Source organism: Corvus kubaryi, unplaced genomic scaffold (genome assembly GCF_017639235.1).
Source record: "Corvus kubaryi isolate FWS band 111438036 unplaced genomic scaffold, C.kubaryi_AGA036_p1.0 37209, whole genome shotgun sequence".
Classification (NCBI taxonomy): Eukaryota; Metazoa; Chordata; class Aves; order Passeriformes; family Corvidae; genus Corvus; species Corvus kubaryi.
This window is the reverse complement of record NW_024581060.1, coordinates 1,183,859-1,243,786: the sequence shown is the minus strand read 5'-3', so window position 1 is coordinate 1,243,786 and position 59,928 is coordinate 1,183,859. Positions and strand designations below refer to the sequence as shown.

At 45.3% G+C, this 59,928-nt stretch overlaps 1 protein-coding gene across 12 annotated transcripts; it reads right to left on the bottom strand.

Moving 5' to 3' along the window:
* Window positions 1-1,589: 1,589 nt before the first annotated feature.
* Window positions 1,590-15,187, bottom strand: HTR1D (5-hydroxytryptamine receptor 1D). 12 transcript variants are annotated; one of them, XM_042022529.1, is made up of 4 exons: window positions 13,829-14,835; window positions 6,823-8,497; window positions 6,262-6,315; window positions 1,590-6,057 (listed from the first exon to the last, which is right to left on the bottom strand). In XM_042022529.1, the coding sequence occupies exon 4, from the start codon at window positions 3,435-3,437 to the stop codon at window positions 2,301-2,303; it is 1,137 nt and encodes a 378-aa protein (XP_041878463.1). In that variant the 5' UTR covers window positions 3,438-6,057; window positions 6,262-6,315; window positions 6,823-8,497; window positions 13,829-14,835; the 3' UTR covers window positions 1,590-2,300. The 12 variants fall into 12 exon arrangements, with proteins under 12 accessions (XP_041878463.1, XP_041878468.1, XP_041878456.1 ...); XM_042022534.1 differs by having other exon boundaries at window positions 1,590-4,582; XM_042022522.1 differs by adding an exon at window positions 15,059-15,187 and having other exon boundaries at window positions 1,590-8,497; window positions 13,829-14,282.
* Between the last annotated feature and the right edge of the window lie 44,741 nt (window positions 15,188-59,928).

Here is a 59,928-nt window from a genome sequence, read left to right as displayed (position 1 = left end):
ACCAAAACCTGGTATGGGTCACTACTATCCAGGGAGACCTGTATCACCAACAACCATGATAGAAAAGATTATTCTAAAATAACACACTATGACTTCTGAGGAAGAATTGGCTGTTTGTCTGTCTCATTTAGAAGATGACAGTGGATTATGCAATGTCCTATGTTACTCTGGAAGAGTTTTCTCCAATCTCCACAAATGGTTCTTTGAGTGACAAGATCCTGCAGGATCCTGGCGTTGTATCTCTAAATTCATGTAGTCACACAGATCCTCTGCTGCAGGCCCAATATGGGACCGTATATCCCATTTTTCTAGTAGAGGTGGTTATACTAACCTTTTGTGATGCCACCATACTTCAGCTACCTCCAGAGAAAGACTGGACAGTAAAGTAGTGCAATACTGTCTGTCCCACAGTGCTAGCAACTGTGAGTGGCCTGAATGCAGGCAGCCCAGAATGGAGTCTGGAGCTCCAAGCTGTATACTGCTATAACAGCAAACTGAACAGTACCAGGGACTGGTCTTGGGTGTAAGAATTCAGTTGTCTACACTGGTTAATGGTTCAGGCTTTCCCCTGTGGGCTGTGGCCTGTGTCAGCTCACGTGTCCCCAGGCAATGCACCAGCACAGCTCAGGAGTGAGCACGGGCTAGAACCTCCACTGCCAGTGGGCAGTCTGCACATACTTTGGAAGCAGACTGTGTGGACATGGCCATGCAGTGGTACCATCAAAATCTCTTAAGTTTGACAGAGCTATATCAGTGCAGTTTTGGGAGGGTAGAGGAGCCATGTCCCAAACAGGGAAGCCTTAAATGCCCTCAGTGAGAGAGAGAACTGCAGTTCTATAACCACACAACTGCTCTGTCTGACTCTGCAGCACGTCCTGGGGCATCACTTATGGTCCATCCTCAGCAGAGGCACCAGCAACTGGGAGAAGCTGCAAAGCTGTGCTACAAATGCAAAGGAGAGGCTGAAAGCTGGGGTGGACATGCGCTGTGGTGGAGTGTGTTGGGATGGCCACAGCAGTGGATGGTGGAGATGAACTGGAGCAGGCTGAGAGATGGAAGGGAGGTCAGAAGGATGATGGGGTAACTTTCAAAGCAATGCATGGCTCATATTCAGTAGACATCACAGTTCTGACATAAAATGCCCAGAGACTAAAATGTTGTATGAAATTTGGGCTGCACCACTTGGTGTGCTGTCTTCAGCACACCAAGTCTGAGACTTCATCCAAGACCTCCTGCCAAATCAGGGAAATAATCCCAGAAGCAGAGAAGCACATGTTAGAAGGGACCTGCTCTGCAGCCCCAGCAGATGGTCCTGACAGTATGATTCCTTGACTGCAGTTTGCTTGACCGGTACTGAAAGAATTCCAGAGATAGTGAAGCCACATCCACCCCAACAACCTTAATTACTAAGAAAGTTTTCCTTGGTGTGTCACTTCATTCTCCCCTCTTTAACTTCCCTATCTTGTCACCAAGGAGTGAACCTTCTGGCTATTTTATGAGGTCCTAGTCATTCCACACTGGTACTAACTATATTCTCCTGTTTCAGTTTATGCATGCAAAAAAATTAAATGACAGAAATACAAGATCAATAATTTTCATACTATTTATTTTGTGGTATTTCTGCACTGGCTTTTCTATTCATGATAAAATGTGTAATAATTCAAATAAATTGTCTTCTTTCTACAGTTCACCAAAAGCATAGCTTCAAATGCAACATTTGTGAAATATCCACATAACTTGTATCTGTGCTATGCCTCTCTGCCGTGCTGCTGATTATAGTCAGGCTGTGTCACACATCTTCTGAAAAAGTTACAGGTTTTATCAGCTTCACATGGGTAAGATACATGCCATAGAAAATATAAGTATCAGATCCTGCTCTCCAGAAACTTTCTCAGCCTACATAAATGGTTAATATACAGCAGAAATACTAAGGTCTTGTAAATACACACACAATTTCCTCCCATTAGGCTACAAAGCATGGTAGAACTGGATGATGTGTCACCTCATCACGCAAGACCAGCTCCCTGGTTCACACACCTTCCCTTGCTGCAAAGCTTATTTCATGGGTTGTTGATCTTATATACAGACATGATCACTGCAGAGACCATGGACAAGTTCTGCTATGGCATGTACAGTCCCAAACAGAAAGTATCAAATTGGCAAGAAATTCCCAGTTACATGCACAGAACAGGGTAGCAGCAGAGATGACAATTACCACTCCTTTCCTTAGGAATAAAAGCATGGAAAGTTTCAGGTAGGCTGTGAGAGTGCACAAGGGTCAGTTACACAAGAGGAGAGTCTCAAGATGAACACTTTTTGAAAAGTATTAGTTTTTGGAAAGCCTGTTTAAATTCTTCATTAAAAGCTGTATAAATGACTGGATTGATTAACGAATTTAGGTAACCCAACCAGGTAAAAAAGTCCAGTAGGATGGGATGAAACCAACAGGCATCTTGGCAGATTGGTAGGACTAGGGATGTAACAAAAAAAGGCAGCCAGCAGAAAATGAAAGCTCCCAGAATAATGCCTAAAGTTTTGGTAGCTTTCCTTTCTCTTGCAGCAGAAATTCTTTTCCTTTCCAGCACACTATCTGCAAGTTTTATTTTAACATGACTGATAAATATTGGGGATCCACCTGAATGGGAATGCCCTTCATGGAGGCTAGCATTAATGGAGCAGAGGGAAGACCCTGCAGAACCAGTAATCAGGTGTGCAGTAGTAAAACGTTTCCCATATAATGAGGGTGGCTTCAGAATCCTGGATCGAGCTGCTACATAAATTCTACCATACAATATCAGGAGGAGCACGGTTGGGATGTAGAAAGCTCCACAAGTAGAATAAATTGTGTAGGAAATTTGATCGGTGTTTACAGTACACTTCGCAATTTCTTCATGAGCTTTCACCTGCCTCCAGAAAAACGGTGGCACAGAGATACTAATAGATATCATCCAGACCACGGCAATCATGAGGGCTGCTCGGCCAGCAGTCCGGCGTTTGGTGTATTCCAAAGCGTCTGTGATAGCCCAGTATCTGTCCAGTGCAATAACACAGAGGTGTAGGATGGAGGCTGTGCAGCACGTGATGTCTGATGACAACCAGATATCACACAGCAATTGGCCAAAGGCCCACGTATGGGTGACTGTGTAAGCAATGCTGACAGGCATTACGAGGACAGACACTAAAAGATCAGTCACTGCCAAAGAGCCAATGAGGTAATTCGCAGGTGTGTGGAGCTTTCTAGTCAGAAAAATTGTAATAACAACAAAAACATTTGCAAGGATTGTTGCCAAAGTTATAACAGACAGAAGGATTGACAGTGAAATCTTCAGCCCTGAGAGTGTCCTTTCATCCCAAGACAGAGGTGTTTCAGTGAAATTCAATGATTTATTTGCTGAGCTCTGGAGAGAGAACTGTGCTGAATGGTTGTACTGAGTCATCCTCTGCTCTGATTTCACTTTCCAGTGTAATCTTTCTGGAACAATGAAGAAAGGTGCTCACTTTTCTTCATAAAATAGAATTTTTCATACTTCGGTCCAGCACTGAAGAAATATGAACTTGTTGAAAACTTCAGCTGACACAGTAGATGAGGTAGTCTCCTAAGCAGGATTTTCCATCACATCACATCACATCACATCACATCAATTACATCATTGTTAAAGCAAAATGTCATCCAGACATGAGTCTGGTGTACAGCAATGAAAACAGTACAACAGTACAATGAAAACAGAAAAGAGTGATGGGAATTTAGGTGCTTTTCATCTTGAAGAAAACTAAATCACTCTTCATTATCTTTTTTTCACACCTCCTTCCTGACCTAATCTTCTGCAAAGCTGAATAAATCAATACTGAAGGAACTGGAATAACAGATGGAAAAGAAACATCTCGGCATGCAGTTGATGCCCCTTTGCTTGGGATAAAGCTACCCTCAAGAGTATTTTCCTTTTCTCCCTAATTGCTGACTGTCATGTTCTTGGTATTTACAAGGGACACTTTATTAGTAGAGTACCTAAGACACAAAACAGTACTTCTGGATTCCTTCTGTAAACATAATTTCTGCCAGATTTGCAAATAAAAACTTCTTCAAGTACAGATCTCCATTTTCATTTATTTCTCCAGACTATTCAGGTTTTCCCTTCAACAATTAGTCTTCAAATGCTTAAGTCAGGTGTTGGGTACCAGACCCCAATGCACTAGTGCACATTATAGCACAGTATGCAATCTACAGGCTTTCCGTGTTTTTCCTTGGGTTCACCAGGACTGGATTTCCTGAAGTCTTCACAAACCTGAAGGAAACATCCTAAGACAGATTTCCTTCAGGCCTTTCACTCACTTTCACCCATGAGTACCAGAATCTCACTTACATTATGCCAGCCCAACCCTTCTTGAAAGAGATCCTGAATGTGGGTCATGAATGGCTTTGAAGTGTGCTATGAGGGCTACAAGGAGAAACACTGAACTTCTCCAAGAAGATAATCACCAGGCCAGCCTCCTCCCAACCATTGAAGAGAAGTGCATCTCTCAGTCATCGCTGGTACCAATTCATGCCATCCAACACAGAATGGAGAGTAACTTGGTTAGGAATCTGTGGAGCAAGAGGAGCATATATTCTACATGAAACATTAGCACTCTGAAGTCAAACAGCCTCTCTTAAGCTCCTAAATCCTAATACAAGAATCAACACTTTTCAGTTTGGTGTGTTTGATTTTTTTACACACAATCACCTTCTGTGAGTCACATTTTCAGACATGCTTTGTCTTTTGAGGTGTACTTTTCCAATAAGGGGACATAGAAAAGTCCTGTATTTCACACTAGACTATTAGTTTCTTGATTTTTTTTTTTCTCCAGGAAGGGAAAATCCTTTCCTAATGGCCATTTTGTGATACTGAGCAAAGGTTCAATTTATAAGAATTTTTTAACATAAAACTGTTTATAGTGACCAAAGTCCATCAAATCCAGTCACCACTCTCTGGCAATGGTCCATACATTCAGCTCAACCCTTTTGCCTTTTTCTGATGCTTTCCCAACACCGCTACCTTTTTTTGGAGAGAGAGACCAGAACCCCAAACAGTTGTTGATATGGATACACCATAGATTTATACTCCAGCATAATGGTGTTTTCTGTTCCCAGTTTATTTCCTAATGATTTCTGAGAAGTACTTTGCTTTTTGAATCATTGCACAGCACTGATCTTACATTTCCACAAAGGAGTTCCAATTAATGTAATTCCAAATACCTGGAGTGGTAATATTAGCTTTTTTCCCCTGTCTGCTCAGTTGTGAGTATTGTATTCCTTCTACCACTTTTTAACTAAGGCTCTTTGCAACTCTGCACAGTCAGTCCTTGTCTTTAATACTCCAAAGAGCTTTGTTTCATCATCAGATGTCATCACCACACTATTTGTGGGCTGTCCAAATCACTCAAAGTCTCTTGAGAGTCTAAGTAATTGTATAAGTTGGACTTCACTCACTCCATATACTCATCAGCTTTTCTTAATTAACTTAACAGATTGGTGAAGCATAACTTACTTTACTGAAGTCTGAACTTTGACTGTTACCCAAATCACCATATTTACTATGTGTACAGTAATACATAGTTGTAATTTCTGCCAACTGGCTATAGGTACAGATGTCAGGTTATGGCTCAGCAATTGCCCAGATCTCTTTGGGAAGTAGCAATGTAGTGGTTGTCTTGCAGTTGGCAGGTACAAAGGGGGTTGAAGTAGAGGCTGACCCCAGCTGCTGCTACCATTGTGCTTCAAGTTGCATCGAACTCTCTAGCTGAGCACTGTCTGATAGTAAAATTTTTTTGTTGTTCCCTTTGGTCAGAAATAAAGGTTCCACTTGTAAATATCCCCCAATTTCCCTTTAGTGAATAGGGATGCTGAAGTTAATCTCGTTTCTCTGTAAGGAATTTCCTTTATCTTTTTCTTTCCATACCTTTACCATCCCTTTAACTCTCTGACACAGTAACAGCTCATTTCAGAGCTCTCACTTTTAGAGTCTAAGAAATCTCTTATCTGAATGCTGGGCTGATCACACATCCCACACAGGAGAAAATCTAAACCAAAACCACCAGACAGACTTATTAGCACTATTAAAGACAATGACTGGATTACCTAAAAACCAAAGCCAGATCCAACCTTGATTTCAGTTACTGAAAAAAGGGATATCAAGCCTTTCCCATATATTGTATGAGCTTTTTCTCTCTGTTACAACAATTCTAGCAATGTGAACTAAAATGAACTGCACCTCACCCACCCACCTGTACATGAACAAGCCTATTAGTAGTTCTATTGCTTCCACCAGCTTGCAGTCACTGTAGGGAAAAAATAAACTGATGTGAAACATGGTATTTGCAGTCTGGAGTTCAAATAAATTATAAATCTTCAAAATATCAGCAAACAAGCAACCCAACAATGGGAGAAAGTTGTACTGAAACCAAACATATATTGAGTTACTGAATTAATTTTTATAAATAAATGATATTTTCCTCTAATGTGATCACCAAAGGAAAAGAACCAGTGTTTTACACAAATGTTCCAAGTCAGGTATTTATCATGTACTCAGGAAGAGTTACCATCTGGACAAAATTAACATATTCCAAATCATTTAGTATTTCAATGAAGTTGCCTTTTACTCAACAAAAGAATGATGAATAGAGGTAAATTGTTTTCCTGTTAAAAAGAAAAAGAAATTAAGTTTGTGTAAACTACAGATACTGAAGAAAAATAACATTAAATGACAAGCAGTCATTAAATTAAGTCAAGTACGAGGTCATACACATAACTGCCTATTAAGAAAAGCAGAACACAAATGCACAGACATGATATATCCTGAAGCACCAGAGCCCAGGACTAGGAAGTGGCCATCCAGCATGTTTTCTGAAAGCAAAGGGACATGTTGCCTGGGCAGGATGCACATGGTCTCTGGAGAATGAGGAGCACTGGGCAGAACCTGGTTGTTGAGGAATACACTTAATGCCAGTAGCTCAGGGCTCAGCTGCAGTGCCAGCTGCAGGATGAGCTCTTGTAGATGATAGCTCCTTCAAGACATTTGAGACTCTGCCATGGGAAACCTGGTGTTGAGCTGGTGAGGAAATCAGGTCTGACTGTGTGAGTGTGGGGGTGTAGCTGCGAAGCACCCAGTGGTGCAAGAGTGACTGCCAGAGTGGCTCCTGGATGGTCAGATAGGGAAGCCTCCTTAATACCGGTGATGTTATCACCTCGAGATAAAATAGCATAATTGCCTCCTGTGTGTGCCACGCGCGGCTGGGTCACTGCACGTGGCAGCAGTGCCGCCTGCAGGCAGCTGTGTGCGCAGCTTCGGAGGCATCGGCCCACGACAGCCCTCCGGCCCCGCCAGGCGGGGCATGGCAGGTTTGTCACCCACACTTCACAGGACTGCAATCCTCTCAGGTGCCTTGGCTGCATCAGCACTGTGCTTGGTCCATCTTTCCTTGGGCTTCACCGGGTGCTCTTGGTCATGGACTGTGGGTATTTTTTCACTTCAAAGTGCCTGAAATAAATTGAAGGTGATGTCACAGCCAACCAGAGGGAGGTTTTCACAGCACAGCAGGAGTGACATACAATGCCAAGCCGGAGCAAGCCACAGTGTTGTGTTGGGCGCTTGCAGGCAAGACTTGATAAAGAGCAGTCAGGAACAGCACAGAGCAAAGGAGGGCACACCTGTCCTTGGTTTATCCATGCTACTGTCCCCAATAGTTTATCCAGACTACTGTCCCTGTGGATTGTCCTACTACACTACTGCACCAAATCGTGTGCCAGTTGCTCAGTCAAGGGAAGATGGGGCAGATATAGATCCATGCAGTGAGGATGAGAAACCAAGGCATAGAGTGACCCTAGGCTGAAGATATGTGACAGTGATGATACAACCACAGCAAGCAGCACTTCATCACAGGAAAGAGCATTTCAATGGAGAGACAATTCCAGACATTGCAGTGCTATTTAACTTAGCAGAAAGCTTAGCTCAGGGTCTGGAATGTGAAGCAAAGTCATGTGCAATGTGAGAAGAGAACACACTTTAGCTGTTGGTGATAGCACTGGCACTGCTTCACAGTTCAGGGTCCTCACTTAAAACCAGGTACTTCTTAGGAAAAAGTGCTTTGTGTTCCAGCTCCGCAGTTAGTGAGCAAGGACAAGGTGGCAGGGGAGGGTCTCTATGAGAAAAAACTGAGCACCAGGTGTGCCAAGGCAGGTACGTTGACAGGCAGGAGAAGGCTGGGTGGCACCAGGAGCTCCTTAGGATCAAGTCATCATATGGGCTCTGGGCACAGAGCTGCAGAGATTGCCCAGATTACCAGAGGTGCTCAGTCCCAAGGGCAAACAAAGTCCCAACACATTTCTGTCCCTTCTGGAGCACAGCAATTACTGGAGAGTGGGGCAATTCCTGCAGACCATAATTTCATGGTGCAGCTGACACACTTTCTAAGGATGCTGGACTGCAAGGAGAAGGCTTCGATGCACCCCTGCAGAGCTGGGCTGGAGCGGGATAAATAATATGTACAAAAATAGGTATGTTGAAATAAAAATACAGAATTTACTCTTTCACTAAATAGAACAGAAAATAAAAAGGAAAATTACTTAAAATGTCCTTTAATAAGTTGCACATTTCCTTTAAGTTCACACTGAAGTTAGAGGAATTTGGGAATTAATTTTCTTCTCTTGAAGCTGGAGAATTGTGAAGGGATGGCTGAGAACAGAGCTAAAGTTCAGCAAACTACTGAAAATTCATTTTGTACCTGATTCTCACTTTTCATTTAAATGTAGAATCCACAGAATAGACCAAGTCTATTCTGTCATGCTGAAGCTGCTTCCAGTGAGATCCAACAGCAGGTGGCCAGAAGGCCCCCCGCAGGACAGGAGGTGGCACTCTGGCCAAGAGGAACCCCTCTGAAGGCCCATTTTAGAGCAGAACTCAAAAGAGGGAGCAAGTTTTGAATAAGTTCTTGCATATTTAGGACAATTGACTCAAGCATGCATCATAGAGTAGGTATGGAGTCCAACTTGAAGACAAAAGCCCTGTTCAAACCACATGAAATACATTTAGAATTAGCTCTAGGAATCTGCCCATCCAGAGATCATAACCAAAACAGAATGCAGCTCCTGGGAGAAAACCAGGCAACACTATAGCGTATTGCACTGAAAAATCAAAGGTATAGTCTATGTAAATTCTGTTTGCACCAGAATTTCTGGTCAAGCCTGGCAGCAGCTGGGCCCTTTAGGGCTGAGTATCTCTCTTCACTGCCAGTGAGGGGAGCTGGTAGAGTTCATATTTCTGGAAAAGTATACCTGACACTGCAAGTGTTCAGCACGGCTCATGCAGCATGGCTAGATGTCTAGTCTGCTAGGATCATTGTGACTATTTCCAAGTAAATCAGGCATGCCTATTTTGTTCATTTGATATAGAGAACAACATTGTATATGGAAACTGTATGCAAAACATTTCTCATTTTAAATAAGCAATTGTAGTAATTGGCAAGCAAATATTAGCAATGTTTAATGCCTTTGCTCTCTTCTCCCCACCTTCTATTTTTGCTCAGCTTTTAAGAAATTATTGGTACTTTACCTCTCTTACCTTTATTTATACACTGCCAACATGTATTAACGATCCAACCCATTGTTAATGACCAGGTTACAATTGCTGTTACACCTTATAACTAAATATTACTTATCAAAAAGAAAGTCTGGGATTTAATGGGCAGTGATTCTGGCAAATATTACATTGCAAAAACAGACTCTACAGTATGTTACCAGTAAGTTCTTTGGAGGGAGCAGGGGCTGGAGCACTTAGCTCTCAGCCATAAAGTCTCTGATGACAGATGTCCACCATGCAAAATCTCCAATTAACTTTTTCCTTCTCATGTTTTGTCTCCCATTATTATTCAGAGGAATTTTAAGGGCCAAAGAAATACAGTGGGGTGCGAGATTGCAGCGCCAACTGTGTCCAAGAGCCTGCAAGATGGGATCTGGGAACAAGCAGAATGACACTGACTCTGATCTGGCTGAGCTAAGTGATATAGAAACTTTGATCGGGCACATCTGAGTGGCTGTTCATCTCAGACTCCATTTCCCCTCTGTTCTAGAAGCTGTTTAGTGGTGCCCATTTCTTTCCAGTTTCTGAAAAGGACATCTGGAGTGACCCGAGCATGTAAAAGCCTAACTTGAGCCTATCAGCCTTGCCTGAAGTCTGAAAGCAGTGGTGGACAGCAGGAGAGCTTGAGCAGGGACAGGAGATCAGCTGGGGTCTCCCAAGTACCTGCCCTGAAGTACTAGAAAGAATGGAGAATCTCTGTTACAAACTCCCACAGAGTACCCCTAGACTGTTTTCAGGCTTGGAGACTTTTCCAAGTGTTTAATGATGTTTTAATACCTTTATTCTTAAGTTAGCATTCATCCAATGGAGCAATGGGAATAAGGCTCATACTGAGTGCTCTGGAAAAGGACAGTGCATTCAGAGTCCTTAGTGCTAAAACCTTGGAATTTTTAAAATCAGCTGGAATCTATAATGATAAATGCTAGAAATACCTGCAAAGAAGAAAAAGTTCTTGCAAAGTCTCATCCAAATCATCCTTGCTTGGTTCCACACTTCACTGTGCTCTGTGGCTCTTCTATTGATGCTTTACTGAATTCAGTTTCAGTATGCACAGCCACTCCCATGAGATTTTATCCATGAGCACAGTGGCCCACTAAGGTTTGTTCAGGGCTATCCATATGCACCAAGTTTCACTTTTATGCTTCGGCCATTATTCCTTGCCTGACCTTTTTGTCCAGTCCCAAAGTCAAGAATTACATTTTTTCCAGAAAGGATCTTACAGGGTTGCATGCAGAGGGATTTGAAAGGCATTAGTTGACGTGCTAATGCTTGCACTTACATAAACAGGTATGCCTTAAAAATACAAGCTGTGATCATAGATCATAATTGGTCTGCCTAACTACAGACACTAAATTAAGAGTGTACCAAATTGCCAGTAGTGAGGATGAGAGAGCTTCAGAAGGCTTCTCCTGCAGCACTTCCTCACCCAGTAAATAAATGAACTTTTGCAGAAACATGATTTACACTTCTTGGAAGAAGCATCCTGCATCCTCTTATCCTCTGTCCTGAAGACAATTCAGGAAAAAATTGGGAACAACTTCTGCCTGAATGGCTTCCAGCTGCAGGTGGTGTGTGAAGGAACATACAGGAATTTTACCTAGACACAAGCAGGATGAAACATATTCTACCATGCAATTCTACAATTCTACTAGCAATTTTACTGTGATAGGAACGAGGAGGCCCAGTAGTTGGTACTTTCAGTAATGGTTTGGGTGATGAAGTAGGTGGTGTGTTCCATCCAGTGGAATGACACTGTTGGGGTTCCAGCCCAGAACACTAGGGAAGAGGATTAAGGTTAAAGTTGAGTTTAAGAACAAGTGCAAGGTATGTATTTCAGGTAGAAATGAGCAGTTCCCCTGTTGTGTGATGGAGAGTAACCAGCTCAGCAACAGCTCTGCACAGTGTAAGACCACTGTGCACTGTCAGCAGAACCAGTGACATTGTACCAGGGCAAAATAGCAAACACCTTGGCAAGTGTGTAACTAGGAATAAGGCCTTGAATAGATCTTGTTCTGTTCATTTTGGACAAAGCCAAATGGCAGCCTTGCATTCAGCTTTGGGCACTGTTCCCAAGAAGATACAGACCACATAGAAAGAAATCAGAAGCAAGCAGCACGAATCATCAGGAAAGAAAATGTATGGGAATAAACTGCATGGGAATAGGGATGTCTGGGCTGAAAGAACACAGCTGAGGGAGATGTTCAACAGTCTTTCTATGCATGAAAGCCTGCAGAACAGGAAGGAATAGTCTGTTCCCTGTGGCTGTGACTAATATCACTGAAAGGAGAGGGACTTAACTACAGCAAGAAAGACTGAGCCATTAGGAAAATTTTGGAGATAGTAAGAATAGTGAAAAAAAGTATTGCTTAGGGACACTGTGACATTTCCATCTCAGAAAGTCACAAGGACAGGTCAAATGATCTTTTTGGAGTGTGATTTCCTATAACCAGTGAAGCACCAGGAAAGTAAAGGGAATGAGAGAAGCCTACCCCATGTAAAATGGTGAAAACCAGAACTTTTTGACTGCAATATGGGGTAAATATAGCCAATTCAAAATGAACAAAAAACCAAGACAGTGAAAGTTTTGCAGAACATCACAGTTCAGGTCTCGAACTAGCTCAAGACTCAGCACTGTGGTGCTGTGGTGTTCCACATGGGATGAGGAACACTGAGAATTTTTACTGCTTTCAAGAAGAGAGTGGTGAGGAATGACACGGTTGCTTACAACAACTGTCAGTGGATGTCATTGGGACACCAGAAGCCCCAGCCTCCACCATGTCAGAGCATGAACACAAGGAATGAACTCGCCATGACTGTGGCAGGTAAGATCACTGCACCAGAATGTTCTCTTGACAGACTAGGGCATCAGTCCCACAAGCATTTTCCACATGCCTCTGGCTTTGTAAGCATTGCTCCCTAACAGTTCTCTACCCTCCTCTCTTGCTACACTCTGATCTTTGGTATACTCCTCTGCCTTCAGCTTCACCTTCTAGGATGCAGACACAGGGTTCCCTGACATACAATGCTTGTTCCTTTAGTCCCTGAACGTTTGTAAGGCACTATGAAGTAGCACTCCCCTATATGACTCTTCAGCTCTAGCAGCCTCGGCAAAGAAGCTGAACAGTTGTTGCTCTGACCACAGTCTCTACAGCCATGATGCTGGTTATTTTTTTCTGTGTTTTAGAATAAACTCCCCTAGCCATCCCAATTTCATGGAGCTCAGAGGCAGTAAAATACCTAAATTCCTTCTGCACAATGCCTCTGTGCTCATATAGGGTCAGTAATGGGCAGGCTGGGAGCAGGCAGGAAGGAACATCTTGGCTGAGTTCGGCACTGCTCCTCTGGGGATCACAGAGGGTGGATTATGGCTTGTGTGCACACCAAGGGATGTATGTCTTCCTTTACATGTATCTCTGAGTGCATCACCAAGAGACAGAAATGAATCTTTACTCAAAAGACAGAGGAAAAACCAGTCAATTTTCATGCTGACTTTTGATATCTGGATGGTTTTCTTCAGAGCTCTATGTAGGACAGTTCTATCCAGGCAAATGGCTGCAACTGCACTGCCCTGCTGTGTACATGCCAGAAGTGAGTGTTACTTGTCACTAAGTTTTGTTCTGCATTTAGGTGAGGACAGGACACTACCATCATGCTTACTCTGTGTTAAGACACCAAAAGTAGCCAGGCCCTTCACATCTTCCTGCATTTTGACATGTCTCAACTCAAGAAATACATTTCCCAGATTTCTAAGTAAGCTGCAAACCAGCAGTGTTCACACCACGAGTTTGATTTTTTTAAAAATTTCCTTATTCTCTGCCATTTACTTACACATGCTTGCACTGCATGTGCTTGATTCCCAGCCCATCAGAAGTGTGATACATCAGAAGAAAATGAATGAGTGATGACTGGTGAGAATGCTACTCTGAGATCATCCAGATCTGGGGGTAAATGTGAAAACCAGAAAATGTTACAAGGCACATGGAAAACAATAAATTGTTTGATATTTGCTAATACTTGAGAAGTATGTATGATGTATATCCTAAATCCTTTGTTATGATGCTGCCTTAACTTTAAAGACAATATGAAAAGCAAAAGCAAATTTGCCTTGAGAAACCTCACAGATCCCAGCCATTGCTTTCTGGAATAATCTGTTTAACACTCTATTGGCAGCAGTCCCTGCAAGGAGGAAGTTACAATTACTGGCAGAGTAATCCCACCTCTCTAAAGTCAGTTGTCCACTCAATTTTGCAAAGGAAGTTTCTTTTTCTGGGGTTTACATCAGGCTCTCAACTGGGAAAGGGACCGTCCCTCTGGGGAAGCATTATTCTCCTTGAAGTCCATGTTCAAGTTTCATGCCTTGCTGCCTGCAGTATACTGGAAATACCTGACTGCAATGCTGGCAGTCCTTGTTCTTGGCTGGGTCCTGCTCTTTGCTGCAGGACCAAAGCTCATCCCAAAAGTGGCTCACATTCATCGTTGATGCAACAGGTGACAGGTGGTCCACTGGCTCCACGTGAGAAAATAGGGCATTTTGTCCTGAAAAGCCTGGTTTGCATCCAAGCAGGTACATACGCATGGACAGGTGAGGATTCCAAGGGTACAATATTACAGTGGCAACTCCTGTCTTTGCGCTAGCACCTAATTGGAGGTCACCTTTGGCCACCATCATACCTGAAGCAGGAGTGAAGAAAAAACCAGGCAGCTGTGTCACTCGTGGAATACAAACCAGGAAAGTGGGGGATAATAATGGGACAACACTAAAAGTAACTAAAAGCTTTCGCCAGGGCAATCCACATAAAATTACACTTCTAAAGTGGTCACTTCATTTACATGATAGTACCCTGTACCTGGGGTAAGAGACATGCAATAAGCATTTAAAGCTCTAAATCGCCTGTGATCTTCCCTCCCAGATACACGGCATAAAGGGTCATTACAGACTGCCCAGAGAGGTTGTGGCTCGAAACATTCAAGGTCAGGTTGGACGGGGCTCTGACCAACCTGATTTGGTTGAAGATGCATCTCGTGGCTGGGGGAATGGACTAGGTGACCTCTAAAGGTCCCTTCCCACCCAAACCATTCAGTAATCCTGTGTCGCCCGTGTCCGGCGCTGCGGGGGTCCCCGCTCTCCGCGGCTCCGCAGGGCGATGCCGCCGAGGGAGCTCTGTCCGCCCCATCCACCGGCGCCCGCAGAGCCGGGGCGATGCCGGGTGATGCCGGGGCGATGCCCCCGCAGGCCCCGGCCTCCAGCTCCCGACCCCCGCCTCCCGTTCCCCCTCCTCCGCCGGTGGGTCCCTGGGCTTCCTCCGGGGCCGCCGTGGCGAAGCCCCCAGCACTCTGCCCCCGAGAACCAACTTCAGCCGGGGACCCCGCGGGCGCCCCACGCCCGGCCCGGCCAAGCGCCAGCGGGAGCCCGCCCCGTCGGCATCGCCCCGGCCGCCAGCACTCACCCGCTATCCCCGCCGTCCCACTCTCGCCCGGCTACGGCAGCGTCCGCCCTAAATACCGGCGGCCCCGGCCGGGGTCGTCGCGCCCGCGCTGCGCGTCCTGCTCCTCCGCGTCCCGCTCCTCCGCTCTCCTCCCCTCCCCTCCCCTCTGCTCCTCTGCTCCTCTGCTCCGCTCCACCGCTCCTCCGCGTCGCGGGGGCCCAGCCGTTCGTCAGTGTAGCGGCAGCGGCTCGCTCGGTGTTGGGGTGCTCGGTGCTCTGCCCTGGGTCAGGGCAACAAGGGTCCCCGCGCCGCCAGCGCCGCCGACCGCAGCCCCCCGCGGCCGCCTGCGCGGACAGTCCCGGCTCGGGGGTGGGCGCTGGGCCGGCGCTGCCCGATGTGTGGGGGGGAGGGGTGGCACCCCCCTCCGGGGAGTTCCCTGCACGGGACCCCACTGCGCCAGCCTCGGCCTTGTCCCCGGTGCCGTGGAACGTGGCTATGGCAGACTGCGGGGTCGGAGACCCTCGGGTGGTTCCACTTGATTGGAGGATCAACAACTCTCAGGATAACGGTGATGACCAGAGTGGCGGTAGAGGCCCCGCCGATGGCCAAGGATAGAGGACGGTTCAGAGCTCCCCTGGATGGGCTTGACTCAACTGCTGCTTCAGCTTTGCTCCGACCTGGGGCTTGCACCCCCTCGCAGCACAGCCTCCTGCATCCAAACCTAAAAGACCCAGTGTTAATTCCAGCATTTTTAAGCTATGCAGGTAGTGGGTTTTAACAGTTTTAGTCACTAATGAGAAATTAATGTTCTTTTTTTCTTTTTTTCGGAGAAGCAGTAACTATGTTCACACTAGACAAAACTTTAACATAAAAGTAATTCAGATTCCAAGGTCTTGAAACAGCAATGCTTAAGCCACAGCCCCTTTGCAGCATAATTTGGCCTTAAATAGATTGTAAATTAGCCGTTGCCAGCTGTCTCCATTTTCCTCTGGCAGCTAATGTACATATTAGATTAGTTTCAAAATACAGATAATCTCATTATTTTTGCACACTTAATACTGTTGATAGCCAGGCTCTGCCCTCTCCACCACAGTGTCTCAGTAAATGGTTTTTGACCCTGAGCTCAAGTCTGCTGTAGCTGCCCTCAACTCAGTCTCAAAAAAGGCATGTTCTTTCCAAATATCTTAGAGGGTTTTGTCCCGACTTCAACAACTCAAATAGTTGGCTGCTTCCAGAACAGCAGCATTTTATCTATTCTCCACTGCAATGTAGGATTTAGAACACGGTTTTGAACCCGAAGAGGTTGAGTATGGTGTAAATCATAAAGCTAAAGCCTCACTTGAGACTGAGAGGAAAATAGGAGCTTTTTAAACTGCAGCCACATGGTGTGAATCTTATACAAGAAATAATAATTCCTTGCAGCATCACTTCGCTTCCAGGCTGGGAGAGGACACATGGTAAATCTTTTGAGCCTCCAGAATTTCCGACTGAGACAAGGGTAGCTACAACAGGTTTTCTCTGAAAGTCTGAAGATGCCTCTCCAAACAATGTGGGTGTTGTTTCGTGGGTGAGAATGTATTTGATATGATACAATGTGAAAGGAAAGACGTTGGCTCTTTTATATCTCCAATTGAGGAATAAATTTCTACCCTTGGGGTAGAGATACTCCATGGAACCTTGCAGAGCTTTGCAATAGAGTGCAGGCTGGTCTAGGGTCTGTGGCCACCCCAAGACAGCTGCTGCTACCCTGCAGTCCCTCGTCAGGGGAAGGGAGTTTGCGTGCCACAGGCAGGGAATAGATTCTTCCTAGAACAGAAAAAAATTAGTAAAGTTGCTGTAATGTTGTTGTTCTCCCATGCCAGGGCTTCACAGATGTCTTTTTTTTTCAGAAACAGTGATTCCATGCAGAAAAAGGAAGTGTCTGGTGGCTTTCCCTAGGCTGACTGGGAAAATCAGAGAAAAATTTGGGGTGCAGACTGGTCTTCAGATATTAAAAAAAAAAAAAAAAAATTCTTCTCCCTCTGACTTTGATCCTCCAGATACTCTCTAATAAGAGCTATAGCTCATTTCTCTCATGCTTTATAAGGTCAAAATCAGTATTGTAGTTAATATCCTGTGTTGAATGTCCTGCTTAGAAAAATAATGCAACTACTCTTTTTTGAGATACAGTATCTTCATTTTTGATGGGGCCGGTGCACAGACAGAATTCGTGCACAGGCCCAGAGCTGGTACAGATGTGCACCAGTAAGACAGGCAGATCTACAGATAAAGGAGTCTTTGAAACAAGTCTACTCTTTGGCCTAACTCCAGGGGAAAAAAACCCCATAGATGCATTGGCATGGTTGGCACAGTTACGCAGTATGTTGGTGATGTTCAGTCTATAGATCCCTGTATTGGAGATGTTGAAGCTGTACATCAGTGGAGCTCAGGCACATTTGCATCCACTTGGTGCTCTCTGAGGCAGGGTCCTGGGTGAAGGTCTGGATTTCATACACAGCTTTTAGTAGATTTCTTCCTTTAATCCACTTATTTAACTTTCACAAGGCTGATTTCATTTTTCCTTTTTCAATTGAGCCCATCTCAGCAGTCCTACCTCTAATTTTGTTTCCTATCATGTTTGACTCTCAGAATTTCTCACTGCTGTTGCTCACAGCTTAAACATTTCCCCAGCAGCCTGAGCCAAAGTTACGATGCAGCTGAGCCTTGGGTCCCCAGGCTGGGGAGTGGTGGAGTAAGGGTTACAGGCACGTACAAACCTCATTCCTCAGAATCCTGAGTGAATGCCTTGCCATATCGACCAGACTGTTGATTGCTCTAAGGTGGTGAAGTGCATCTCCTGGGTGTCTGATTTCACAGGGCTCAGGTTTTTATTCCCTTGCTGCAGAAGAAAGGCTGAAAACTTATTATTTTCACAGTGTGGGAAACAGTTTCCTTCCTTGGTGTAGCTGGAAGGCCATCAAAGACAGAATTGATGCTTGCCTTCTTAAGGGTATTTGCTATCCCAGTTGTCCCAAAGTGAGCCCACAATCTGTGGTCTGAGCCCTCCTCTGGTCTGATCTAGTTCAATATCAAATACATTGGGGTGATGTTGCTTCCCCTACTGTGACTCCCCAGGGAAGTAGGATGATGATTAACTTTTCCAGAAATGCTGGAGGAGTGTTTTTACTTGTTTGAGCTGGCAGGAGAGGTGACAGTCAGTAATGAAGGCTTCTGTAGGACTGTGCATAGGCACAAACTAATTGGTTCTGGTAAAAGACTGCTGTGTTACACTGAAAACCAGCACCACCCGCACAAGTAGAGACAAAACCTCTGAGACTAGAATTATTTTGCTGCCCTGGTTGTAGCTTTTCCAAGAGCTGGAAAGTATCCCAGTCTCACTGTCCAGCATATGGGAGGGACAGTGGACTGAGCAATTCCAGTGAATTCAGCATGAAAACCATCACCTGAATAAATCCTCCTCAGAAGATGGGAAATGACATTAAAATGGCTGCACTTTGATGATGTTCAAGTAAAAATAGCTCCTTCCTCATCAGCAGCATCGCTCCCTGTGAATGCACCACAGTCAGATCTATTGCTTACATGAACAGAGATACTGCTTTTTCTCTTTGTAGATCTTGCCAAGCCCAGACTGGAGAAGGGAAGAGGAAGCTGATGTCATCCTGAGTACTATAGTGAATACTTCAAAACTGCTTTTGCTCACTGTTAAACTGTGGTGAGAACACTAATACAAAAGACCTTCCTAGTTTTCAGTCTAATTTTGCCCACTGCCAATTTATATCTATTTCTATTTATCCAGCAGGACCTTCCTTGAAGTTTACCCTCATGATTAACCAACCAGCTCTTTTTTGAGGCAACAAAATGTACTGGCTTCTTGTCACAGAAATTTACTTTGGCTGAGGAACACAGATGCATCATGTGAGGTCCCTTCTTTTGGTTCAGGATTTCTCTTTGCTTTTTGATATTTGATGTCACCTTACTTTTACTTTATCATCAAAAACTTAATTAAAGACCAGACATTCCAAAAAAGAAGGAAACTCACAGTACTTTTTTCCCCACATGAGTCATTTTCCTCTGAATTCCACGTTTTTGTCACATTCCAAACCTCACACTTAGACACTGACATATGGAGAATTCTTCAGGCACTGCTTCCCTACAGAAGGTGTGTTTTGGCTTTAAAGCTTTATTCTCAGTCTTGCAAAGGATCAGGACCAAAAGCCTAGTCAATTCTTCCTTCTTTCGAGGCTCCTCTCTTTACTTTCTCTCTATCAAATACAAAAATGCTCAGAAATTGGTACATAATCAAAATACAAAACCTCTGTTATAACTGCTGAGGTAACTTGTAGCAGAGCCTCAAAGTGCTTGGCAGTTGCTTTCCCCAGAGTTCCTTGAGTCTGTTTTAACCATCTGATTATGCATGATTATGCACGATTATTTATGCACAATATGGCTGAGAAAGGCAGCCAGCTCCCAAGAAGTTGTGTGTGCTCACTGAACTCCACGAGGTCTTATTTACACATTAAAAAAAAAAAATTGTTATACATAGACATTAATTTTCTTCCACAGGAGAGAGGAATTCTCTATCAGCATTGCTCTCCTACTGACTTAGTGAAGCATTTTTCTGGACAGTGTGTATGGTCCTGACATCAGGGCTGAAGACAGCCCACCAGACATTGTGTGAGGAGAGACTGAAGGACCTGGCATGTTCATTTTGGAAAAGATAAGGGGGATCCAACTGCAATCTTCAGTTAACTAATGGGGTTAAGGAAGATGAAGCCAGGCTCTTCTCAGCTGTGCACAGTGAAAAGGCAACAGACAAAAGCATAGCAAGGGAAATTCCATCTAGAACCTAAGGAGAGTGGCAGCTCCTGCCCATTACACTGTCTCACTGGAAATTTTCCAGTTGTCATAAAGGAGTGAAGCAATCAAAGGTGTGAGTTCCTTACAGCTCTGGGAAGTGTCAGGAGTGTGGCAGGGACAGAATGGTGTAGACCAGCTCACTGAGTGACTGGGAGCAGATATCTGGATTCAGAGGCAAGCTGCAAGTGTCCTAATCTGTAACAAGCCTTGTAATCCATGGCAGCACTGCAGGCAGGGGAAGGAGAGTTCAAGGACTGCTTGGCATAGCAACAGCTTTGAATGATTAATGGCAGGAGAGCACATTCATGAGCAAACTCCTGACAGGGCCCCTCTCCTGTCATTTCTGTTAACTGCAACTGCCAGTTGATTCTTATGAGGCAAAGACAACCAACATCAAAGTTCTTTGTACTGGTCACAATGAAAACATATATGTCACACTGTCAATGAGGAATTGCTCATTTTGATCCCAACCATCTAGTGAAATTCACATGAGCTTTTCCATTTGACCTGTATCTGTTATCCCAGGAACAAAGTGATATATGTCACACTCTATGAAACACATCTAGCTAAGGTTCCATGTCCTCATGTTCTCATGTTCACACTTGGAAAGTGGATATTAAAGAATTGGAAAGTATTTTAAACGGTTTGAACTTGAACCAGGAACTGTGATGCTTACATTTCACAGATCGAGTAAAGAGACTCCGTTCATCAGAACAAACAACTTGGAAAAAGAGGGTTTGGGAAATGAACTTTGTTTTATTCTGTATGAATAAAACTGTATTAACAGTTTTACATGTATAGCTGTATTAACAGCTATAAAGATGCTGGCACATGAGTAGTACACAGCATTTTAATTTTTCATGATAGTTGTCTCTGTCAGGGCTGTACCACGGTCCTGTACTGTACCCTGAGAGTCTTACGTGGGTTTCCTAGTGTTTACACTGCTGAGGGGAAGATGGACTGTCGGGTCTTGTGTCCATACTGAACTCCCAAGATATACAGGCTTTTGTTTCCAGGTTAATAGTGTTAAGGAAACTTCCCAGTCTGACCATTCCTGAGACTCTCCGGCTGTCACACCCCCAATGCCAGGTACTTTCACTGCTGGGACCACAGCTCCTTCGCAGAAGCAGCTCCAGTGACCCGATGGGTCCTGCTTGACTCCCCACACCCCCCACACTCACAGTCAGACCACATTTCTTCATCGGTTCCACCCCAGGTTTGCTATGACAGAGTCTCAGAAGTCTTGTTCCATAAAGTCATTTATTCACGGTGCAGTAACACAAAAACAGCCCGAGCTGGTATCTTCGAGAACGGACCCCGATCAAAGCACCCCTGGGCCTTTATATCTTCACAGTCTTCCTCCTGAGTCCCCCGCTTCTGCTGTGTATCCCAGTGTCCCTCACCTGGCTGGCGTCACCCGTCTTCATGCTCTTTGTTATGTAAAGGATTGACAGTTCACGGCCTCTTGGCTCGGGCTCCCACGAAGAGCTCAATCTGCAGCCGGCACTGCAGCTGCACACAGAGCAACCTGTACCAGATGTATTTCTTAACAGGAGGATTCAGTGCTTGTTTTCTGGCTGCTCAGAGCCAAAGGGGAAGGCTGCAGACCACCGGGAATTGGGGACAAGGCATTCATGATTCACTGAATTGGTCTATTTTTAAATTAAAACTGCCACCAACTGTAATTGCAATCAATTACTGCTTCCTCTCAAGTAAAACCGTCTAGGAATAGAACAGGACATCCTTTGCACCCCACTGCCAGTGGGACAGAAATTGCACGGGGTGTTCTGTGAGTTTCACTCAGAAAGAGATGTTGAGAACTGACAGAGACGAGTACCCAGAGCCTGTGCGACATGTCCATGCACAGCATGGGTATTTTGCCTTGTCCAACACTGGCTGGGTCTCATAAAGCAATCATCTGGCTCGGTGCTCATAAAGCAATTATCAGTCACAGCTGAGGTAAGGAAACGGCTGTAAATAGGCTGAGTCAACATTTTTTTCTTTTGAAAGTGATAGGAAAGATGTATACTAATGTCTTTACAAATAATTTGATGGGTGAAGGTATGGGTGTTAACATCTTTGAAATGGGCCTTAATATCTCTACTGACTTTGGGCAGCAGCTTTGTTGCAGCTCCCAGACAGCTTGGCTCCTCAAATAGACAATGGTCTGCACAAGCCTGAACTTCTGAACTTTGGGGTAAAATGACAGGTTCAAGGGGGGATATGTGGTAGGCAGTTCAGGAAGGCTGTACCTTCTTGGTACCTCAGCCGATGGGGAAAGGAAGAGGGCAACATGTGGCCGGGAGCTTAGGATCAAAGGAGGCTGCACTCTCTGAAATCCCAAGAGAAATCTGTGCTTGCACGTGCCCTGGTGGACTCTCTCCCTTTATTCGAATAAAGTTGAAGGACTCCTCCGTCTCGTTTTTGGACAGAAACCTCTGGCATTGGTGGATTTTCATGACAACAGTGATCCCTGCATGCAACAGCCAAGAATCTTGGATTTTAGGCTGATGTTCAGCTCTGATGTTGTGGCAAATCATCTGTGGAGGAAATGTCTATCTGCCCCAGGCTCTCATTAATGGGAAGGCTACTGAATAAATATTTGTATTCTTGATTAAAAGTGATAGATATGTATCTGTTCATTGCCATCCTTCCCTTGCCTTACAGGCTATTATGAAGTTAAGTGTGTAAAGAGAAGAACAAGGAAAAATACTGAAGCACAATACACTTTGATTTTATTTTTAAAAACCCACTTGTCCCTGTCAACTCCCATTATTTTCTTAACAATGTATTTTGCTAAGAGAAATTCAAATATCCAAAGCTATGAGTAAAAGCAGTCCATGGGAAGTGCATGTTCCCCTGCTTTCCAGTAAAGAAAGAGCTGCAGCATGCGGGATGGTGCCAGCAATGCAACAAGGCACATGGGCAAACAGCGGCAATGTGTCCTCTGTGGTGGTGGTGTCTCAGCTCTCGTGTTATTTTCATAAATGTCAGAGACTGAAATAGTCTCTGTATATGGAAACACAAGTCAAATCATAGGGTAACTGAATGAGGTCCCTGGAGGTCTGTAGTCCAATCTCCTGCTCAAAGCTGGGAAGCCTAGAAGCTATAGACCAGGTTATGCAAAGCCCCATCCAGCTGAGACCTGAAAATTTATGAGGGTGGAGGTTCATAAAGAGCTACAGTCATATGATACCAGGGGGTGAAAAAGACAAGGGAAATGTTGTCTCCCTGTGGAAGCAGTTCTTGTGAAGGCAAACTACCAGTGATCCCAGTGGCCCATTGACACATCCCAGAGAAGCACAACTGGCAAGCAGCCAGCAAGATGTTATAGAGGATTATAGCACACAGCAGAGGAAGGAGATAAAACAGATAAAAAAATCAAAACAAATGGAATGTTCATGTCTTTAATGCATATTTCAAAATCATACATTTGATTTTTCTCAGTGGCAAAAAACTGGAGTAGAAAAAGAGAAGGATCAGCCTGGGAATGAAAGATATTCTGGTTCATTATTCACCTAGAAGAATTAGTCTCGTTTCTAGTCAGGAGAAAAACCAAATGTGTAGATATAATAAATAATGCCTCATATTTTATGAATTTATAGGTAATTACAGATTAGAAACCATATGGAGAAAACAACACTGAGGGAAAAATCTCTTAAAATAACTTCCATTTTGTACATTTAGAAAAAATAAATTTTTGACATTTTTTCCAAAATCTCATTAAATTTTTGAAAATTTGTGTTTCTAAGCTTTTTATTGGCTGTTATGTTTTGATTTCTGTCTTTTTTTTTTTCATTGGTCCAAAATTTTGAATGGATCTTTGTTACTTCTGCTCCATCTTCTTTTCCTTGCTTTTGGCATTGTCTCACTGTGTTTTTTTGTGGGCAAACTGAACAGTAAAGAAAATAAACTATTTGTGCTCATCCAAATCCTGTCCAAAATAACACTGGAAAAAGAAGATGAAAGAAGGGAGAGGACAAAACCCATCTGATCAGATGAAATATAGATCATAAAGAAGAAACAGGAAGAAACATCTGGAGGGCTCTGAACCCACCTCCCACTCTAAGCAGATTGATTGTGCAGGTCCTGGTCCAGCTGAGCTTCAAATGAAGGATCAGGAGCCCACAACTCCTTTGGGCTGCTGTTCCACTGGTTGACTATCTCCACAATTAATTTTTCTCCTATTATCTCCTTGAAATACCCAGTGTTGCAGCTTGTGTCCATTGCTTCTTGTCCTTTTATGTGCACCTGTGGGTATAGTCTGTCTCCACCTTCCCTTCCATTAGGTGCCTGCAAGTAACCATGAGATCTTTTTTTTGTCTTCTCTGGGCTGAACAAACAGATTACCTCAACCATTTCCATGTCCTTTGTCCCTAGATCCTCTGCCTGGTTAAGCAATGGGATGGGATGCAGATTTTCAGCATCTCTTTTGCTGTCTTTTAGAGAGTCCATCTCGTACTTCCATGCAGACTGTGCTCATTCCCACTCCAGCTGGGAGGGCTCTGATCAGTGTGCCAGGGGAATGATTTTACAAGCCAATGTTGAAGATATGTCAGGGTTTCAGGGGGTAAAATGGAAAAAGCACTGGAGAATGGTGTGAAATGCAGGGAGTTGGCTTTTCTTTTGGTACCTACTTCCAGCTGTTTCCAGGCACAGCTTAACTAGTCCTTAAGAGACTGCCTAGTGGGAAGCATGACTGAGTGAGGCCCTGACAAAATTGAAATGCTGTTGAAGGACTACATGATAAGAAAACTTTATAGAAACTAATTTGTTAACAATGGCCATACAGAATATGCAATGAAAAAGCAGTAGCTCACCTGCTTTCCTGGCTCTAGGGAATTGGTGACTGCTAATTCCTTTCAGAATCTAACCAAGGCCAACTAAGACACACACAGCTGTTGCTATGACCCAGTCCACTGTGGGGCTGGGGCAGCGAGATGCCAATCAATCCCAGCCCATCCCCTGGATCGAGTTTCCTGAAGAGGCAGACTCAGAGGGTGGGTCCAGGGGCGGCTCAAAAGCCTAAGCTGCACCCCCTGGGCGGTGCCCGGGTACAAGCCGCCTCCCCCGCTTCGGGAAAATTCTTGATTACTCGGTTGTTCACTGGTTCTCTGCTATAACTCCCGCCTCTCGGTTTGCCCCAGTGGCTCTTGTTGAATTGTATCCTCCCCCTGGCTTGTAACCCATTGGTTGTTTTCCCCTTTCACCGCGGTTTTCAAACCCCCTATAAAACTGAGGGAAAAGCCTCTCGGCGGGATCCCAGATTAAGATCATTGTCATGTTCTGGTTGCTAAACTTCTGACAATAAACCTGTTGGAAGCCAGACCAGAACCCTCTCTCTCTTCCTTTATCTCCGATCTAACGTGAGCCGATATCATCAGCTCCTGCCGTGTCTCCTCTGCAAAGAAGCCAGCGAGCTCAGCCAGCAGCACCTTTCCTGATGCCGAAGTCGCTTCTGCGACGCACAGAAGTAACGCAGCTGGACTCTCTCTGACCGAGGGCACGCCAGAGCTTGTGCAGCAAGCACAGAACTGTGTTACACAGCAAAAAGACAGCCTGGAAAGCCCCTCTAGAAGTCTTCACTGCAGAAACTGTTTGCCCCAGTAAGAGATTAAAAATAATGAGAGAATATTTGTGCATGGCCCAATGGTCCATTTCAGATGGTCCCGTTCAGTCCCAGCAATAGTCCTCTACATAAACTTTAGACCCTTACCTTTTGCCATTCAGAGCTCCTTTTCCAGCCAAAAATGACATCGTTCATCAGCCCTGGGGACATCTGCGTGCAGATGAAATAAGCTCTAGGTTCTGTGTCCTCCTCAGTATAGGGAGTAGATGCTGCTCATTGACTGTATTACTGATGGGAGAGCTTACTGCACAGCTCAGACTGTTCCACACTGCCGGGCTGACCAGTGCAGTTGGTCCGAGTCCCCTCCATCAGAGTACAAGTTGCTTCTCCCAGGGCTCCTTGCAAGTCCTCAGCACAAAGCCACCCATCTGCTCATGGCTGAGTGAATGGGTGAATGCTCATGTGTGGCTACACATAGACCACTGGTAGCCCAGGCTTCTTCCCAGAACTACAGAGCTGCCCAGACTTTTGCTGAAGCTGAGGAGGAAATGGTGCTTCCGCATCACTAGATGTCTCACAGAAGAACATGCAACAAAAATGAGGGTTATCAGTCCTCTCTCTCAGTCCATGCTGCAAGACTCAGCTGAGTGCTATCTCTCCACATGCTTAGAAATGTGCCTGTAATTAGAATATATTTTAGAATTTCCCTCCATCAAAAGCAAACTAAAGGAAAAACATATGCCCAGCCACAGCAGGACCAGCCTGTGGCAGCAGCAACTGTCCCTCCAGAACTGTAGCAGTCACCTCCAGGCATGGCACTGCCACCCAGCAGAGAGCTTCTGACTCCACTGGGACACTGTCCTGGGGCTGTCTGGCATCCAGAGCCCTTGCACCTAGAGATAGGCACAGCTTTGTTTAGGTTACTGAAAAAAGGGACTGTCAAGTAATCGGGTTGTTTTTATTGTGAGGTGGATGTTGACATAAGGACAACATACTGCTTATTGACCTTTGTGTTATATTTGTATCAAATATCAGCATCCGAGTCTGAGCTACTTGCTATTGTTCAGGGATGTTAGTGAGAGGCTTTTACTATTATTATCTCCCTTCTTATAATCATGGAGCTACTTTCAGTTTAATATCATATTTAGATTCCATGCTTTCAAAATAATTGCTTCAGTATCTGTCATTGTCATTAAAGGAAGGTATTTTGGATGTTTCCCCTGGGTCTGATCCAATTTTTTCCTGAAAAGTATAGCAAGTGTCCCCATCCATAATGAGACAGTTCACAATGGAGCTTTAGTGCTTAAGGAATTTAGTAATTTACTTTTTAAAATTTTAGCAGACAGCTGGAGTAGATAAATGCATTGCTTGTGAAGTTCAACAGATGAAGAAAGACATTGTTCATTTTCATAGCACTGGGTAAAAATACTTCAGAAACTTCTAAGCATGGCAGAAAAGAAAGAGCTAAGCATTATAATAACATTTAAATGTCAAATAAAGAAGCAGATACTGTGTAGTTTGCCTTTGAAATAGAACCACTTGGCCCACAGCTTCTCAGACAGGGCCTGATGCCCTGTGATGGGCAGCTGGCTCTGCACAGCCCTTGAAGAGCAGCACCCAGCAGAGTAAAGGGCTGCTCCTTCGGGAAAATTCCAGAGACCCTGGAGACAAAGAAGCAGATCCAAACCCGGACCAATTCCAAACTCAGAATACTCCATCTGTTCTTCCTATTTCCCGGTTGGGAGATGAACTGCAGCTTGGCATAGCACTGACCTCTGGAATGTGAATTTCTCCTCTTTGCTCAAGCACACTCATGAAGGTAAGCACTGCATTGTTTCACGTGGCTTAAGGGTTAAGCACAAGGGGACCGTGATCCAGAACAAGGTCTGCAGATGTTACTCTCAGAGAATTGCAATTGCTGAGCTGAACCTGACCCAGCAGTTCTCTGATCACTTACAGGTGAATATTGTCCAAAAGCAAGGCAAAATGCACAAAGCAAAGCAGAGCTGGTGGACCATCACCAGGCAAATGTCCAGAGGATATTTTCTATTTATTTTACTTCCTTCTGCTATTTGCTGTGCCTGCCCCAACCCTTGCATACACAGCAGTCGCCTTGATGGAAAAATCTTCTGAGAAATGGGTGAGCTGAAATGGCACTGCAGTTGCCTCAGGGCTTAGGTATCAGCCATCCCTCCCTCTCTGTGGGAATACTGAGGCTTCAGTCATACATATTCAATGTCAACGGGCTATATGCTACATTAGTAGAAAATGTTCACTATTAGAACTTTTTGGATCTTCTGTGCTGCAGGAAATCTCCTCTGTGGCTACCTGGCTGGCTGAAGATACTTCTGCTCTCACAATGGAAGGATCCTCTTAGAAGTGCTTTCACTCACAGCAAGTTTCCTTACAAGTTGCACAAAGTAGAGAAAATTAGAGTGGTGCTTCATTTTTCTCTTTTGATTTCTGCTTCTAGCTAGGAACAGGGCTTACCAGTAGTCTTTCCTTTAAAATGAGCACATTGGCATATTGCTGGTTACTGCTCTGTACAGAGCACCTCTCCCTGAGAAAGATTGTAATTCATGGTCCTTGCTGTGGGAGAAGTCACACCCTCTTTGCTTCCTTATTTTGTCTTGTTCTGCTCTCTTTCTTTTTCAGCTTTTTTTAGCCTTCCTCATGAAGCAGAATTTACATCATCACTTGGTTTAAGCCTCCACATTGCAGCCGTCTGAATGAGTCACCCTGGAAAGCCAGAAAGAAGTAGTCTCCCAGGAACGGACTGATCTGATCCTCATTGGGTTTGGCTAACTGCACCTTCCAGTGAGTTTGCTGCTAAAGGGAGCACTGGGCTGGACAAACCCCACCAGTTTCATCCACCACTTCCGCAGTGCAACTGGGGCATCCTCCGGAGTGCCTCTGACCCCAGCACCTCCCCTGCAGAAGGACAGGAAAACCAACAGCCATCTTCCTTTGGAACTCTGCCTTTGCACCACTACTTTAATGTGCCCTCTGGGGGCTGTGCACCAAAGGGAGGGACATCCCCCCAGGGCCTCAGCCCACCAACCATCCTTTGCATCACAGCAAAGAGGATCAAGCTAGGACTGCCACCTCAAATGGGCTTCTCCCAGTCTTTCTGATCCAGAGCTACCAGCAAACATTGGCCACAGGAAAACAGTGCAAGGCAGTGAGCAAGTCTCCACTGTGGAGTTTCAACCACAGGGTGCCAATGTGCTGCTTAGCCTGGAGTGTTGGTGGGTTGGACCTTCATCCTGTTCCTCCTCTTCCTCTGCCAGACTCTTATTCTATGGTACAAAAAGCCCAATCCATTGCTCTTTCCTGCCCATGTGAGAGGAGCCACAGTCACAGTTTCTTCAGATATAACCACTCCACTCTCCTTCCATGGGATGCAAAAGATTGCTGGTGGAAGTTTCCCTTGAGTGAAGCTGCAGCCATCAAAGCAAAGGGGATTTTGGCATGGAGACAGCTGGACCACAGCTCTGAGTTAGAAACTCTGTGATGCCTGTGGACATGAGCTTTTTCCTGATGTCATAGTAACATTGTGATTCCAAACAGATGTGACACAAACACCACTGTTTGATTGGTGATAATACTTTCATAGTATCTGCCATACCAGTTGTCTTCTCTGCTTTGTGCTTCCTTGCAGAGCCATCACCACATGGGCGACCCTGCTGTGATGCTGGCTGCACCCATGCCCTCTGTCTGGGCAGGGACGGCGAGTGCTGTCACACTGTGCCTCAGCTGACATTGGGTCTAGGGCATACTGGACTTTCCCTCACCTCCTCTGCTGTCCCAAACTGAATGTACTTCTTCCAGTTTCCAGAAAGGTTCATGAAAAGAGGAGAGAAGAGTATGGAGCAGGAGGGCAAGGCTCAGTGCAGCAGGTTTTGCTGGGACAGAATAGGAAGGTTAGAGCTGCTTTTGCTCCAAAGTGGAGTTTAGGGAGCAGTCCCATAGCAAGAACAATTCATTTGAGAAGAGAGAGATCAGAGGGAAGAAAGAACACACCCACCAGTGGCATTGGGACATGCCATCTCACTGCTTTCTGCTTGCTTCTTCTCACTGTAGATGTAATGGTTCAGGTGAAAATCTCCTGTCTGCTCCTGTAGCTGTCTGGTGTGTGAGAAGCTGTATTAAATGTTCAGGAGCAATTCCTCAGTTTGAGGAACCATCTGAACCCTCTCATTAACATCTCCCTCACTGGAACGTGCTGTGTTACTGGCTTCTATACACAATTACTGTATTTCATACTCTACATCCTGAAGAATATCACGTTGGTATTATTCAGGGAATTAAAGATACACTGGCTTATACTTTGCACTTTCCATTGCTCCCTCAAAATCTGCAGCACAGAGATTTCTTGCTCTTAAGTACACACCACACGCCCAGTTTCTTGCTCTCTGCTGAACAGTTATTTTAACAGTTATTCCGTAGAATGCTTTTCTTGTTCTACACACAAAGAGCAATATTCCAGGCAAGCTGAGGTGACAAATACGATGCCTTCCAATTATACAACTCCTCTGAAGGTAGTACCTGACCAAACCTTCCTTGGTTGTCAACTACAGTGGAAAAGTCTGCTTAGTTTTCTATTATCACCCCCTGGTCTGTTGGTTGTGCTATTTCTTGGGCTTTTAGTTAACACCAGTGTCTTGATTTGACTTTGCAGTTGGATAGGGATTGGGAGAGCTTTGCAGTGAGGAGTGAAAATGTACTAATGTGAATTACCACCAGAGGGAATTAGTACCAGAGGAGACATGGTAAGGGGAGACTGGGTACTTGTGCAGACTTGTCCAGGCCACTTGTCCATGCCACCCATCCTTCAAACCCACAAAAATAAATTTTTTATTATTGTATTATCCCTGCATTTTATGAGGCCTATGCCTGTCTCACAGGCCTTTCGAAATTTAGCTGGAGGCATGAGTGTTTCTCTGCAGAAGGCGTGCTGGGTTGCCTCCACCAGGGGAAAAGCTTTTCTAAATCTCAGCTGAGAGCAAACCAAAACTCCATTCTTCAAAACTCTGGGAAGTATTCTTCTGAGCTCCCTTCCCTACTGCTTCTTCAAACCTGCTTATGTGCAACTTTCCACATTAACTTGCTGCATCTGGGTGTGGAGGCTGGTGGGCCTACCAATCAAGACACCTCGAAGGTCCCCTGGAGGAAAAGCTCTGAGCCTGTTACCTCCCAGTTGCGAAGACTAAAGAAGCCGATCCCATTTGTTTAATTATGTTAATATACCCTAGTTCTGTTTCCCTGATTGGCCTCCCTGCCCCTTTTCTACCCTATATGTCCCTGATCCAGAAAGTTCTCCCTCCCCCGTTCTCCCATTGGCCCTTTTCCTTTTGCCCCTCCCCCACTGTTTCTCTATTGGCTCCCATACCCTAACCCCGCCTATGTGCTGCCCCTGTGCCCTCAGATTATTGGTCCCTGATGCTCTCCCTGCCCCGTATATAATCCTAGACTCTTCCCTGATTCCTGGTTCTTTGTCCCTGGATGCCTTTGCATGGCTGGAATAAGCTCCTCCCATGGAACCCCATACGAAGACCCTTCCTGCCTCTTTTGTTGTCGGCTTGCTTGGAACTTGTGGGGTGTGTGTGTGTGGTGGCCTTGCTGAGCAGCTTCCTGAGGAGACGCTTTCAGGAAGGTTGCAGCACCTTACCATCAGCCCACACTGCGACATCTGAGAAAGGCAGGTCTTACCAAGAAATACTGCTCCAGTAGTGTTTTGGATCAGACTTACAGGTCTAAAAGTTATTAAGAAAACAAGTACAAAACACATCTCCAGTCTCAGTTTCACGGTCTCTCTGAGTGTTCCCATTTCCAGGATGTTTTTTGAGGGGCCTTGCTGATGGGACCTGGGCCAGCCCCTCCTGCCAATCAGTTCCTAAATGTGATTATTTCTAGAACTTCTGCCTGCAGGACTTTTTATATTTATAACTTTATATTTAACTATTTCTTATATATTCTAAACATTTTGGCTAGTCAGACCCTTCCCAGATCTACAGAGCTTCCATCCAGCTCTCCTTGGGGTTCCTGGGTCACCTCTCAGCATTCCTGTTTGTTTGGATCCCAAATGAACTGTGAAGGAAAATATGGAAGGGACACCTCCCACTAGACCAGGTTGTTCCAAGCCCCATCCAACCTGGCCTTGGACACTTCCAGTGATCTGCAGGCAGCCACAGTTTCTCTGGGCAACTTGTGCCAGGGCCTCACCACCCTTACAGGGAAGAATTTCTTCCTAAAATCTAATCTAAACCTCCTTTGTTTCAGTTTGAACCCATTCTCACTTGCCCTGTCACTACATGCTCTTGTAAATAGCCTCTCCCCATGTTTCTTGTCAGCTCCCTTCAGGTATCAGAAGGCTGCAATTAGGTGACCTTAGAGCCTTTTCTTTTCCAGACTGAACAATCCCAATTCTCTCAGCCTTCACTTATAGAAGAGGTACTCCAGCCCTCAAATCAATTTGGTGGCCTCCTCTGGACTCACTCCTACAGCTTCATATCCTTCCTGTGCAGGGCCCCAGTGCTGGAGGCAGCTCTGCAGATGGGCCCTCACCCCCCTCTTCCCCCCCCACCCCATCCCCTGCTGCCCAGTGCTGGGGGATCAGCCCAGCACAGGGGGGACTTGTGGATCCCAGCACACACAGCCAGGGCAGGGCCAACTCTCACCCCCCAGCACCCCAAGTGCTTCACCCCAGGGCTGCTCTTGGTCTGTTCATCCCCAGCCTGGGCTGATACCAGGGGTTGCTCCAACCTAGGTGCAGCACCTTGCGCTTGACCTTGTTAAACCTTGTGAGATTCCTATGGGCCACTTCTCAGGCTTGTCCTGGTGCCTCTGTATGACATCCCATCCTTCAGGTGTGTCAACCACACCACTAAGCTTGGTATCATCTGCCTGTTTGCCGAGGGTGCACTTGATCCCTTCATCTATGTCCTTAATGAAGGTATTAATGCTGTTAAATATTATTAAATAATAATGGCCCAGAGAGTGAAGGACCTGTAGAAATTGCTTTGTCAGCATCCTCTTCTCCTGAAATATATTTTTTATAATTATAGCAGAGATTCTGACATAGTCATGCAGAAATCCCAGCCTATAACTAGCCATGCCCGTGCCAGAATACTGCTCCGTTTCAAGGAATCACAGTTCCAGAACGGGAATTTTTCAGGTTATTTCACAGTGTGCTGCCCAGGGGGGATGGAGATAAATCTTTGGTGTGAGGAACTCCAGAGACATTCTCAGCTGCAGCTTCTCTGAAATCTATGGATATGTGAACCAGAGGAGAGTCAAGACATCCTTGCTGTTAGACAAGGGCTGTGCCTCTGTGCTAGGTGTGAAGGGTTCGCTCTCCCAAGCAGGCAGGGAGCTGTCACTTCAGATGTGTTAAAGCAAATAGGAGCTGTGGGGATGGACAGGTTGTGCCACCAGCTCTAGAAATCAGCTGTGCTTGCCTCTGAAAACTTTTCTCTGAGGAGCAATTAGCAAGAAAATGCAAACCAGCATGTTTGGTGTTACATTACCACTAGGACTAGAGCAAGACTTAAAAAAACCTGTAAATGGCACTGCAGGTATATGACAGGTCTCTGCTGCAAAAATGCTGCTGCAGTGGCAGCAGTGTTCCCACTGCAATAAAACACATTGTGAGAGTTCTCTAAGATAGGGGATTTTATTCTGTATTTTACCGAATTTCTAATAAGCTAGTTACACGTTTGCATTTGCAGCTCGAGGTTTACCCTAAATATTTGCTCTTTGAGGAGATTAATGATTCCATGCTTCTATGATTCTAAGATTAAGTCCAGCTGTTGCCCCAGCACTGCCAAGGCCATCACTTACCCATGTCCCCAAGTGCAACATACACACAACTTTTAAGTCCCTCCAGGGATGGTGATTCCACCACTGCCCTGAGCAGCCTGCTCCAATGCTTTACCACCCTTTCAGTGAAGAAATACAATATCCAGTATAAGAAATAGAATATCCAATCTAAACATCCCTTGTCACAACTTGAGGCCATTTCCTCTGGTCCAGATGCTTGTTACCTGGGAGCAGAGCCTGATCCCCATCTGGTTGCACCCTCCTTTCAGGGAGTTGTGGAGAGTGAGAAGGTGCCCCCTGAGTCTCCTTTTCTCCAGGCTGAGCCCCTTGCCAGGTCCCTCAGCCACTCATGGTGCTCCGGACCCTTCCCCAGCTCCATTCCTTCCCTGGACATGCTCTAGTCCCTCAGCATCTTTCTTGTTGTGATGGACCCAAAACTGAACCCAGGATTTGACTTGTCAAAATCTAGAGGATGAAGAGATCTTCAGTGAGAAAAGTAAATGTCCTCCCAGAAGAAGAAAGGGGCTGCTCTTCCAGGCTTTAGATCCAGTCTGGATCTCAAGGAGCACAAACCACTGTTCTTAGCAAAAACCTGTGACTTCAGTGTGAGAAGCCTCTCATGATTGTGAGCTTCTCTATAGTCCTTGGAAGAGGAAAAGCTGCCATACAAATGGAGGACAACATGGAATGTGTCTGCTGTTCCTTGTCCAGTCAACACAGTGTTAAATGCAGGTAAGAGGTAAAGTAACTGATAACCACTGAAAATAGGATATTTAGCTGAAAACAGTTCCTCCACGAGATGAAAGATCTCAGTTTCTGTACTGACCATCTGTAGCGGAGCTGGGGAAAAATTGCTCAACTATTACTCCTTCCTTTTCCTGTCCATGGACCTTTTGAAAATACTGGGGGCGGGAGGGAGAGGAGAAATTATGTACTACTCTCATAGTACACCTACATTAATAAATAGCTTCTTCTGGAACGTAAACATTTTTTTCTCTTTTCAAATAGTCCAGAAGAATGACAAACTCAGATGGACTCTAATGCTGGACAATACAATTTGAAAAGAATGGTAAAAGTGAGAAATGATTAATTCAAGGCAGAGAGTTAAGGAAAAAAAAAGAATGCACATCTGAGGTCACTGGGACATGGAGGTGACTGAACAGTATGTGGTAACTCATAGAACGAGAGCAGTTCAGGTTGTACTTTCTGTCTGGGAGATGCCAGGCCATGACAGTGTCCTTCCTCACAACTACAGACCACCCTCCCAGGCAAACACTTGGCCCAGCTTTCCCTCTACCTGCTTCTCATCAGCTTACCCAAACACAGACAGAACAAGCTATTTCCAGTTTGAAGAATGTCCTACAAGAATCACTTTCACAGGGCAATCCTTCATTTTTCTTTCTGACAGATGGGTTCAAAGATGCTTCCCAAAGAGCAAAACCCACATGCTTCACAAATAGTGGAGAGAGCTCGGTCCTTGCTGGGCTGCTGCTACCACAGCACAAACGCCTGTGGCAGCACAGCTGCCTGCCTGGGAGGGTGGGTGGGAGAGCTGAGTCACCAGCTGGAAGCACTCCATCTCAGTGTCTTAGCTCACTTCAGCACTGCAGTCAAGAGCCAGAGCAGAATCAGACACAGAAGCTTTTCCTTTTGGTGCAGATAGTCCTTATCCTGTTCCTATTGGTGACCCTGAGAAGCAGTGCAGGAGAAGGTCTCACCACAGGCATCCATGGGCTGGTTGTGTCTGTCTGAGATGGTCTGGTCTTGTTTATTGTCAGCAGAAAAAAATATATCTGAGGGGGTCACTTGGACATTCAAAAGCAGTCAACTCAGCAGCCCTCAGGAGGACAGGGTTAATGTGTCCTTCTGGTAATTATGAGATTAACCCCACCTGCTTCATAAGGTATGAGAAACAGATCCCGTAAAGAATCTGTGTGATAAACCTCTATCAAAGTGATGCCTTATATCAAGATGTTTACTCTGCCTGGCTTTGGAGTGACAAACCACAAAGGCTTATGCATTTCATGGGGTTCCCTCCAAGAGCAGATAGGAAAAAAATTTCTACATCTCAGTTGTTTTTGGCTAGTAGCATTTAAAATATGTTCTGCACATACTCTCAAAACCTAGAGTGCATCAGAGCCTCACTCATACAAAATCTTCGTGATTCACTCTGCTGCCAATGGGAAACATTGCCTGTACAGCACAAACGTGTTCCTGGAACAAGCCCTTTCTTTGCCAGTATAGAGGTAAGAAAGGGATGATCGGCTCAAGTTAAATATCAAACTCCAGAGCATCTCTGAAACCATCAGCCTATGAGCTTGATAGAGAAGGAAATGAATAGAAGGCATGGCTGTGATTGTTTCCCATAGCTATAATTCCATTAAAAATTTAATTCTGGTCATCTAGAAGGTCCTAGTGCCACAGCATCCTACACAGTGCAGACAAGTTAGATGTAACAGCCCTGTGGTCAACAGAAGGACCATCAAATAGGGCTCTGGAGGTGGTCCCTGCTCCCTGCACCTCCTCCACAGGTACTTCACCATTATTCTAGTGGAGAAGACTTCTCCCCTGTAGTTTAGGAATGGTATTCCCCAATTTAGAGTTCCCACTAAACATTCCACCACTCACATCTTCAGACCCGTTCTTCATCTCCCTTCCCCTGCAGTGGGATGGAGAGGAGAATTGGAAGCACAAAAGGTAAAGATCACAGGTTGTGATAAGAACAATTTACCAGAGACAGCAATTAAATAAGAAACGATCAGAAATAGCAATAATATTAAATAACAGTGTACAAGAGAGGTGAATGATTCTCATGCTAGGGCTCACTGTGTGGAACCAGTGCTATCCTGACTGCTCCCTCCACCACTGGCCTGACCAGAAGGGCCCGTCCCTGCCTCATACCCACTGCATATTGTCCTGTCACAATGGCCCACAGTGTCATAAGGGCTCATTGGTTCCATGTGACCCCACATTGTCACAGGGGCCCGTGGGCAGAATGAGCCCTCAAAGTATTACAGCACTTCCTGGGTACTGTGAGGTCCCGCAGTGTCCCACAGGGGGGTTCCCACTCCAACACGGGCCAGGGAAGCTTCTTTCTCATGCTCTGAATGCGGAAGGGGAACTTTCATAATGACAGTGGAAGAATTAATTAATATTTCAGCTGTTTCTACCATCATGACTCTGGCTGAGTTTACAAGGCCGAATTAATAGCCCTGCTCTAAAGTGCTCCAGAAATAAAGTACAGAGTGGTGATTGCTGTAAGAAATCACTGTTTAAGTAATTTATTCATTATTTCAGGGATCTGCATAGGATGGTCATTCTCTAAGGAAATAGGGTCGTAATAGCAGCAGGCCTGTGCCCTGCTCAAGGTGCTCTCAGCAGAGTCTGGGCCCCAGACGCATGGGGAGAACCCACCCCTGGGTGTGGCATTTCTGCCTTGACCCTCATCCATTATGACGTGAGGTGGTATAGAATAACCCCAGGGTCCCAGCCATGCCTCTTCTGGCTGCTGCAAAAATCAACCCTGTTCTGGCTGGAACCAGGACACCTGTGAAGCCACTTGTACCCCTTTTTTTTTCAGAACTTCTTCAATAACTAATTTAAAAATTATTTTAATAAGTAAAAAACCAAAATACTTTTAACTAGAAAAATTTTGGGTTTGCCTGAAGTATGATTCCTGAGCCATTGTGGGGTCTGATTTTAATTATCTTGTCCCATGTATTTATCAATGATGACCCTTTATTTAAATGCAATACCTTAGTCCATCAACAGCCATGGGGTGTCAAAGGCCATGTCTCAATTGAGCTGGTGCAATGTCTTGGGGTGACCTTATGATGTGTATCCCATATCGCTGCCTATGCCCAGAAATTAATTTTTGTGCCTTTCTATGCCTCTAAACTGAGCCTGAAAGAGGGAAGGAAAAAAAACTGAGCAAAACTTTCTCAAAGCAGTTTGCAGCTCGTTCAAGGTTACAAAAAGATAGCAGGTTTTTTTTTCCCCAGCTGGGGCAGGGGAGGGAGGAAGCACCCGGCTTGCTGCTTTCCAGTCAGTTTTTGGCCAGTTGTTTTCAGTTTCTTGTTCTCCGGAGAGAGACTGAGAGTTGGACTTTGGATTTCCTTCTCTGGAATTCCGTATTTTTCCCCTTTTCTACTGGACTGCTTGATTGCTGTAATATCAGAGCACATCGGGAGGACTTTCCACCGGGGACAGAGGGCCTGGCCCCGGCCCAAGCCCCAGCTCCGAGGAGACCAAAGGGAGGACACTCGAACACTTTCCCAGGTTTTTTTCCTCTACAGCGAAAGATTTTACCATCTAACATTATTTTCCTTCCCATATGTTTGTTAAATAAATAGTTTTATCTTCTTCACTTTCCTTCGAGGAAAATTTATTTTTTCCCGAACCTGGTGGGGGAGGGGTGGTTGTGCCTTCTCTCAGAGGATATATTTCTAAATTTGCCCAAACTGGAACACTGTTAGGTAATGAGAGATGAGAGGGGCAGCTCTGGGTTTGGAAGAGGAGATCATGCTGCACCAATGGGAAGCAAACCAGCATTGGCTCGAGGCAAGATCTGGTAATGGAAGGAGTTCTGGCACTCAGTGTACTCTCCCTGGTGGGCAAAAATCCCACCAGGCAAGCACAGGATTTTCTCCTCTTTGTGAACCACAAAACATGTAGAAATGTGCAGCTTGTGGATGTGGAACTGTCCTTGTTTTATCCCAAGAGTTGTCATGACTTGGCAGGAAGTTTGAGCTACTGTAATGCAGGGGAAATTTGCAACATCCAATTCACTGAACGTTCTTGAAAACCCATTTATTTTCTTCTTGTAGTTGTGTAGCCTTCCTCCTACTGTTCAACAGAAAGGTGGAGATAATGGCATCTGTTATATATTAAAAATACATTGACTTTAAACTTCTAATTATACAATGACCAACTTACAGAAATGTTGTATTTTAATCACTCTTCAGTATGCCAGAAAAAATCACTTTTAAAAGGCAGTTCTAACTGAGTTTTCTTGTCAGTGGGAGAGGTGCAAGCCAACATTTTGTCAAATATGCTAAATTTCACAAGGAGGGAGCCGCATATATCTTTAACTGAGGAAGCTGTGTGAGGAAGGGCCTGTGTGGAGAAGGCTCTGGCACAGAACAGTGAGTGATGGCAATGCTTTCGGCAAGAACTACTGGGGAAAAAAATTACAAAGCAACATCCATCACAGCTTTGTCCATATGCAACCCCTTGAGACTTTGATTCAAACCTGAATGACCAATTCATTATAGTTTTCTTTGTTATTTTTTTATAAATTGCAGAATTATAGAGTAATATGGGTATTACAAGACTTTCGGAAACTACCTGGTCCAACCAACCTCCCTAAAGCAGGACCAGCTTTGAAGGTGGATTAGTTTTCAAATTAATTCGGGCTGTTGAGGGCCTTTCATGCTTAATATCTTCAAGAATGGAGCCTCCACACCCTCACTGGCTTCCTCTTCCAGTGTTTCATTCCCCACTTCAGTGTGGAACATTTGGTATTTAGAAACCTGGAGACAGTAATTCATATCCTTCTAACAGCCTGAGCAGGCAAGTTCCAGGCTGTTTCACAGAACTGAAAAGTCAGGAAGGCACATGAAATAGTTAATGAGATCAAAGCCTCCTGCTCCTGAAAATCCCAATCAAACAGCCTGTTTTTCTCATGTTTTGGAGCTTTTTCAGCACAAACGTGGTGGCACTCATCCCCATTATCAGTTAGTTTCTTGGGCAGAACTTAGCCTGCACTTGCTGTGTTTTCTAGAGATGCCTGATGCAATCTTGAGAATCTTGAGTCCATGTGCTCTGATTCACTTGCTGGAAGAGACTGGGAGCCAGCTGATTTGCAAGCTGTTTCACGTCTTTAATTGATCCTATCTGCCTGTGAGCACGTTTGTATGCAAGATAAGACATCTTTGATATGAGATCCAGCTCTACCATAGCAGAAAACATCCTATGACCAAATAAGTCAGATTCTGCTATGTTACCCTCAGTGGGACTGAATGCTTCACATCCAATCAGAGGCCCATCTGCCTGGTAGTATAGGAGCGGACAGGCAGTTTGTAGCTCAGGAAGATCCAGTCATTCTGTAATAATGTTGGCAGACTCTGGGATATGTAGGTTTATCATGTGCAAGGAAGGAAAGTCCATAGTGGCTCCCACAGGATGTGGTTTCATGGGAGCAGGACAGTGAGTTAGCAGTTGAAGCAGGCCCTGTACCAGGTTTTCCTGCAGCTGGCGGTGCCAATCCATCTCCTGGGATAATATTTCCTTTTTGAGGGAGCCATGTCCATGCCACATTCATGTCGTCCCAGCTGCTGTATTTGTCTGCACAAGGTCCAGAACAATTCCCATTCCAGCAGCCAGCATGGGGAGGTGGGCAACACCTGCCAAAGTTGTCTGAGAGGATGAGCAGACTGTTGGCAGTGCGTCACGTGGTCTTCCCAGCCATGCAGCATGTTTTCAGGTCATTTTGTCCCTCTCTGACTGCTCCCCACTGGCTCTGTTCCCTGCTCAGCACTGGGATTACTTGTGCAACAGCTCGTTCCACACTGGGACAGCCCAGCCTCTCCTGTCTTTCTACTGAACACTTCATGCAGTGCAGCTTCTGGTAGCTGCATCCCTTCACTGTCCTGCTTTCCTTCAGCACCACAACTTGCTTTTGCAGGCTCAGGCATTTTAGATGAGAGACCCTGGTACCTGCTGTGCTGCATCCAGCTTTGCAGCCCCCAACACAAGAAAAACATGGACCTGATGGAACAGGTCCAGAGGAAGCCACTAAGATGCTCTGAGGGCTAGAGCCCCTCTGCCGTGGAGACAGAATCAAAGAATCATAGAATGGTGTGCTAGTTTAAAAACAAACCAACAGGAGATCCCAAGTCAGAATGACAATTTAATAGTAAAATTAAAATAAAGGCAGAAAACACTGGCTTAAACGGACAGAGTCAGGATATGACCTGACACCCTGCTGGTCAGGGTGGTGGTAGCAGTCCGATTAAATGGTGACTGCAGTCTTATTGATTGATGTGGTTCCATTGAAGCGGTGATCCTGTAGAAGGGTCTGGTCTTCCTCTGAAAGTCCAGTGGTGGTTACATAGCTCTTATCCTCTGGGAATCCAGTAAAATGCTTGTGGTGTTCCAAACCTCAGATTATATCCAGGTAGGAATGCTTGATTCCTCCCCCTGGGTGGAGCATCTCACAATGGGATGATGTCATTCTATGAGTCATGCAGTGAGACTTGATGGCCTATTAATAGAAGATATCTTCCTGGAGGGAGTTATCAGGGATGAGTCATGCAAGAGATAAAGAACCCTGCCCCACCTGGTTTTAACAGCTGATGAAGATGGTGATAGAATACATACTTTTGGTTATATCTTACATTGTAACCTAAGACAAATGGTTTGTGTTAGAAGGGATCTTTAAGATCACCTAGTTCCTACCCCCATGTCATGGGCAGGAACATCTTTTGCTACACCAGATTAGCTCAGAGCTCCATCCAGCCTAGCCTTGAAGATTTCCAGGGATGCAGCAGCCACAACTTCTCTGGGCAAACTGTTCCAGTGCCTTACCATCCTCATGGCAAAGAATTTCCTCCTAATATCTAATCTACTCTCTTTTAGTTTGAATCCTTTCCCCCTTGCCCTGTCACTGCATGCTCTTTTGTAAAAGGTCCCTCTGTCTTGTCAGCTCCATTTAGGTACTGGAAGGTCGCAATTAGGTCACGCCCAGGCCCTTTCTTTTCCAGGCTGAACAATCCTAATTCTCTCATCTTTTTTTCTTGTAAGAAAGGTATTCCATTCCTCTAATCAACTTGGTAGGCTCCTTTGGACTTGCTCCAACAGGTCTGTGTCTTCCTTGTGCTGAAGGCAGCACTACAGGTGGGGGTCTCACCTGAGTAGAGTAGAGAACCACTTCCCTCACCCTGCTACCGTGCTGCTGGGAATGCAGCCACAATACAGTTGGTTTCTGGGTCCCAGCACACATGGCCAGCTCATGTCCAGTCTCTCATCCACCAGCACCCGCACGTTCTTCTTAGCAGGGCCCCTCTGGATCAGTTCATCCCCTGGCCTGGACTGCTACCAAGGATTGCCCCAACCCAGCTGCAGCACAAACACTTGGTCTTATTAACCTCATGAGATTCCCATGGGCCACTTCTCAAGCTTTTCCAAGTACCTCCCATCATTCAAGTGTGTCACCTGGACCCCTCATCTTGGTGTCATCTACAAATTAGCTGAGGGTGCACTTGATCCTTCTATGCCATTAATGAAAATATTAAATAACACTGGTCCCAGTACAGACCCTTGAGGGACACCACTCATCACTGATATCCATTGGGACTCTGAGCCATTGACCACAACTATCTGGATGTGATCATCTAATCCCTTTCTTATCCATCTAACAGTCCACTCGTCAAATCCCTCTCTCTTCAGTTTAGAGACAGACTGAGAGAGCTGGGGTTGTTCAGCCTGGAGAAGAGAAGGCTCCAGGGAGAGCCCCTTCCAGTGCCTAAAGGGGCTCCAAGAGAGCTGGAGAGGGACTTTGGACAAGGGCCTGGAGCGATAGGACAAGGGGGAATGGCTTCCCACTGCCAGAGGGCAGGGTTAGATGGGATATTGGGAAGAAATTGTTCCCTGGTAGGGTGGGGAGGCCCTGGCACAGGCTGCCAGAGAAGTTGTGGCTGCCCCATCCCTGGAAGTGTCCCAGGCCAGGTTGGATGGGGCTTGGAGCAACCTGGGATAGTGGACGGTGTCCATGGTTGCGGGTTGGAACAAGATATTCTGTAAAGTTCTATTCAACCCAAACCATTCTTTGATTCTATGACATTCATCCCAAATGGGGGGAAACATGGGTGTCTTCTTCATGTGTGGGCAGAAGGTGAGAGTGCAAGATCGGTTGCAGAGGAATCCTCAAAACTGACCACCATGGTCTGCAAATGTGAGGCTTCTTCCAGTTGCTCAAAGGTCTCATCTACTTCATTTCGATCACAAGGTCTCTAACAGACACTACTACAGTACTCATGTTGCTCTGGTCACTAAACCTGACTCATAAGCTCTCAACTTGCTTCTGACCCATCCTCAGGCAGAGCTCCTTGCCTTCCCACTCCTCTCACACAAAGGGCAATCCTGTCCTCACCTTTCTGGCCTATCCTTCTCTCTTGGTTTAAGACAATTTACAGTGAAATTCTCCAAAATGTGTTACCTTCCCTTTTAGTTTTAACTACTCTAATTTCACCAATAGGGAGAGACGAATGTGAGAAGATGTAAGTGAAAAAGTAACAGTTTAGTAAAAAACAAAGCAGAAACAGTCAAAATAAGAGTAATAACCACCAGATACAGATGTGCTGAATCCCATGGACTCCCCAGGAACAGAGAAAACAAAGAAAACCCCTCTCCAAGATGGCGGCCTCTGGAGATGACCATGTGTTCCAAGGGACAAAGGCAAGATGGCAGAGAGGCCCCCCTCTCCTGACCATGTGTGGAGAGAGAGAACAAAGAGAGAAAAAACAACACAGAAGCCAGACATCTGCAATTACAAAAACTCCATCTTCCCCCAAACAGCAATCAACAGGGAACAAGAACAAAACAAAAAGGAACCTCGGTCCAAAACCAGCCAAATGCCCCTTGAGCCATTTGCTCCATGTCATGCGACAGGGTCTCTCCTGGCAGCCTCAGCTCCACTGACAATGGCAGCTGCAGCTGGGAACTGGGGCAGCTCCGAACCTGCAGTGTCAATTTCTCTGCTTCTTTTTTATCCGGCTGGACCCAGTTGGTGTCAGTACTGCAGTTCCATGTTGTTACTGCACTGGACGAGGGCACCAAATCTTGGCATCAAATCTGGGCACCAAAAATGGCAGCTCCCACCCTGCCTGACTGGTGGCAGCAGCTGTGGCTGCAGACAGGTATTTGTGGAATATGCCCTGAGACAGTTTAGGATTGTGAGATGTAGTTTCTTGGAGAGCTGTGCCAAGCACGGAGCTTAGAAAGAAACAAAAGAAGGCTTCTGCATTGTCTTGGATGATAGGAAAGACGTGTGCTGATGTCTTTACAAACAATTCTGTGGGTGAAGGTATGGGTGTTAACGTCCTTGAAATGGGTCTTGATGTCTCTATTAATTTCAAGCAGCAGGTTTGTTGCAGAGCCCAGACAGCTTGGCTCCTGAAACAGACAAGTGGGTCTGCACATGCCTGAGTTTCCAAACTTTGGGGTAAAATGACAGGTTCAAGGGGGGATATGTGGTAGGCGGTTCAGGAAGGCTGTACCTTCCTAGCACCTCCGCCAATGGGGAAAGGAAAAGGGGAACATACAGCCGGGAGCTTAGGACAAAAGGAGGCTGTGCCCTCTGAAATCCCGAGAGAAATCTGTGCTTGCACGTGCTGTGGTGGACTCTCTCCCTTTATTTGAATAAAGATGCAGGACTCCTCCGTCTCCTTTATGGACACTGGCTTTTCATTGCATAATTTTTCGTAGAAGGAGAAGCAACTCTCTTGGCAGCCTGGCAAGAACAAAAGATTAAAAAAAAAAAAAAAGATAAGGAGGCTCTGCCTGAGTGTCACTGACTTTGAAAGGGACCCTGGCACTTGCAATTCCATTCCTGGCCCTGGGTTTTAAAGGGGCAGTAACAACCTTGGGCATATGATGTAACACAGGTATGGAATATAATACCCACTTTTCAGGTTTCCCAGGACACCTTCCTAGGGAGCTTCTGTCCATCCATTGCAGCACTCCAGGCATATGAGCCATCCCATGATCTCTACATGATCCCAAGAATTCATGGCCCTGTAGCTGCACACACCCTCTGATTCCACCTCTCTAGTCCCTATGTGCATCAGCGTGGGGACATTTCAGAGAGGCATCCAAGCATGTTGATTCCCCAGTACAGGCTTCAGAGCTTTATTTATAGCTCTTGATAGGTTTTTCCAAGTATCATCATTTATAGAACTAGTGTATTTGGTTGACATTGATTCTGGGTCTGGCTAAAGTAACAGTCCCTTTCCCTCAGAAAGTTCAGTTCAGTTTTGTGTAGGGCTGGGTTTCTTTTGTTATAAATTAGTATTTTCAAGTCCAAGATTTGTCCCAAGTCCACATCTAGCATACCAACTCAGCTGTTTGGGAAGTCTGTGAACTAGATGTGCTTGGGAATGATTATACAAGTGTTTTAACAAAGCACTGTGGCTTGTTAGAGACAAGGGGAACAGGAAGATAAACAAGGTGTTCTGTGATGAGCAGCCGCTCATTTTCCAACACATAGCTGTAGCACTTGCCATCTTTGTTTGTTGTCGATCTTTCAATTTTGGAACTGTTTGGAGAAATAGCTGCTTCCCACATTCTGCAGTCACCCTACTTACCATGGGTGACAAACTGTGTGCCTGCCTGTACCAGACAGCAAGAGTTTCTCACTGCTCCAACCCTGTAGTGCAGAATTCCCCAGAGTTCTTCTGGATGCTCCAAAGACACACTCTTTAGTTTGAATTTCCCAACACAAGGGACCACACTCAGTCATTCCTACATCAGGAATGATTCTCAGACAAAAACTACTCTTTCTGAGGTGGGAAAATTGCATTCCAACACCAGTAAGGTTAAGGTGATCACTTACATCAGCAACTTCAAAAGCTTGCTTTGTCCTTTTATGTTATTAAAGATTTAAAACTTTTGCACCTTTAAGAGATGTGACTGCAAATACCATAAAACAAAATGCAAGTAACTGTGTTTAAGCTCTATGAGTAGTCTAATGTGACACTGATGGTGGATGGTGAGGACCTCCGAAATGTTGTGCAAACCAACAAAAATGGTGAGGCAAACTGCTGTAGGAGAGAGAGAGAAGCTGCCTTCCAAGTGTTGAGGTTTGACGCAGCTAAGCGTCAAGCACCCAAAATTTGTTATTTTCCTAAGGGGAAAACAAGAAAATATTGAGGAAAACTAGAGAGTTGGGAGGGAAAACAGGTTCAAACTTAAATAGCTGCTGTACAAAGTAAAAGTTTATTACTAACAAAATTAAAAGCAAAAAGAAATAACAAAAAATTAAAGCAAACCTCCCCTCTCTTCCAGCACCCCCTCCTTTTACCCAAATCGCACAAAGGATAACAGAACATGGGATTTTAGTCAGTGTTGTAGTTCTTGAAAAGTCTCTTTCTTATGCTTAAGGAAAAAAAAAGGGTTTCTTCTGCTTCATGTGGCTCCCAAACTGCTACCAGCAGCAGACCTGCCCAGAAACTTGCTGCCATGGAAAAAAAATATCTGTCCCATGAAAAATCTCGCAGTTCCTTCACACTGCCAGACATGGGCCATCACATGGGTTTATTAGTCTTTTTAAGGAGTTATTTTGGCCTGAACACAAAGGCTTTCTTCTTCATAAGTCTCTAAAAGCCTTTCACTGCTTCTATGTAGCCTGGCATAGGCACTCTTCACATCTTTAAAGGCCGGGTGGAAATTCTCCATCCCCCCCATGTACATCAAATGGATTAAAGAGACAAACAGTTTGTGATATTACAGTTTCTTACCATGGCATGCAAGAAGGTTTTTAAGCTATGCATGAGAAACACGACACCGCCCTCTTTTCTCCCGTCGCCATGCTCAGCTTCGTCTCACGTGACTCACTTTCTCTTCCTCTCTGACTCTGAAGCCGCCATGTTGAAGAGTGTTCTTGTTCAGGCTTTACGGTGGGGAAAGCCTCGCTCCTTTTGTGCTGCTGGCTGCACAGTGCCTTCTTCAGCGCGAAGTGCGCTGGCTGCAGACAGGAGGCTACGCTGGCTCCTGTTGGCTCTGCCAGCTCTGCATGTGGAGAGGAAAGGGACCCACTGGTCCCAGGAAGCCACGATGGATGAATTTAGCTGTGTAGAAGTCCATGGCTGGTTTTAGCTGCCTGCAGCCCTGGGATAGTTCTCCCCACCCCAGCGACCCAGGGTCCATGCTGCGGCATTGGGAAAGGTGGGGGGCAGGGGCCCCAGCCTGGCCCGGCAGGGCCCAGAGGCTCAGAGGCCCCCCCAACCTTCTGGCAGATGAGCTAGAACGAAAGGAAATTCTTGCCTTTCCATGTGGTTTACATATGTAAATTAGAAGTGTTATTGGTCTAACAGTCTGTCCATCAACTCAGGTTCAACCCACTACAGCAAGGAAAAGCTAAAAAGGTTGGGGGATCCAGTTTGAAGAGGGGACTGTTGAGGAAGGTAGTGTGATCAATGTTCACAACATCCTCAAAGCAGGGGATGTGTGAGAGATGAGTTTCTCACCCAGCCCTGCTGTACCAGGACTGAAAGCTCTCAGAAACTCACTAAAGATGGGTTTAAGACAACCAAGGAATTCTGGTAGCATCAGGTCAGGTTGTGAGCTGCCCTGGGTTGCCGTGGGAGCTGCTGATAGCAGCAGGTCCAGAGAAGGACTGGGTAAATTCTTGGGAAACAGGTCCCTGAGTGGCTGCTGGAGGATGAGGGAGGCATGTCCGTTCTTCAGTCCCACACTTGCAGCTGCTGGAGGGCCGAGTGGGGAGTGGTGGAGGTGCCCAGGCTCACACATGTCCTGCTGGTGGCATCTGCTGCTGGAGACAGCATGCTGGGCTGGGCGAGATGACCACTGGAGTCATCTCCAGTCCAATATTGTTACATTTGGGACCTTCCCATGGGTCTCTTGTTCATTTTCCACTTTTCCACAAAGGGAATATACCTTCTGCTCCTTTCACAGGGTTCTTGGTAGATTGCCCTTCACTCTCAGTCTCAGTCATAGACTTGTGCCTGCTGGACCCTGCAGGTCAGGAGCACCTTCACTGAACAGCAAGGTGTCATTCCAGGAGTATTGTATTTGGCAGCAATGCCAGTGCAACACCCCCTCTCCCTTGGCTGCACCACAAATCCATCTGTAAAGAAATCCCTCAGTATTGTGCAACTGCACTACACCAGCACTGCAGAGAAGGCAGCGTGGTCACGTGGCTGAATAGCTGAAAGGGAAAAGCTACTTAAAACTGATCACTGGAATGCTTATGAAATTAGGCTTTAAGAAATGTTGTTTATTAAATCTGCTTATTGTTTAAGTTATCATTAGGGTGATTAAATTTTATATTTTACATAATATCTCATTACTTACATTTAATATGCAGGTTAAATCCTAAGACCAGAAGAAGACAAACTGGTAAAGTTTTTGGTGCAAAAATTTTCTAAAGGAAAATATTCAACATTTGCTTAGACATATGAACTTCGTGTAAGTGAAAGAGCTAAATAACTCCAGTATATAAAGCTGAACTTTTGTTATGGCTTGAGAAAAATACTCCAGGTTTACTCAAAAGTTTAAAATCACCTTAAAAGTTCTGCTGGACTTTCATCTGGGGTGAATTTTCAGTTAGGTGCTTGGATTGACCACACAGTCAAAAATGGTCTTTTGTGTGATGAGATCTGGGTGATGGTGACTCATAGAGGGTGATGTAGGGTTAGTTGTAGACACACTTTGGGGAATGATTGTGTTGGTTCTTCTCTCTTGTGGAATGCAGCCACTGTGGGAACCAGACATCAGCATGAGTCTTGGAGAAGGGATGGCTCTGTAGCGCAGCCTAAATTTGTCACAGCGGGTATGTGAGCACATACAGAAAAAGTAGTTAACACACGACACATTTAGGTTTTCTATACATAGAGTGGGTGAACTTTCCTATCTGTGCACAAATATAGACTCAGTGCTGCATCACAGGACTCGCCTCTGCTAGAAACCTTCTCTGCAAGACTCAGCTGACAGAGTTAACCAGCAAAATTTTTACTGGAAAAAGTCTCACTTGGAGAACTCTGGATACCTTGGTCCTTATCCTGACAGTGTGAATGGGGCTGTATTTCCCTGAGTGCTTCAGCTTCTCTCACCCAGCCCAACCCTCTTCTAGAGGGGCTCAGTGACCATGCTCTGGGGGTATAGGACGGCAGGGTCCAGGTAGAATTGAGAAATTTTGCAGCAGGCAAATGCAAACAGTTGTATGTAGTGCGCTCTTTAACCTGTGGATTAAGAATAATACAGCTCAGTGTACAGAGCTGTAGGGAGAGGACCAGTTTGAAGAAATAGAGAAGTTCTGGAGCACCAAAACATTCCTGGGATTTCTAGATGCAGCTGTGTGGAGCTCATGGCGATAAGCTGCATATTGCTCTTTAGAGACTCTCAAGATTCAGCCCAAAAGGAGATGGTTTGGTCTGGTAGAGCTGGGGCACCACTGCTATAAAGAGGTTCCTGCACTTTTCTCTGAAGCATCTGCTTGTGCACAGGAGGGAATGCAGATATTGTGGCTTCAGCATTCATTATGATTAATATTTGATTTAATTTTATTTGGAAAACCAGAATGTTTTCTTTTGGGACCAACAGAAAATATTCTGGTTTATCTGAAATACAGTATTTGCCTCCTGCAGGAGTGGTGGGGTGGGAAGGATGTACAGGGAGGCATATTTGTCCATTTTTGTTGACACAGTTTGCCTTCCACTCACACTGATTTTTAATTAAAATTTTAAATTGAAAATTTGAACACAAAAACTGGGGGGAGAGGGAAAGCCGTACTTTTGAAAATGTCAAAAAGAGAAGCTTCTGTTTCAAAATGTCAGAAAAAAACCACTTGTCATGCTGGGGCTCTGTTCCAACAGAACCATTTATCTCTGTTTCAGGAACTGTAAGAATTTGCTGCTTAGTTTTCCATTTCAAGTGTCCAGTCCAAGCCTTGATGCAAGGGAAATAGGGTAGTTCAAAAAACTCAGACTCCCATGCTGTGAAAGACCCTGTTATGCACATGCTGCCACTGCCCAGAACAGGGTGCCTTGGAGCACCTGAATAAGAGTCCTCAAAGCATGAGAGAGCACAAGATTTGCTCTGTGCCATCCATGAAGGCTGAGAAAATCTGGTGTCAGAGGCTGGTACCTGTGGCCACAGGAGAGACCAACCCCAGAGGTGTTTCATAAATAAGCCTTAGTGTGCAAGGACAATGCTCAGGAAGACAGGACAAGTTGCCTCTGTAGTGTCACCAGAGTGAGGCAGAGCATCCCCTTTGCCTGGCTTGTGGGGCAGCCCCCAGACTCCAGATCATCTCTAGATTTCTCAGATGATAAACTTTCTACTATAGCCAAGAAAGGGCCTCTATTTTCTGCCATGCAACCTCACTAACACAGTGCCCACACAAAGGACCCTTTAAGAGTTATTGTCCTGACTCCACTCTCCATGTATCTGTCCTGGTTGACCCCAAAAATGTGTATTGTATTCCATATTTCTTCTATGTCAATCCCTGCAGTTTGTGTTACTGTCCCTTTAGGACTCAGGGGCCAGAAGCAGGACTGCAGGGTTTTACCCCAGGTTTGTAGGGGCAGGGGCTTGGGGGGGTCCCTTTACAAGATGGGAACAGGCACACAGAGCTCTCACTTTCATTCTCACCGGGCTGCCAAGAGAGTTGCCTAGGGCAGGTTCTCAGAGGGAGGCAGAAGCCCTCTTTTGCTTCTCCCCGAGCTCCGTGGCAGGTTGTCTGGCACAGATCTCCGAGAAACTGCATTCCATGATCCTAAACTGTTTCAGAAGGAACTTCGCAATACACAGCCACAGTGCTGAGCTGGAGCTGCCGGAGCCAGGACTGCAAGTTTTGGTGCCCGGTGAGTCTGTTCTCTTTCCCCCCAGTGCAGCAGCGACTCAGAACTGCAGCGCTGATACCAACTGGGTCCAGCTGGCTGAAAACAAGCAGAGACATTGACAGTTCAGGTCCAGAGCTGTCCCAGACAACACCAGCTCTGGGCAAACTGGCACCGCAGGGGGAAGGCTGAGGTGACCGGAGCTTCTCCCCGTCTTGCCCTTGTGCACGGTCCCAGTGGTCGGCTGCAAAGGCTTCCGTGAGGGGGGCAGGCCTTCTCTGCCATCTTGTTTTCTCTGTTCTCAGAGAGTCCACAGGATTCAGTACCTTTGTGCCTAGTTGTTATTGCTGTTATCTTGGTTGTTGCTGTTTTAGTTTTTAGTAAACTGTCATTTTTTAACTTAACATCTTCTCTCATTTATCTCTCCTTATTGGTGAAAGGAGAGTGGTTAAAACTAAATTAAAATAAAACTAAAACTCATTTCCCAGGCTCCACCCTGTAAATTGTCTTAAACCAAGACAGTGTCTCAGCCAAAGTTGCTGCCCTTTCTTTGTTCTTCCTCATTTTAGATCTTTTGACCAGCATCTCTCTCCCAGTCAGCATAACAGGAAGAGAAAATGTGTATTTGATCTGTGGTACCTTGTCATCTATCTGCTGTAGGAGTGCATGTGCTCTGCTGAACTCATCTGCATTTATTTTTTTATACAAATGACACTTTCCCAGTGCTAACCAGTTTTATTGCATGGTCCTTACCCTGGTTTTCTCCTGATGCTTTCACACACACAAGACATTCCCATTCATATTTCTATTACGAATCTCTGAACCAGTATGTATTTTGCACCTGTCCAGACCTGGTTGCTTCATTGCCTTGCTAGTCCATTCACACTTCAATCACTAAAGGGCAAAAGCCTCTTAGCCAGGTTGGGAAGAGCCTTGATCCACTGCTGGTGCGTCAGCATTTATTATGTCTAACAGATGACTATTTCAGCAGTCCTGCAGAGCTGCCAGTTGCTAAAACTTCTAGAGCAGCTCTGTAAGACTAGACAAGTGTTTTCCTAGCATAGTAAGGTAAACAACTGAAGAAGCCACAAGCGGAAAAGGATCATATGAAAGAAGGACTGGATGGAGGGAATACCTGCAGTTCTGGAGACTGTAGGATCCTGGAGAGCTTCTACCCAGAAGAAGCTTAGGAAGATGTTATCAGCTAACTGATTGGTTTTTTCTTGCACCTGTCTGGCGACTGATCTGCTACCTTGTTGGAAATTATATAACTTTAAAAAGTTTTTATTTTATAACTTTAGTCAGGTTTGTTTGCCTTTGTCCAGGGGAAAAGGGAATTGAAGTTTCTTTTCAAATGACTCTGTTTCACCAGGTGAAACTTTTCTGTGATTCTTCAGAGATTGACATCCAAGCTGTCACAGAGGTGGGAATTGATGCTCCCTTTCTTTGCAAAGCACCATTCAACTGATGTCCTGTTTAGCCACTCACTGCCTCCATAGTCATATTCCTTACTGGTAGAGACACCCTCCTACTCCTCCCTGCATATAAATCCTCCTATTCACATACTCACTGGGTCAATGTATTGCACTTGATGCTCAGAAAATAGGATAGTTGGAGGACTAATGGTGTCCTTGGTGGTTCTCTTATTTTCTTTCTTGGAATTTTACAAGCATACTCAAAGAAGTTCTCAAATGGATTACAGAGGTGATATCATGAATTTCCTAGGGAAAGATTGATCATCCAGAGCATTTTGATAATAGCACTTACAGTTAAATATACACTTTTAAAGTTAGTCTGAAGACTGTAAAGTCAAAAATCACTGGTTTTGGCTTGGATATGTGAAAGACTTCCTTTGTCATTTGAGTGAGTGGCCACATAGATGAATTAGCCTGTCAAGAGGTCCCAACTGGAAGAAGTCCCAAGCAAACTGTTACAACTGGTCCCTTCCAGGTCCTTTCATTCTGTGATTACATGACCTATTAAACAGTCCTTTAAGGTTTGTGGAATAAAGTGACAGGCATTTTTGTTAGCATTTCAAATGCAATCCTGAATTTTCAGCAGCTCATTAAAGTGCTCATTAAAGCCAACTCAATGAGTGCTTTGAGTGGGTATTTGCATTAGTAAAACAGGAACGTTGAAACCTTGCAAGGAGAAAATGGGAAATGACACAGAATGCAAAACACAAGTGCTCAACTGAGAACGTGCTCCTTTCACCTACAGTAGCACTCAGAACCAGTCTTACTGAGCATTTTCCACCCAATGAACCACTGGCACTAAGTCAGCTTTTCTGGAGGTCTTACAGCTTGTTCTTGAAGCACTGTTTGAGGCACCCTGTCCCTTGGACTAAGGTTGTGATGTGATGCTTTAGGAAGGCCAGCTATACCTCATGCCAGGACCAGAGATGCTGCCTCTCTCTTTGCATATGCACAAGGGGGCTGTCTGGGCAGCAGGGTTAGAACCCTCCTCTCCAGAGAGTCTCTTCAATGGAAAATATTGAACAGCTCCACACTAACCATGGGTCCACAACCATGCTTAGTTTTCCCTTTGACAATGGGCCACAAGATGAAACAACAGGATATTTGATGACTTTGCTGCCAAGTGAAAATAAATTGTCATCACTTTTTTCTAGTCATGAAGTCTGTAAATTACGGAGACCTTGGACAGAGTTAGCTCTTGGGGCTCTGTCTCTCAAGGTGAGTTTCTTGAGAAACACATGATTGATTTTCCATGTCCTGCTGTGCAGTATAAGGGGAAGAGCAAGCTATTGACTAAAGGCTGGGAAATGCTAGAGAAGTGATTATAGCATGGCAGTCTTGGCAAGTCACTTCAAGATGTTCTAAAGACAAACTATCAGTTAGTCATTATGCATTATCTTCTTCCAGTCTGGCACAGACCAAATACTTATATGGTACAAAATGAAGTGGCAGCATCACAGAGTGCTTTGGAGCAGGTACTGGAGGGCTTTAGTTCACCTGACAGCATTACTAACATAAGGTTCTCACCTTTGTTTATGGAACCAAGGCTTCCAAAAGCCTGACACACTGGGCATTTCTCTCCTTAAAATCCATCACGCTGGCAATCTGCAAGCAAATAGATTCAATAACTTATATCTGATTCTTCCACATACAGGAATGGACTAGTCTCTTCCTCCCACAGGAAATGAAAGAGAATATTTTGAGACAGGAAGATGAAGGCCAGACTATAAGGAAGATCAAAACCAAGATGGAACCATGAATGACATGTGCAGAAGTGCTAAAGGGAAGAACAAGGACATGCAACAGTTAGGCAACAGCAGCCACTACGTTCCTCCTGTTCTTCAAAAGAGCCATCACAGCTTTGGGCATAATATATATATATACACTAGTAAAGAACTGTTATTCCTTTTCCCATATCTTTGCCTGAAAGCCCCATAATTTCAAAGTTATAGCAATTCAGAGGGAAGGGGGTCATATTTTCCATTCCAGTGGAGGTTCCCGCCTCCCCTGGCAGACACTTGTCTTTCAAACCAGGATGCAGGGACTGGAACAAAGCATGTACAATAAGGGGGTTTTTGTTTGCAAAGGCTTTCTTTTTTCTGGTGGTTAAAGGGGAGCATGAACCCAAAGATAATCTCCAGAATGCTGATGAGTGCAGGAGGCATCAGGAACTGCCTAGTGGGAAGAAAGTTCATTTTTTCATACTCAAAATACCAGGGATTTCTACTATCTCTGCAGAAACCTCACTTAGGTGTTTAAATCTAGTTATTCTTTCAATGTAGTTTATTTAGAATACGATTTCCTACACATTTGGAAAAAGCAACCTGAAAAAAAAAAAGGATAAATGGTTATTTGTCTTGATACAATCACCCGCCATTTGAGCTAGCAGAGTGTGACAGTAGCATGGGTTTTCTTCTTCTGTTTCCAACATCCAAGATAGACACTTCACCAGATTTCATAGTTCTGGGCTGCCTGCTTGCTGCAGGTTTTGGAGAAGATGCTGCTTTCTGAGGGCCAGCATGCCAGGAGCAGAAGGTGACTCCAGCACAGGCCAGCCATCCCCTTACCAACAGGGTCTGACCACAGTGGGCAGGGCTGTCTACTGGTAACAGGGTCCTTTGTCACAGACATGGCAAGTGGCGAATGATGTCCAAGGTCCATCCCTCTATTTCAAACAGGAACAAAAGGAGGTGGAGCCAGAGGCAGGGCTGGAAACAAAACTGCAACCGGGGTCCCAGTATGGATGCTTTGAGCAGAGCTAGCTTGGAAGAAAAAGCAGGTCACTAAGGACCCAGTCAAGTTTTGTACACCTCCATTGATGGAACCCCCAGATGCTCCATAGGCTTCTGCCCTTGTGTTTGGCTACTTCAAGGAAGTCTATTTTTGGTTCTGCCTGTTCAAACTTTCCCTTTCTGTAAGTGTGCCCATTGCCTTTGGCTGCTATTTTGCCAGAGCAGCCTGTGTGTGAAAACACTGCCTGGTGAGGCAAGGAGGTGTGGGAGGCTCAAGTAGATCAGAGAGGATGAAACCTTCTCTCAGAGCTACCACTTCGCATGATACAAAGCTTTTCCTAACTGAACTTCCTGGCTCTTCACCAAGGTGTAGGATGCCAGAGTCTTCCGGGAAAAGACTGGGAGAACTTGCTGCCAAAAATAATTATTTTCCTGTATTGCTTTAAATTGCTGTAGAATATATTCAAGCTGTAGAGACCAACTTGGAATAAACAGGATTGTGCAAAGCATATAGACCACAGAACATTTCAGAAAAAGATCAGTGTGTGAATTACATGAGATATATGGGAGAAGAAAAACAAAGTTCCTAGTGCAGGTAACTTGAGTTTTCTAGCAATATCATGTTGAGAGCTCAGATTTGGAAACTGAGCTTGGAAGTTTCAGTACAGATAAGAAAAGCCCTAGGCAAGTTGTTGTTCCTGGAGTTTAGTCTTCATTACTACCTTTGAGCAAAAAAATTAGATCAACATGTCAGACTCAGACACAGTAAGTGCTTAGAGGTATAAGCTGATTTCCTGCACTGAAGAGCAAACATAATTCCAGACCATCCACAGAAAGTGAGTTTGCTTGGCCCTACTAATGACTTCTTAGCAACCTGGAGGAACTATAGATTCTAGGATTCTAGAATTCTATGAACCAGCCTCCAATGTTTCTGAAATACTCAGACCCATAGCTGCACCACTTGTTAGAGCTCTTGAATTTTACTCTGATGAGGGTCTTAAGACCCAGCAAAGGGTTCAAAAGAATTCAAAGGTTGTTTTTCATTTGTCATGGCAAGAGAAATCAAAACTTGTTTTCCTTTGTCATGGCAGTTCATCATATTCAGGGTGGATTTTTAGTGGTAACTTAATGCTAAATTACTTTTAACACTTAGATACCCTAAAACAGCACACAAGCCTGTAGGTTTGCATCTCTCTACCTACTTACATTCCCACTGCCAGGCATACATGACCACCAAGCCCCTGCAGTGATGCACAGGCAGCACCTTTTTTATGTCACAGTCTCCACAGGATTCACAAATTAGACTTTATTCCCACCTCATCTTTGGGACAGGATCTGTCAGATTTTGAAATAAAAAATAAAGACTGCAAATTCTACCATGCATGGCTCACATCTCTCCCCATTCCTGTGAGCCTAATATCCCTGTGAAACCTGTTCTGTGCTCAGGGAGCCAAACAGGTTGGATTTAGAGAGAATAAACACTCTGAAATGCAAAGGGATAAAGCTGGGCAAAAGGGATTTCAGCCTTTGTTCGCTGCCCAGCTAGAGCATGAGTCAGAAGATGGCACAGTAAAGCCCAGTGGAAGCTGATACAGTTACACTGATGATCTCACTAGAGCTAGTACAACTAATGACTTGCTTTTGACTGCTAAATCTGCCAGAAGATGACCATGTACTGATGGAATTGCCATGGTATGACAAGAGCAGCCATCCTGTGAAGAGTTTTGCTGTTTGAGAAGCTGTCATTTAATTCTGCTGACGTGGGCTGGGAAGGGAAACCCTGTGTACTTCAGTAAGTGACTGAGGCTTTGCATGACTAATAGAGAGTATTTTGCATTTTAGAGTGTCTAGCAACCTGCATTTCCTGCAACGTACTGATGTTATCCATAGGCACAGAACTCCGGTGTTTCCTGACAAGTATCTGATTTATAAAGACAGGTTACAACAAGGCTCAGGTAGAGTAGGCCATCAAAAATCATGTCTGCCTCCATTCTGTGAGAAAGTGGTTGGGTTTTTTTATCTCCTTCCCCAAAAGGTACTTGCTAAAATGTACTGCCAGGATGCCCTGCAAGAACTCTGATTGTAGAGGGGGCTGACCAGCAAGGTCTGGGAGCTCAGGAAAATTTCTGTTAACAGAAGATAAATGAAAAACTACTGTTTCAAAGAAGAACGAGAAATATGGAAATCACTTCTGCTAGGAGAGGAAGAGTGCCCCTATCTTATCTGACATGGAAAAAATTGACATCCTCTCATAAATAAAGGAAGACCACAGCCTCTCCTGAAGACTTGGGCTATTAAGCATTTGTAGGAACTCATCCCATCACTGTTTTTTAACTAGTTCAACAAATACTTCAAAGGCAAACACTTTATTTCAAGTCAAGTGGAATATTTTTTAGACTGCCCAAGGAGTCCACTTCACTATTCCACATTTTTATCGTCATTTTACATTAACTACTTTGGTGACTTTCTGCTACCTCAAAACTTGCATATTTGTCAACAGAAATGTAAATATAATAAACATAAATCTGATGAGCTCTAATTTCAGTTTAGTGATCTAAGTTGTATTTTTAAATAATTTGAATTACCAAGGAGCGTTCTCAACATAGACTGTGTTCCTGCATCGTTTCTCTTGGCAACAAAGACACCTCAAGGAACATCATCCTCCTTAGGGCCTTTTTATTGCTTTCTTTTGGAGTTCCAGTGACCTCAGTTAGCTTTTAGAGCAGCACTGATGAAAAACATCAAAAAAAACAGGAAAAGAAAACTGGATCCCTCACATGGAGCCTAACAACCTAACTGACTGTAAGACTCATTCATTAAATACTAAAAACAGTGCTGTGAGCACAGAGAGTCCAAAATGCTTTACACAGGTGGGCGAGTCTCATGATGTGCTGTGAAAAGAACTAATCCCTTGTTCGCCCTGCTGAGAAAGCAGAGGCATGTGGGGCCAAATCCATAGCGCACTGCAGTGCTGGTGCCAGGAGACATCTTGGATGAGTCAAGGCTCCCTTCTGGCTTCCTGAGCACTACCATAGAGTTATCAGTAACATGGTCTGCCATGCCTGGTGCCTTGTTGTTTCTGCCCCATGCCATTGGCTAAGATAACCAGGAGAGCAGTCTCCCTTGGAGACCTCTCTAGCCATGAAAGTCCTCTAAATATGTCAGAAGACTGAACATCTCACCCACATCTCAGCTCAAGGACTCTCCCCCTTTAGGTGCTGCTTCTTCTAAATAAGCTTGTGGCGTTTGTGTTGGGCTTTGCCACCCCATTATCAATAGGATCAAGCCCCTGGGAGAGCCTCACCCCAGACATGATCCCACCCAACACTGAGGCCAACGGTACACAACAACACTCCCAGAGGATCACTAGTTTAGAAGGAGAATGATGGGCTTGGAGGCACTGATGGAGGTCAGGGGTCTGGGTTGGGGTAGGGTCCTCAGTGTCTGCTGAGTGGGGGTATAGGGTATTGGGGGAGTTATTGAAGGGTAATGGGGGGATGATGAGAGAGAGCAAATAATTGCACTCAGGGGAAAGGAGGGGTGAGATCTTTGGAAAGAGAACTGTATGAGGGACTAGGATGGTGTAATAAGGAAGTATCTCAGGTTGGAAGGCATTCGTAAGGATCACTGTATCTCCCCCTTTTAAGATGCAGACAACAAACCTCCTCTTTAGAGCAGAGGTGAGAGAAATCGAAGGGGAAAATGGGGATAGGAAAATCCAAGCTGGAGTGTATGGAGGGGGTCCTGCTTTCCCCTTCCTTCTCTGGAACCCTTTTCTGTGCTGTTGGCAGAGAAGTCAGCGGGGCCCTGGCAGGAAGGTGGGTTGCTCTGCTCCACAGTGTAAACAGAGCAGCTGCGAGTTCTTGGCTGCCAGCACATCCAGTCTATTACAAGGCCTGAGAGACACCTGAGGCTGTCAGTAGTGACCAAGGTAACAAGGGGGTTCCTGCAGTCACAGTCATGAAAATGATGTTGGTACAAGGTGGTAGGATCCATTTCCCTTTGGACATCAGTGGTTGTCTTGGTTTGAAAGACAGGTGTCTGCTAAGGAAGGCAGGAGCCTCCCTTGGAATGGCAGATGTAACCCCTTTCCCTCCAAGTTACTATAATTTGGAAATCAAGGGCTTTTAGGCAAAGATGTGGGAAAATAGGAATAACAGTTCTTTACTATTATATGTATAACCAGTCCAACAAACAACAATAACTATGGCAGTAACAGCAAACAATCACAAACCCAGTCCCAGCCTTCTCGGCTGCCGGGCCCTTTCCCCTCGGGTGCAGTTCCGCTCGCAGCCGGCAGGGGCGCTGGCGGCTCCCGGTGAGCAGGGCAGGTGCGATGGTTCCCCTGCGGCTGCAGGGGGCGCTCCAGAGCGAGCTCGGGGAGCACGCGGCACCGGTGCCCTGGGATCCCGGGAAGGGATGGGACAAAGGCTTCACAAACCGCTGGGCAGCCGATCCTGGTGTCCGGCTGGATCCTCGGGAACAGCAGGCTGGAACGGCAGGCTGGAGCGGCAGGCACGAGCACAAATCCGGGAGGACAGATAAGATGTATCCAAATGGGGAACCCCCCGGAGGTCAGGCAGGCAGGGCAAGCACGGCTACAGCGTAGCGAAGGCTCAAAGCAGCAGCGGGGCAGGGTGGCCACAGCCCGACCTCCAGCGGGGCAGGGAAGGCGGCTTTGGGATCCCGGCGTTGTTTCTAGCAGAAAGAAAAATGGCCGAAAAAAAGAACCAGCAGCTCCTCTCTCTCCAAACGCCAAGACCCAACTGACCCCACACCCAGGTGAAACAAAAGAGTAGCCAGGCACACCCCACCCCCAGCTCTTTGTTTCTTAAGTACCCAGCGATTTATCGTCTTAGTAACAGAATGGGGGAAAATTCCTTTAACAGAAAAAAACTAGACCTCTTAAAACCCCAACAGTGGTGGATGTCTCTGTTGTAGCCAGCAGGCCCAGCCCCCCAAGGAAGCAGGTAAGGAGGTGGTGCTATCCATCTGTGCTCCCCATTCATGCAGACATCCCCAGCAGCTCCATGTCATCTCCCAGTAACCTCAGGGGAAAGTCCAGCATGAGGCATCTCTGCTCCTTCCCATACCGGGTCCCATCTGCTGTTCATCTGCTGACATCTATCAACTTGGCAGAAAGAACATCTCAGGGAAATTGACCTTTGACTGAACCTGACACTTCACCATTTAATTTTATGGAAAATACCCTGCCGCAGGCAGAATGTGATGGTGAAATGCCGCGACCTTCCAAAAGCGTCCCCAGCCGGGGGGGGGGGGGAGTCGCTTCGGTGCTGGGGCCAAACGAAGGCGCAGACACACACTCGAGGTGGTGCAGCTACTCATTCACACATCCACTATGCAGCGATCAGTGGAAAAGAAATGAGAAGGGTCTTTTGTACAGGGTTCCAGCTATGAGGGTTTATTCCACACGTGGAGCATTCCCAGGCAAACAAGAAGAGACAAAATGGAGAGCAGGGGTACAACTTTTCATTGGGGTTCCTAGGGGCAGGGAGAAACCAGAACCAATGGGCTGAGGGCCAAGAGGCAGAGTAAGGGAGGGACAAGGGTGCAACTACCAATGGGGAAGAGAGAGGGGCAGGTAGGAGAACAGAAACTAATAGGAGAAGCAGGAGAAGGGAACTTTCCAGATGGGGACCAGATAAGGTACAAAGGGGCGGAGGCCAACAGGCCAATCTAAAAACCAGGAACAGCATACGTTAATCTCTCACACTGCAACAATACACTCCAGATGGACTTCACTAAAATTCTTGTTGAAGTAGAACTAAATAATTAAGCTGGGAAAGATGGGGATTGTAGATACAAAAATGCTGCTAGCAAGGATCTTCTTGCTATTTTC

Bases quoted from the DNA above. Each gene is read 5' to 3' on its own strand.
- HTR1D (XM_042022522.1), bottom strand. From the start codon at position 3,437: ATGACTCAGTACAACCATTCAGCACAGTTCTCTCTCCAGAGCTCAGCA.